We start from the raw sequence: 72,089 nt of genomic DNA, 5'->3' as shown, positions 1-72,089 counted from the left end.
CACCGTTTAGCCAACTGATTGACCCGGCAACTGCTGCGCCCAGGTGGAGCTTATGGATAAATCGCCTAGAAAACTACTTCTGCGCAACTAGAGAAACAGATGGGGCCGTACGAAGGTCCGTAATGCTGCTGATGGTAGGAGATGAACTGCAAGAGTTGTTTGATTCCCTCCCTGATACAGGAGACAAGTCTGATTTCGATGCAGCGGTAACTGCTTTAAATAGACATTTTGATCCTCAACTTAATTCTGATTTTGAGCGTTTCAAGTTGAGACAGGCGCAACAGACAGAAGTCGAATCGATGGATATGTTTTACGCCAGGTTGAGAAAGCTGGTGAGTTCATGCACTGGGCTCAATCAGCAGGAGGAGATCAGAGCACAGATCATCCAAGGTTGCCGATCCAATGCCTTAAGAAAGCTTATTCTTCGACAGCAGGGGATGTCCCTCGATGACATTTTGATTCTTGCACGATCACATGAACTGTCCGCGGTGCGAGCAGACGCTATGGCAGCCGTTAGGGGTCAGTCGCTAGCGGCAGCGTCATCGACTCGTGCTGTTCAGGTTAAGGAGGAACAGGTAGAGGCTATCCAGACACGCCAGGCAGTACTGCGCAAGCCGAACCAGGTCAAACCAAGTGAGAGGGTTTGTGGAAGCTGTGGCTATGAGCACCGAGCGAACATGGGGTGCCCGGCGAAAGGACAATCGTGTAATCGCTGTGGTAAAGCAAACCATTTTGCCAAAGTGTGTAGATCCAGAAGGAATAAGCCAGGGGAACAGAAAGGAAGAGATGCTAATGTGAGAGCTGTATCCAAAAACACGGAAGAGGTAAGGGACCACGCGATGGTGAGTGGCCCGGTTTTCGATGAAGATGAAGAAGAGGACATTTTTGTAATTTCTTTCATGGGAAGGAGACAACTAAAGAAAAGACCGCCTCCAATGAGCGACGTTCACGCCAATGGCACGCTGGTATCTGTACTTATTGACACAGGGGCGTCTGTCAATGTTATGGATGAAACTCTGTTCCAGAAATTAATACCAGCCCCAAGACTCACTCCGACGACTACAAAAATATACAACTATGGAGGGCAAGACCCCCTTCCTCTCAAAGGAACGGTGGAGGTAGCTGTGAACAGTGGAGACAAGTCCACAGAGGCAACATTCTATGTAGTGGCTGGGGATCGTGGCACTCTGCTAGGATGTCACACCGCAGAAGAGTTAGAACTGGTGTTCTTTGCACGTCAAGTCCATGACACTCAGGTGGAACGGCTTCTCAATGAGTTCCCACAGCTCTTCGAGGGGTTGGGACGGCTGAAAGGAAAGCGCATCAAGCTACACATTGACCATAGTGTGGTTCCGGTGGCGCTAAGACATCGTCGAGTGCCGTTCCATTTGCGCCCGGCTGTCGAAAAAGAGTTGCAGCTGTTGGAAGACCAAGGAGTCATCGAAAAAGTAGATGGGCCCACACCTTGGGTGTCACCGTTGGTGATCGCGCCGAAGCCTAAACAACCGGGAGCAATTCGTCTCTGTGTTGACATGCGGCTGCCAAACAAGGCCATTAGGAGAGAGAGACAAATCACGCCCACCATGGATGACATTATTGCAGATTTGAATGGGGCACAGTGGTTCTCGAAACTGGATCTTAACGCGGGATATCATCAGTTGGAACTAGACCCCGAAAGTAGGAATATCACCACCTTCTCGACACATGTAGGACTAAGAAGGTACAAGAGACTAAGGGGGTTATTCTAACTTTGGAGGAGGTGTTAATCCGTCCCAAAAGTGACGGAAAAGTGACGGATTTACCACCAGCCGTATTACGAGTCCATTATATCCTATGGAACTCGTAATACGGCTGGTGGTATATCCGTCACTTTACCGTCACTTTTGGGACGGATTAACACTCCTCCAAAGTTAGAATAACCCCCTAAGTTTTGGAGTGTTCTCAGCTGCCGAAGTATTTCAGAATGCCATCCGAGAGACTTTGTCCGGGTTACCGGGGGTAATTAATCTAAGTGATGACATCTTGATACATTCCCGAACGAGGGAGGAACATCATCGCCATCTCAGAGCGACGCTGAAACGGTTAGCTGATGCAGGGTTGACGCTCCATAAAAAGAAGTGTGCTTTTTATCAAACGTCTGTAGATTTTTTTGGTTATATATTTTCGAAGGATGGCCTGCAGGTAGATCCACGGAAAGCTGAAGCAATCCGTCAAGCCCCCGTTCCGCAAAGTCCCACGGAAGTTCGTAGTTTTCTAGGGATGGCCACGTACTGTGGAAGGTTCATACCACAACTTGCTACTATGTCTGAACCTCTGCGACAGCTCACGAAAGGGCAACATCGTTGGGACTGGATTCAGGAGGCCCACAAAGCATTTGAGGACATTAAGGCCGCATTGCTGGATAGGTCAACTATGGCTTATTTCAATCCCCGCCGGAGAACGGAAGTGGTGGTAGATGCGAGTCCCGTGGGGCTAGGGGCCGTTCTGTTGCAAGAACAGAGACATCAAGAGTGGATCCCTGTTGCATATGCTAGTATGGCTTTGTCGGCAGTCGAAACCAGGTACGCACAGATTGAACGTGAAGCGCTAGCCATTCGTTGGGCGTGCCGCCATTTTCATCTCTATTTGTATGGGCATGAGTTCCAAGTGATCACTGACCACAAACCATTAGTTTCGCTGTTTGCGGGCAGCCCACGTCTTGCGCCCCTGAGAATTGAACGATGGACCGTTCTGCTTCAACCTTATCGCTTTACAGTTGTTTATCGGCCTGGGGCAAGTAATCCTGCAGACTACCTGTCTCGTCACCCTTCTCCGCAGGTAGTTGACGCACAACAAGAACAAGATGAGGAAAGTACGGAGGTTTTCGTCAGCATGGTCGTACAGTCGGCATGTCCCAATGCACTTCTGATAGCTGACATTATCAGTGCTACCCAGGGTGATGTAGTGTTGGGTCATGTCAAGGAAGCGTTGACTCACAAGAAATGGAAATATTTTCTAGAAAAAACTAATGTCTCATGCCCGGATCAGAAGCTGGCGATGCAAGGTCTATGGAAGGTGCGTGAAGAACTATCAACGGATAATGATGGGTTAGTGCTAAGAGGAAGAAGAATTGTGCTTCCGCAGTGTCTCTGGTCTCGAGTAGTTGACTTGGCTCATCAAGGGCATCAAGGTGCTGCGAAAACCAAAGCGAGGCTGCGTGCTAAAGTGTGGTTCCCTGGTATGGATAGGCACGTTGATGATATGGTGGGGAAGTGTCACTCTTGCATTATCACATCAATGGAACCTCCGAGTTGTCCAGTGACAACTGAACCGGCTACGTTGAAACCATGGGCAAAGGTGAGCATGGACTTTGGAAGCTTTCCGGATGGGAGGTTAACGGCCGTCCTGATCGATTCCTATACAAAATTTCCAGTGGTTGAATTGGTGGCGTCGACAGCCTTTGAAAACGTAAGACCCGTTCTGCAAAAGACGTTTGCGATGTTTGGTCTGCCTGATGAGATTCGAACAGACAATGGGCCCCCATTCCAGGGGCAAGAGTTTCGTGCGTATCTTGAGGGGTTGGCGATTCGTCATCGTAAAATAATGCCATACTGGCCCCAAGCCAATGGGGATGTCGAGAGGTTTATGCGGACTCTGAATAGGGCCCTTAGAATTGGCGTTGAACAAAAGGAGAACAGTGAACAGTGCTTGTATCAATTCTTGAGTGCTTATCGTCAAACACCCCATAGCACCACGGGGTGTGCACCCTCTGATCTCATGTTCAAGGTGGCTCCACGTGACTGCATTCCAGCAGGTACTAATTGGAAACCTCCTGTGCTAGATGTTAAGGCCACGCAAAGACGACGAGCGATCACTAATCAAAAGGCCAGTACAAAGCGGCGAGCCAAATATCGAGGGTTTCGAGAAGGAGATCGAGTGGTGGTGAGATGTCGGCGAGGAGGAGGAAAGTTTAGGACACCGTTTGAGCCTGAGGTGTGGGAGGTCATTGGAGTAAAAGGGTCGATGATAACTGCGGCCAGGGGACGACAGAGAGTGACTCGCAATGTGTCACATTTTCGGAGAGCTGGCCAAAGAGAATTGGTTGAAGAAGAAGAGTGTGAAATGTATGATAACGATGGTGGCTCCCTCATAACATCCGGAGAGAAGGAAAATGTGCCTGGGCCAACTATAACTATACACCCTCAGCCTGGTTGTGTTCCGGGACATGAAAATGTGCGCGCTAGAAATGCAAGATATGACTTACGTCCCAATCCTGCACCTAGTAGTCAACTAAAAGACTTTGGGCCTCATTATGACCCTGGCGGGCGGCGGAGGCCGCCCGCCAGGATGCCGCCCTCCAAAATACCGCGCCGCGGTCAAAAGACCGCAGCGGGTATTACAAGTTTTCCCCTGGGCTGGCGGGCGGTTGCTGAAAAACCGCCCGCCAGCCCAGGGGAAAACGACCTTCCCACGAGGATGCCGGCTCGTAATCGAGCCGGCGGAGTGGGAAGGTGCGACGGGTGCAGTGGCAAGGCAAGGCAGACACTGAAATACTTTGCGGGGCCCTCTTACGGGGGCCCCTGCCGTGCCCATGCCCCGCGACCCCCCCTACCGCCATCCTGTTCATGGCGGCTTTCCCGCCATGAACAGGATGGCGGTAGGGGGGGGTCAGAACCTCATGGCTGCGGAGCGCGCTCCGCAGCCATGGAGGATTCAAACGAGCAGCGGAAAGTCAGCGGGAGACCGCTGACTTTCCGCTTCTGACCGCGGCTGAACCGCCGCGGTCAGAATGCTCGTTGGAGCACCGCCATCCTGTTGGCGGTGCTCCCGTGGTCGGTGGCCCTGGCGGCCACCGGCCGCCAGGGTCAGAATGACCCTCTTTGTCTGCCAAGTTGGCTAATCATCAATTGCATGTCATCGCCATTATTTGATGATGGAACACTGTTGGAGACTGATGAAGACAGTGTGAGAAGATGGGACACTGGTTGTCACAGAATTACATCATTTTGTTATTTGTTATTACTTTTGTTTTCCTTTAGTGTTTCTTCCTTAACGAGGGAGGGCCTGAAGGACCATGTTAAGTCATATGCATAAGTTATCTGTTAATCCGTCTCCATGTGGAGTGAAACATGGGGGGAATGTAGAGAGTAAGCGGAGAGCCATGCGGGCTCTCCTTGTTTGAGTAAACGTACTCTGCGTGTCCGGGAGGGGCACGGAGCAAGTATATAAATAAAGGAAGAGCTGCGGTGACGCAGTCTCGGGTGTGGCAGCAAACTTAACTGGTCTCCGTGTGTGCTCATTTATGTGCATCCGTGTAAATCTACACTGCACAGATACCAAAGGGTCGTAGAATGCCGACAGTGCTATTAACCTGCTTAAAATGGAAACACCTCCCTAAAACGACCACTAAATCATCCAGATTTATGCGACCAGATTAAGCCAATCTAGAATTCATAAGTGACTTTCAAAAACATTTAAAGCACATTACTTCGGAGAGCTGAAGGACCGGACCGGGAAATGCTCCAAAAACATTGTGTAACATCCTCTCTTGTGGAGGAATTTTCCATTAATCTCTGTTGCAAAAGACAACACCCACCTTCCGCCCATTGTTCGGCACGTACAAAGATTGATAGTGATTGAAGAGCACTAAGGAAGACAGTTGCACAATGGCATTAAAGCTAATGTTTATGTTTCTTTTGGCATGCCTCCATCTAAATCTCAAGGAAACTAAGGTGAATATTAAAATAACATTGTGAATTGCAAAATATAAGGAAGTCAAAGGACCGCAGAGGAACAAGTGAATCCAGTCGTAATCACAAGCAAGCATTGGCAAAGCCAATAGGTCTCGCCTTTGGTAATTATTATAGCCCTGCTGTGTAGCATCAATAACGTTGTGCAGCATGGCCAAAGGTAAGGAATAAAAAAAAAAACATATGACATTATGACACAGTGGTCACGCCCTTTTCATAGGTGCCGTGATATCACACACCATGATGTTACATGCATACCTCCTCACTTGGTTAGTTCCCCATTTATATATTTTTTAGTTGTGCTCTTGGTTACACAAAGGTTCTTTGACAGAAGTCGCACTGAGCAAATGTTGTTTCACATAAGTAACACTGTTAGGCTACATTAGAGATGTTGTAATATTAAAAGCAAGTGTCTCTGTGCCCCATCGAAAGTGGTAGACCATGCCTACTGTGCTTCTTGTTGCAAAATGTCTGATTGTCCGCAGTGCAAACAAGTATTAATATTAATCTGCAAGAAAGGCTTTTAAGAGAAACGAAGTGAAACACTGGAAGTTTGGGGACTCTTGATAAAATAACTTTCAGGTCCTGTGTCTCACCATGTCCAATTTTTACATAATAAACACGCTTTAATTCTGAAAATTGCAAGAAACAATGGTCAAAAGAAGTAGGAAAAAGGGATATTTCAAAGTAAAAAAAAAAAAGTAAAATAAAATACGTCAATACATAACCGACACCACCAGATCTCACCAAGGACCTGATTTATTCATTTTTAGCGCCGAATTAGCGTCATTTTTTTAAGCAAAAGCAGCGCAAACTTGCAAAATATAATTTAATTTTGAGTTTGTGCCGTTTTTGAGTAAAAAAATGGCGCAAATGTGGGGCTAAAAAAGTAAAAATCAGGCCCTAAATTTTTCTACAGGATATACTACTTGCGCCTGACATGGGGCAACTTCAGCTCTGTGCACTGACACAGGACTGACATGATTTGTTGAGCGCCCAGTCCCTCCACATCACCAGTTTGGTTTAATGTTGTTGGGATGTTTGTATTACCTTGTGGGAAGTGCACGGTGCAAACTGCACGACGTTTCTGTACAGACACAACCTGCTCCATGAGAGGCTCAGACATGGAGAGGAGGTGGCGTTAGTGGCATCAGGCATGGTACTGTTCACAAAAGCAAAGGGCGGTACTTTTTTTACTTCTTAAAACAACAGCGATTCTCAGACAGTGCTGCGCGGGAAGGACAATACTCTAAACAACCAAAAAAAAAAGTTCATAATCAAAGTCCATTTGCATACCAGTGCATATAGAACATAGATGATGTACAGTACACAATACAGCCTCTTTGGCTTGCAGTGAAGGTCTGGACTTCTCTTCATAATCAATTGTGTTATGTATCGTTTTATGTTGCATTTTTTCAGTTTCTGCACGCTGTAAATAACAGGCGGCATTCTGATCACTTTAAATAACAGGCGTTACTTCGCATTTTGTAGCACCCAATTCACTCACCTAGGACGAGTGGTTGCTTCCCTGTTGATATATATTCTAAATGGGGTTCACTAGACCATACAAGCTCACTCGCTCGTGTTTACAGTAGTCGCACTCATGCATCATGTTCGCAGATTTCAAAGCATGAATGGGGAAAGAGTGCTGGTCATTGTTCTGTTGACCTCATGGTGGAGGTCGAGTACACCTCGCCCACACTGACTGAAAGCGTGTACAATGCTGGTGTGCAAGAATGCTTTTGTGGGTCTGTACACAGCGATTCACAAAAAAGCACACAGATGGGATGTGTGTGGGATGCTTGTGTCTCTGAGGGACCTTCCTGCTATAATGCCATTATCTTCTATTCTTGCAACCACCGTGCCTCGATGTTCACACCGGAAGTGGAGTAACAGCCAGAGATGCCAACTTTGGACATGGAGAACTAGGTTTGAGGCTCAGCATTGGCTAAACATCCTGTGACCAGGGCACACCACTTAACATGCCTGTACCTAAGCAAAGTAGAACATTTAAAAAAAAAGACGTGCTATGACATAGGCAACGCTTTTTGAGGGGTGTTGAGTCAAGCAACAGAGACAGGGGCAGAGTTTTACAGAGGAGTAAAAGTATACATAGAAGGAACTCTAACATGAAGGGAAAGGAAGTGAAACACTGACGTGAGATGGGTGGGTTTAAGCAACAACAAGGAGGAAGAGACAATGGGGTAATCTTGAAGAAATCAGCAACCATGAGGAAGGAGAAGTGAGAGGGGGGAGAAATAGTCCCTTAACCACGCCGGGAGCAGTAGTCGGGCAATGATTAACTTTAATCAATCAGTTCGTGATCCCTGCTCCACAAAGAGGAACGGAAATTAAGTTTCTTGTGCACTCACCAATTAGTGAGCTTGGAAAGAAAAGTGAGTTGAACACAACAAACAATAAACAATGGGTGGGCTCAAAGCCTTTTTCTATATACAACAGTGTATCACAGGCGCAACACATAACAAGCATTTGCAATGCAACGGGTCTCACGCTTGCTCGCGTTAGAGCTATTGGCGTTGTAAACTCCTAACCAGACTTTTCTTGCTACATAAACTAATTATGAAAAGTAAAACAGTTTCACATATGTGAGCCGATGGTCGCCATGAGCATGAAGGAGACACAGGAAATGAAACAGAAGTTCGCTTGCAGTGAAACTTATCGGCAAAAGTTCAATTATCCATGTTACCAGCAAAAGTGTAATTATCCAAGTAACCCGCAAAAGTGCAATTATCTATGTAACAGGGTCGATGCCATGCAAAGCGATCGACTTCTGCCCAGCAAGCAACCAGCTGAAAACACAGAGTCACGTATGTTTTCAGTAGTTTACAGGTGCACTCGACGAGGGTTAAACACCGGAAAAGGAATGACGTAAGCAAGCCTTTCACAAATGGAATCAATCGATTTTTTAAAGGCAAGCCCACAAACTAATGAAAGTTACGGACGCTACATGGGCGTGGTTAGAAGCCCACAGAGAGATTACAACATGGTCAAGAGGGCTTGCACGCGCTCAACCCTAAAAAGGAAGGTTTTAGGCACGGAAAAAGTTTTATTTTGACAGCTGAAAAGTTTCAAAACTGCATGCTTAGGTTGCAAAGGCAGGCCCGAGATGTTTTACAGTGCTACTTTTAGTGAGTAGCACAATGGGTGCAGTAGCCGATTAGTAGCATTTAATTTACAGGCTTTGGGTACATGTAGTACCATCTATTATAAATATATAAGTACATTAAATGTACCAATCTGGTGTATAACAATTTTACCATGTTTGGAAGGACAGCACAAGCACTTTACCACTGGTTAGCATGTGAAAAGTGTTTAGTCTTAATGACAACAAAAAACAGATTCAGCTCAAAAGGCAAAAATCTGTGGTGGCCCTGCACATGTGGCAAATTTATAGTATATATATTGTGCGCCAACCACATAGTTACAGTTTATACAGTCCATACAAAAGCAGTTTTTTAAGTCATCACAATCCATGACACCATGTCATCATTGATTGCCATTTGTTTTTTACTGACTACGTTTTTCCAGCAGTTTTAAATCAGGGGAAAAAAACAAAACCGAAGAAGATGTTTTTTTGATGGCCTATGCCATCTGTGAAGCATTTGTGAGGGCAAAGGCTGAAATAAAAGCACCAGGGTGAAGTCTTAAGCCAGTCCACACACCTCCTCACCACTTGCACATTGTAACAATGGATTTTGTAGTTGACCTATCATATAATCACGGCTACACCTCAACCCAGCTGCAGTATACATTTTCACAAAATACTCTGATTTTAAATTTCTCAAACCATACCAACAACAACAGCATCTGAGTTTGTTAAAACGTTTTTACACCATTTCTGTAGACAACATTTTATTCCTGTTGTAGTAATCAATGACAGGCGAACACAATTTATTTTTTGCTTTTGGTGAGCATTTGCATCACAAATAGGGAGTGACAGAATTTTATCTGCTGGGTATTACCCTGAACCATACTAACCAGGACTTAGAAAAGTACCTAAAGATGAACCTTTTAGAACAAGACAGGCAGACCATAATTGGATTGGGGAATGTGCACACAACAGTGCTATGCGTGCGTCCTCAAGCACTAACTCCTTTTTACCTGAGCTATAGCCAACATCCATCATTGCTCTTGGGCTCACCAACAATAAAAGTACCAACACCCAAAACTAGGAACAATAACTTCATACTCTTTGACAGACAGTGACAAAGAAACTTCAAACAACAAAAAATATCAAAGCAAGCCAATACGAAAAGGAATAAGTTAATTGTCATCTTTTGACGACAGCACCCACAAGCAAAAACAAAAGAAAACATGCATGGAAACTGAGAAAAGACAACTTGGCAAAATAAAATGTTAGCTTTAAAAAAAAAGACTTTGCAATTTTGTTTGTCGTGCTGGGAATGTTTTTGCCAGTCACAAGCCTTCTATTTGCAGGCTACTAGAAGTTAATAAAAAGAACAAATAGTACCTCAATCACGTTGGGAGCAGCGGACGGGGACTAATTCAGTTTAATCAATTAGTGCTTGATCCCTGCTCCACACAGAGAAACGGAAATAATGCCAGGGATACCTTGATGAATTATGAGGCTGTAAAGAAGAGTGCCACGGAAACCAACAAATGGTGAGTGACAGGCGGCCTCCAAGCCCTTAACTGACCACAGCAGGTTTTTGCAAGCGAGACGCATCTGCTAGTGCATGCACTCGCAGGCTCTACCCTAAAAAGATCAACAACACAAGCCCATATTTATGAGAGGCTTGCGCCAATGTTGCATCATTTTCAGTGACCCAGCGGCAGAGCAGACCTATCAACCATATCTTTGAGGCCACGCAAAGCCACTTTGCATGGCTTTGAATGACATCATAGATATGCAGTAATGCAAGGCAGCGCAAATCACTGAGTTGCCTTACTCTGCGCGAGGGAGGAATTCCATGGGTGCTGCTGTGTTTTTTCCATCATAACACCAATGGATTTTGACACATCCCCAGATTTACGAGAGCCAGTAAACCTGGGGATGCGCAAATCCATACGCCTCCGCAGGGAAGGCACAACAAAGAGAAATATTGTTATTTATTTCTCCTAATTTTTTCTTCTTTCTATGGGTGTTGCGTTCTGCAGAACACATAGAAACAGGAAAAAGCCTCTTGCAATTGTTTTTGTGTAGGAAGGTGCCCCTTCCTACTCAGAAAGAATACTGCCAACCACACAGACATCCTTGCACCCTGGTGCAAGAGTGCCTGTGTTGGCATTAGGCAGCCAAAATGGCACCCATGCAGTTGGAAGGGACAGGAATGCACAGTATCGCATAGATACAGTGCATTCCTCCCCTTTCCTTTTGGCGCATGGCACCACTGCAAGGCTAGTGTGTGATGGTCTCTCATGCAATCAAGAAAACTGGCCTCCTTGCAGCTGTTTAAACTGTGAAATACAGTAATAATCAGGGTTCAAGTGGGTCGCTCAGGGCCTTGGGCCCCTGAACATGATGCACTAACGGAACATACCATGCTGAAAAAACATAAACATCAGCTGAGCAGCAGGATGAGTTTAACACAGATGGATATCAATGATGGTGTCAGGATTACTGAAAGTAATGAAAGGCTTAAAACATTATTTATCATCCAAAAGTAGTCCAAAGCTCAAGAAAAGAGAGTACATTACAATGTGCCTAACAAAATTGTTGAACTAAAATAAACAAAAACAATATTGCAAAATACTGTGGCCCTCATTACAACCCTGGTGGTCAAATGATAAAGTTGCGGTAATACCAACAGGCCGGCGGTAAAATAAATGGAATTATCACGGTGGAAACCACCCACACAGACAGCCACTTTAACACACCAACCGCCACGGTGGTAGCAACAAGCACTGCGGCGGTAACCGCCAACAGCCAGGCGGAAGACAATTTACCGCCCACCCTATTACAACAAGCCAAATCCGCCAGCTTTTCCAGGGCGGTACCAACGCCATCAAAAGCACGGCGGAAACAGTACACAGAAGGGAAAGAACTCACCTCTGGGCACTCAAGGAAGAACCACAACACCATGGAGCCCGAACTACAGGTGTTACCCATGCTGGTATACCTCCTCCTACACCAGGAACACGAATGGCGGTGAAGACAACCATGGTGAGTACCACACCTAGCACACAAGGGAGGGTGGGAGGAAAAAGAGAGTGACACAGACACGCAACATGCAACAATCCCACCCCACCCCCAACACCATACACACAAACAGATGCAACATTACATATCCACCCCATACCCCTCAGGAATAATGCAAGGACAAAAGGAAGTGAGTAAAGTCAGTGTAATAATATACATTTCTACAATATTTCCAAATGGGGGGACACTGCCCAGTCCAAAATGTGTGTGGCCCACAGGGCCATATCACATAGGCCAAGGCCCCACTTGACTCCTGCCTCAATACGGAGAGAACACTGCGGGGACATCAGGTCGAAAATACACAGGCACCTCAAGGGGAAGGGGGGGCACCTCAGTCAGAAGATGGTACAACGCCACTGCTCCTGGGGGGGGGGGCTACATGCCCTCTGTGATGTCCGGGGAGTACAAAACCACAGTCTCTCAAGGGGGTGGTTTGCCCACTGCTTGGTCCTGGGGAGTGCAAAGCCACAGTCTCCCAGGTGTGTGGTTTGCCCACTGCTTGTTCCTGGGGAGTGCAAGGCTACAGTCTCTCAAGTGGGTGGTTTGCCTACTGCTTGGTCCTGGGGAGTGCAAGGCCACAGTCTCTCAAGTGGGTGGTTTGCCCACTGCTTGGTCCTGGGGAGTGCAAAGCCACAGTCTCTCAAGTGTGTGGTTTGCCCACTGCTTGGTCCTGGGGAGTGCAGTGCCACAGTCTCTCTAGTGGATGCCTTCTTCCACTGGTTCTGGAGGGGGCCTTGTGCCCAGTGTGCTTCATTCTGGCAAGGAGGGTGTGCGTGGATGCCTTCTTCCACTGGTTCTGGAGGGGGCCTTGTGCCCAGTGTGCTTCATCCTGGCAAGGAGGGAGTGAGTGGATGCCTTCTTCAACTGATTCTGGAGGGGGCCTTGTGCCCAGTGTGCTTCATTCTGGCAAGGAGGGTGGTGAGTGGAGGCCTTTTTCCACTGGTTCTGGAGGGGGCCTTGTGCCCTGTGTGCTTCATCCTGAGAAGGAGGGGGTGAGTGGATGCCTTCTTCCACTGGTTCTGGAGGGGGCCTTGTGCCCAGTGTGCTTCATCCTGGCAAGGAGGGGGTGAGTGGATGCCTTCTTCTACTGGTTCTGGAGGGGGTCTTGTGCCCTGTGATGCAGATCTTGGGGGGTGCAAGGTCACAGTCTCTCACCTGGGTGTCACACCTACAGTTTTGGCAGGGGCCAGGACACACTACAGCCCATGGAGGCATAACTACGCACTTCCCGCTGGCGTTGATGGCTGCTTAGTGGTGGCAGTGGCATTATTGCGGCGGTGCTACCTGTGGTGGGGAAGGGTCCAGCCCTTCCCCCGCAGCCTCGGACGGCTGCCCACTGGGGCTGCTGCTGCTGGCAGTGGTGGTGCTAGTGGTGCTGGTGGCAGAGCAGGTGCCAGTGCTGGCGGCTGTGCTGGCAGCAGTCCTGGCGGTGGTGCTGCCTGTGGTGGGGGAGGCTCCAGCCCTTCCCACGCAGCCTTGGACAGATGCCCACTCAGGCTGCTGCTGCTGGCAGTGGTGCTGGTGGCGTGCAGGTGGCGGTGGAGGTGACTGTGCAGGTGGTGGTGCTGGCGGCGGTGCAGGTGGCAGTGCTGGAGGTGGTGCTACCTGTAGTGGGGGGAGGCTCCAGCCCTTCCCCCACAGCCTCAGATGGCTGAAGTGCAATGGCTGGTGTTGTTTGCCCAGATGCTGCTCCAGCACCAGGCTCCATATCCATCCTGCCTGCAGCGTCTGTGCCTTTGTCATTGCCCTTGGCAGCTGGGGTTCCCTTCCTGCCCTTGACAGCTGGCGGTGCCTCCTTTCTTCTGCCAGCTGGTGGTGCCACCTTTGCTTTTGCCAGATGGTGGTGCCTCCTTGCGTTTGCCAGCTGGTGGTGCCTCCTTGGCAGCTGGTGCCGGCACACTGGCTGTGTGGACGGGTGTCTTCACAGTGCCTCTCACAACTACAGTGGCGGCAGAAACGACAGTGTCCATGGACTGGGTTGGCTGAGGTACTAGCCTGGATCCTGACCACCCTGGCCCGAAGTGAAGGACGGGGGGAAGGGGCAGGGAATAGGTCAAGGGTGGAGAAGAAAAGCTTTTTAGGGACACTGGGGCTGGAAGAGGGTGAAGGTTTGGGAGTGGAGGAAGAGGGAGTGGTGGTAGAAGGTGTCTGTCTGCGGTGTTTGGGTGCAGGTGCATGGGCTGGATGCTGTCGTGAGGTGGATAGCTGTTGGGTGTCTGAGTGCTCGCATTTGTGTACTTTGGGAGGAGGGGGCACAGACACAATGGAAGAGGACACAGGAGACGTGTGCATGGATGTGGGGGTGGTGACTGCCAGTGAGGGGCGTGTAGTCATAGGCGTGATGGTGATGGAGGTTGTGGATGAAGATGTAGTGCATGCAGGTGTGAGTGGATACGCTACTGGTAGGGAGGTGGACGACGAGGAGGAGGGGTACACAGTGGAGGTAGTGGATGTTGGTGTGTCTGCATCTGGATGGTGCTTGTGTGAGTGCCTGTGGGAAGAAGTGTGGTGATTGTGTTTGCCTGAGCCACTTCTGTGTGTTGATTTGGGTGCATGCTGGTCTGAAGGTGTGCTTGGGATAGGCTGGGGTTGAGGGGAATGAGTGGCAGAGGGGGAGTGATTGGTGGATCTCTTTCATCAATAGTCACCAAAATCCTCCTTCAAACTCTTCATTTTGGTTTTGCAGGGAATATAGAATTGGGAAATTCCGACCATTAAAAAGACCTTATCCCCGTCAAAAAGAGCCATGCCTCTTAGAGTGCAGTTCATATCTCGTTGAAGATGAAAATTGAAAATACCATACCTTTTAGCCAACAAAAATCAGTTTCTGGGTATACTTAATGAAAAAGTAGAAGGGTTAATACTGTTTAGTAGTACAACAAAGCAATTTTCTGTCACAAAGCATCACTATAGCAAACAATTAAGTAAGTAAAGGACTGACTGTTGCCGTCAGCCCTCCCATGGTTAAAGTTAGCCATCAATCTTGCCATAATCAAAATCATAGGGCCCGATGTACAAGGCCCTAGCGCCTCCTTGTGCCACATTAGTGTCATTTTATTTTTACACTAATGTGGCTCAAGGAGGCAATTTTGGCTGAGCCATATTTACAAAGTGACACAATGCATACATTGCGCCACTTTGCTGCCCCTTGGGCCAAATTATGCCTGCATACCTTACGCTTGAACAGAGTACTATTCAACTTTTTAGTGGACATAGTTAAGGAGCTTTCAAACCTAATAGTAGAGGGAGGTTGTTCCATGGTTTGGCAGTAACCAGTGAGAACTTGTGAAGTCTCCTAAAAACGTAGGAATGCAGATCTGTATCGGACCGACCGATCGAGAAGGGTTATAGAGTGTGCAAAGGAAAGAAAGACAATTTCCTGCAGAGATGTGATGAAAAGTCTTCTTACAGAGGTACAGTGCTTTGAACAGAGTTTGTTAAAGAGCAAGTTGAGAGGAAACACTGGTTCTTCTAATGAGGGCAAGGGTAAAATGGATGGCAGCATTCTAGATGAGTTGCAGTCTTCTAATAAAATGGGATAGAAGCATTAGAAACAGGCACATTACAGTAATGTAATCTCAAAATAATGAGAGCTTGAATAAGGGATGTATTGGTTGGAATGTATGGGAATGATTGTACTCATGATTTTCAATGTTAGGAAACAGGTAGAAGAAGGCTTGGGAATATGTAATGTAAAGGAGAGCCTGGCATTGAAGATAATGCTAAAAAAGCATGGCGAGGAGACAAGGAAATTAACAGGGCCAAGGTCAAGTGGTCATCAACAAGAAGACCAAATTACAGAAGAACAAAAAAGGCTCAGTTCCGTCAGTGTTCAAGCAGCAAGGAATTAACATTCATCCAGTTTGCTACTGTTAGACATTGGATTTTTGGTTGACAGAGGTTTGCACCCTATCCAAGAAGGAACCACAATCCTAGTCAGGGTAAGTCACCAACACCCCCTAAATTAACCTGTGCTCACCCCCTGCCAGCTTGGCACAGAGCAGTCAGGCTTAATTTAAGAGGCAATGTAAGGTATTTGTGCAATACTTCAAACAGTCAAACAGTGAAAACCACACACAAAAAGATACCACACACACTTAGAAAAATAGAGCGTAATCTAATAAACCCCACAAGACCAAAATTAGAAAAATCCAATAAATAGAATTTGAGACATTCATTTTTAAAGAATAAACGGAAATGTAGTGCTTACAAGCATAAAGCGCCAATCAGGGTTATCACGATGCACTAGGCCGGGTCAAATCTGAAAGTTCAGGCTGACTGAAATATAGCTCAGGTCAGATACAGGGATCCATCTAGGCCTGCTGAAAAACATACCTTGTTTACGTCGACGTTGAGGAAGATGCGAGGAGCAGAGGAGGCGAAGCATCGTCGTCAATCCTTGGGATGGAGGTGATGCATTGGCACGGAGCTATGCAAAGTCGGAGATGTGTTGGAAATGGAGGTGATGCACTGCGGTCAATCCTTGTTGCAGCAGTGATGCTTTGATGAAGAAGCACCGGTTTAGCAGCACAACGGCATTGATGTGGGGATTCTGGTTGAAGCAGCACTTTATACCCACTTCCAAGGGGCCAGTCCAGGCACTGTAGCAGGTGAGTTAGAGGTCCTTTGTGTCTCTGAGACTTCAGAAAACAGGAGACGAGTCAGCTGGCCCTTGGAGACGCTCTGGGTTTGGGTTCAAGGGATGTGGGCTCAGACCTTCTCACCCAGACAAGAAGGGCAGCAGTTAGCAGGTCAGTAGAACAAGAAAACAATTCTTCCACATCAGCAGTTCAGTAGAGTGACTGTCCTTCTAGCAACCCAGCAGTCCTTCCTAGCAGAGTATCTACAAGTCCAAAAGTGTACTGAAGTGACACTTATACCAAGTTGGGCCTTTTAAGTGGTGAAGACTTCACAGAAGGGTCTTGGAAGTGAACAGAGGTCCTACCTTCCTGCCTTGGCTCCAGACTCACTACAAGGGGCTATGCAGACCTTTGTGTGGGGACAGGAAACATCCCATTCCGGTGTAAATGTGGCAGTGCTCATTTCCACCCCCATCAAGCCAGTTAATGGCCCATTTACTCACACCTATGCTCCCATTGTGTTTGGCTGTCTAGAGGGAATACACAAAGCCCAGTAGTCACCCACCCCAGACAAATGATCAGAGACAGGCAGCGGGCACTAAATGGCTAAAATAAGAGAATTCCAACTCTCTAAAAGTGGTATTTTCAGTATTGTAATTTAAAATCACCATAAATTAGGATTTTAAATTAGGATTCCAGAGACCACAAACTTGAAAAGTCTATCTCTTCATAACTGGACGTTACACCTATAACATGTAATAAGGTAATCCTATGTTATCCTATGGGAGAGATAAGACTTGCAGTAGTGAAAAATGAATTTAGGAATATTTCACTACCAGGGCATGTAAAACCTAAAAGCAAATGTTCTACCTTTTACATGTATTATCCCTGCCCTCTGGGCTGTCCACAGCCTACCTTAGGGATGCCCTACATAAATGAAAATGGAAGATTTAGGCCTGGCAAAAGGTTTATTTTGCCAGATCAACATGGCTGTGTCAAACTGCAAATACAGGTTCTGCAAGGGCTGGCCTGAGACATTGAGACATGTTTGAAGGGCTACTGAAGTGGGTGGCAAAATCAGTGCAGCAGGCCCACTAGCAGTGTTTATTTTACAGGCCATTGACAGCAAATTGTTGTGACACCCTATGGTTTTTAGATGTAAATGCTGAGCGGAATGGGGCAACATAACAGAGTCGAGCAGTGCATCAGGAAGGAGGAAAACCAGGACCATGCTATGTCAGCGACAGAAAGACTTTTTCCCTTATGCAGGGTCATCCACAATCGTTTTGCCTCCTGCTTCCTATTTCTTCTGGCCTGTTGCTGTTGGCTTTTGAACTCTGAGCACTTTACCACTGATAACCAGTGGTAAATTGCATATGCTCTCAGTGTAAATTGTATTGTTGATTGGTTTATCCATGATTGGCATATTTGATTTACTGGTAAGTCCCTAGTACAGTGCACTAGAGGTGCCCAGGGCCTGTAAATCAAATGCTACTATTGGGCCTGCAGCACTGGTTGTGCCACACACCTTAGTAGCTCTGTAAGCATGCCTCAGACCTGCCTTTGCAGTGTCTGTGTGTGCAGTTTTAAACTGCCAATTCGACTTGGCAAGTGTACCTTCCCTTTTCTTACATGTAAGACACCTCTAAGGTAGGCCCTAGGTAGCCCCATGGGCAGAGTGCAATGTATGTTTAAGGTAGGACATATACTAATGTGTTTTATATATTATAACAGTGAAATACTGCTAAATTCGGTTTTCACTGTTGCAAGGCCTATCCCTCTCACAGATTAGTATGGGGGCTGCCTTTAAAAATAATTAAAGTGTAGATTTCCTATGGGAGCAGATAGACAAGTGAAGTTTGGGGTCTCTGAGCTCACAATTTAAAAATACATCTTTTAGTAAAGTTGATTTTGAGATTGTGTCTGTCTGAAAATGCCAGTTTTAGAAAGTGAGCATTTTCATGCTTAAATTATTCTGTGACTCTGCCTGTTTGTGGATTCCCTGTCTGGGTCAGTGTAGGAGGCTGGCCTAGTTTGTAGTGGGTACCTTGGCTACTTAAACCGCATACCAGGGCCAGTTATCCCTTATTAGTGAAGTAGTAGTGTTCTAGCAGCTTAGGCTGATAGAGGTAGCTATAGCAGAGCAGCATAGGCTGAACTAGGAGACATGCAAAGCTCATGGAATACCACTTACAGTTACACAGTACTTATACACAAGTAAGGACAATACTCAGTGTTACCAAAAATAAAGGTATTTATTTGGGTGACACAGTACCAAAAATATCTTAGAGACAAAACTCCTTCTGGAGGTATTATACACAATATATACACTAGACACCAAAATGAGACAAGTAAGTAGTCATAGAGCAATGCGAACAATGGGAAATGCTATAGAATGCAATGGGAGAAAATAGGTCTAGGGGCAACACAAACCATATAGTAAGAAAGTGGAATGCGAATCACAAATTCCTCCTAGACACGTGTAGTGTGTGCAGAATTGCTGGGAGAGTAAGAATAAAGTAAAGGTAAGTAAATTACCCCCCCCTAGAACCTGGAAAAGCAGGAGTAAAGTACTGCAAGCTTCCTTAGGACACATTACACCTCGTGATTGGGATTTTGCAGTAACCACCCAAGTCTGCAAACAACAACTGCTGGATTCCTGGACCTGAAGATCTGCAAAAGAAGGGGACCATGTACAGAAGTCGAAAGAAGTTCCAGGAAGGGCAGGAACCCCTGCTAACCCAGAAGAGGGTGCAAAAGAAGAGTCCCCGGTTGGATGAAGACTGCAGGAATGCACCCTAGGAAGATGCCAGCGGGCTCCTGCATGATGCACGACGTGAAAATGGATGCAGATGTGATTTTGTGCTGGAAGTCGCCAACAAGCCTTGGTTACGACAAAAGTGCATTTTGCATCAAAACGCCGCTAGACAGACCCGGGAGTGACCTGGGGGCCTCAACTCTGTGTGAGGAGGAAGAGAGCACTCTCAGCATTTTAGAGAGCCCTCAGGTTGCCGGCCAGCACCCCCGGTAGTCCCAGGAACGGGTACAAAGGAGGTGCAAAACGCAGTTGATGCAGCAGAACAAAGGAAGGCCCCACGCCGCCGGAGAACAGCTCAGCGAGTTGAGAGTTACAGGATGGAGTGCTGGGGACCTGGGCCAGGCTGTGCATGAAGGAATTTAGCAAATAGTGCACAGAAGACTCAGGAGGTGAAGAAGACCCAGTACACAGGGGTATCGTCGCTGTCTGGGAAGGCAAGGTCTTATCTCTTCCAAATTGCGTCTGCAGGACCTCCGCACAGTCTATGTCGATGGAGTCTGCCCTCTGTGTCCTTAGGAGCACGCACATCGATGTGAAAGGAGTCCAAGGGTACCAGTCGTCGTCTTGGAAGGTGCCTGCTTGAGCAAGGGAGTGACTCCGTCACCCCACGGGAGATTTCTTCAGTCCTTCTGGTGCAGGATCAAGACAGGGAGTCCCCAGAGCGTGCACACCATGGAAACTGTTGCAGTTGTTGACTTGGAGCTGAGGTTGCAGAAGAAAAGTATCCCTTGTGTATACTTTGTTGCAGTTACAGCAGTTCCTGGAGCAGGCTGCAGTTGATCCGAGGTCAGAGGATGATGAAGTAGTTGCAGAGGATTCCTTAAGGAAACTTGCAAGCAGAATCTGAAAAGAACCCACAGGAGAGACTCTAAATAGCCCTGAGAGGGGGGATTGGCTACCTTATCAGGTACGGACCTATAAGGAGGGGTCTCTGATTTCACCTGCTGGCACAGGCCACTCATAGGCCTCCAGAGTGACCCCACACCTTGCAAAACAAGATGGCTGAAGTCTGGGCACACTGGAGGAGCCCTGGGCACCACCCCTGGGGTGGTGATGAACAGGGGAGTGGTCACTCCCCTTTGCTTTGTCCAGTTTCGCACCAGAGCAGGGGAAAAGAGGTGCCTGAACCGGTGTAGACTGGTTTATGCAAGGAGGGCACCATCTGTGCCTTTCAAACCATTTCCAGAGGCTACCCCTCCCCAGCCTGTAACACCTATTTTCATAGGGAGAGGATGTAACACCCTGCTCTCAGAGGGAATGCTTTGTTGTGCCTTCCTGGGACTGGGCTGCCCAGACCCCAGGTGGGCAGAACCCTGTCTGTGAGGTGGCAGCAGTTGTAGCTGCAGTGCAAGCCTCAGAGAGCTGGTTTGGCAGAACTGGGGGTCCATGGTGGAGTCCCCAGGAGGCATGGAATTGGCTCCCCAATACCAGATTTGGAATGGGGGGACAATTCCATGATCTTAGACATGTTACATGGCCATATCTGGAGTTACCATTGTGAAGCTACATATGGGTATTGACCTATTTGTAGTGCACACGTGCAATGGTGTCCCCACACTCACAAAGTCCCGGGAAATGGCTCTGAACTATGTGGGGGCACCTTTGCTAGTGCAAGGGTGCCCTCGCACTTAGTAACTTTGCACCTAACCTTCAGCAAGTGAAGGTTAGACAAATAGGTGACTTATAAGTTACTGAAGTGCAGTGAAAATGGCTGTGAAATAGTGTGATAGTACACAAAGGGAGAGTATAAGGGAGTAAGAAAAGGCACCCATCGTACTCGACTCCCCAAACACAATACTAAGTCACAAAAGAGAGTACGGGGTTTTTGAAAATAAATGGACTGGAAGTGTGCTAATTGCGTCACCATGCCAGTCCTAAATCTCAACTAGAGATACAACGCGGGGTGGTTCACGATCTGTAGAGGGGGATTTCCTTTACGGACTAGGTGGTCTCACACACTATATAGTGTCATGCTTCATCATATGACCACCTAGCCCCACCCAGGTAGGGCAATACCACCTGGGCGGACTCAACCTCGCTGTTAAAGGAACAGGAGGGAGTGCGTAAATTTAGTTAGATTTCTGGAAAAATAGGGATCCAGCTATGCTATGGGAATAAAAACACCTACTCAGATACCAGGGTGAGTTTTAATAGAAGGTTCTGTGTGGTGTGTTTAAAAGGAATGGGAGACCAGTGTGAGAACAATGACTCACAAGGTCACCTATCTAGCCGACATGTTTCTGCCCTTGTGATTGAGCTATGGAGGGTCTCTGGGCATTAATCAGGGCGTTGGATCCCTGTTGCGGATGCTAATAGCGCGCTGCGGTTTAATTCGTAATCGGAAAAAACGTGGGAAGGGAAGGAAGGACCTACCTTAGCCAAGGGAATACCTGGGGAGAACCTATGGTAAATACAATAACAGATCAAAATTGGCAGTGAGAAAGATAATTCACGGCAAACCACGGCACACGTGACAAAATATCATGCATAACACAACAGTAATGATTGCAGATAGAACGGTCGCAGCAATGCAGGTTATGCGCGGCGATTGGTAGGTCAGGGAAGACAATTCCTTACCCTAACAAAAAAGGCTACTAGCCTCTGGTATCCTGGAGAGGGAGCGTCCCCTTATAGTCAGACTCTAGAGTTATAAAGGGAGAGAGCAGAAGAGGAGTAAAGAAGAGAAATTATATATGAGAGAATAGGGATAAGAAAGGGAAAAAAAGGGAAAAAAGGGGAAACAAAGAGAGAAAAAAGAAAAGAAAAAGAAAAAGAAAGAAGAAGAAGAAGAAGAAGAACAAGATGAAGCAAAAGAAGAAGAAAGGAAAAGGGAAAGAAAGAGAAGGGGGAACAAAAGGGAAAAACGGGGAGGGAAAGAGAGGGAGGGAGCAACAGGGGGTAGGGGGCAAAAGAATAAGAGGGCTGTAAAGCAACCGTGGAAAGGAAAATAAAGAGAAAGAAAGAGAAAAAGAAAAAAGAAAAAGAAAAAGAAAAAGGAAGAAAAAGGAAGAAGAAAGAAGAAGACAAGGGGAGACAGTTTTTGACAAAGAAAGGAGGGCAAAGAGGCAGAAGAACAGAAAAGAAGAAAAGAGAAGGAATTCTTATCTGTGTATCCATCGATGGTAGACTCACTGCATCAAAGGTGGGCGCTCGCTGTGCGCCTATACCGACCTCTCTGTCAGGACCGCTTGGGTAAAGTGACCTGAAAGTGGTTAGTTTATATAGTACTCGTAATCGGGATAAATTGCCTGCAGCTGTAAGTAATCACCGTCGCGGCCCGGGGGCCGGAAGTAATACGAGCTGTGAACGTTTTGTGCACCGGACTGGCTTGTGGTCCCTTCGAAGGTGCCGAGACCCGGAAATGGTCGTGAATGGCCCACGGTGGGTGAGGCGCTCGTTATTGGCGTAATCGCACATGACAAGCCCCCTCCGCGAGGGCCGAGGCTAGCGCGGTCAATGACCGCGGCTCTGTGAAAGCCCTGTGGGGGCGGGGGCGCGATCCCGCTAGGGCTGCCGGGAATTGTAGTTCCCGTGCAGCCATGCGGGTCGCCGTCACTCGTAAGCCGGGAAAAGAAGTGTCCCGGCTGCGAGTGAGGCTAGAAAGGGAAGGGGGGTGAAGAAGAAAGAAGGAGGGGGGTTTGAAAGTGAAGGGGTGAAAAGGAAGGGGGGAGAGGTGGGGGTTGTATTCAAAAATTATATTAAAAATAAGATGAATAAAGAATAAAAAGAAGCAAAGTTGGAAAAGATGGAAATTAAAATAAAAAATAAAATGGAGTAAAGTTGGAGAAAAAGTGGAAAATAAAATAAAATATAGATAAAATGAAAATAAAAATGAAATTAATAAAATAAAATAAGGTAAACTCAAATAAAATTAGGCGGGGAACAAATAGATGGATAAGAAAACGAACAATGAAATTGTCGGAAATTAGGAGGAGTAGGAGTGGGGGAGTATAGGGCAGAAGGGGATGAGGAAAAAGGGGGAAAAAGGGGAGAAGAGGACGCAGTGAGTAAAAAAAGGGGGAGGAAGGAAACGGCAGAGAACAAAGAAGAGCAACGGGGAAGGGGGAAATTGGGGAAAAAAGGGGAAAGGAGGATTTCAAGGAGAGACTGCGGGTCGAGAAGGAGAACGGAAGGGAAGGGTGGAGAAAAAAGAAGAAGGGAAACGTATGGGCGAGAGGTAAAGACAAAGGGAGGAAAAAGGAACAGAGGGGAAGAGAAAGGAGTTGAGAGGCGGGGAGGGGAAGCAGCGCCGCCAGCGAGGCGAGAGGGATGGGGGAAAAAAAATAGGGGGGTTCTAATTATGAAGAGAGAACCACGGTATCTCATCATTCAATCCAGCCATGTCGGTATGCAATCTCCAAATCCAGCGTTGTTCTGCCCTAAAAAGTTTATCGGACAAGTTGGGGGTAGAAGGAGAGAATTGTTCCAGGACAAGGCAGGATTTCACAAACAAGAGAGACTTTCCTTTGAAGTAAGCCTACATCAAAAGCACAGATTTTAGATCATGTCTGGAAATCAAGAGGAACCTCTGCCCAGAGAAGAGCTGAAGAGCTGAGGAAGAAGAGCTGCCCTGCCTGTGACTGTGCTTTGTTGGGCTATCCTGCAGTTGCTCCTTCTGCCTGGTGAAAGGGGACAAAGACTGGACTTTGTTGTGCATTCCTGCTTGTGAAGAAATCTCCAAGGGCTTGTCCTGGGCTTGCCTCCTGTTGTTGAAGTCTCAGGGCCATCAAAGACTTCCCCTTCCAGCACCTGGACTCTCTGCTGAGATTTCTGCCCTGCCAAGTGGTGCCCTATCCAGTTCCTGGGGCCTTGACAGGTGAAGCTGGCAGACCAAGCCTGAAACTCCAAGCACAGCCCGCACAGACCGCTGTGCGGGGAAATTTCCGATGAAACCTCCAAGAGCGGCTGAAGAAACGACTTGCCGCCGGCTACGCGGCTGAAATCGATGCAGCGCTTGCAGCGTGGCTGGGAGATTGATGCATGCGGCTGGAGAAACAACGTGCCGCATCACTGGAGGAGGCTGGTATCATCGTAACCCACACAGCGTGGTTTTGCTATCACCGTGCGGCAGGATTTTCGATGCAAACCTTGTTGGGCGTGGAAAAATGATGCAACGACTGCCCGGACCTGAGTGCTGTCTGGATCGACGCATCGCTCCCCTGCAGGGATGAAAAACGACACATGCCGGTCCAACCGGAGAAGGTGAAATGGCGCACAAGCTTGCTTGAGGGTGAGAAATCGACGCACTGCTTACCTTTTTCAACGCACACTAGCTCATGCGTGTTATTGTAACGCGATCCAGGTACTTTTCAACACTAACAGTGTTCTATCAGTTTACCAAAGGATTTAAGACTCTTTTTGCTTTTTAATTATTAACGTGATTCGTGTATGGTGTATTTTTGTCATTTTGATCGTTTTTTGTTGAGATAAATATTTTCTATTTTTCTAAACCTGTGTTGTGTCATTCTGTAGTGTTTTCATTAAGTTACTGTGGGGGTTATTCCAACTTTGGAGGAGGTGGTAATCCGTCCCAAATGTGACGGATTTACCACCAGCCGTATTACGAGTTCCATAGGATATAATGGACTCGTAATATGGCTGGTGGTATATCCGTCACTTTACAGTCACTTTTGGGACGGATTACCACTTCCTCCAAAGTTGGAATAACCCCCTGTGTGTGTTGGTACAAATACGTTACACCTAGCACTTTGAAGTTAAGCCTGCCTGCTCGTGCCCAGCTACCAAGGGAGTGAGCGGGGGTTAGCTGAAGGTGATTTTCTTTTACCCTGACTAGAGTGAGGGTCCTTGCTTGTACAGGGGGTAACCTCACTGCCAACCAAAGACCCCATTTCTATCAGCGACATCAAATGGAGTGTCAAAAGCTTCATATAAGGCTCATAGCAGTTCTCAATCTGAGCCGATGATTCCGGTGCGGGGCACCAGCACTTATTTTTGAGGACCACCACTTATTTTTCTGCCTCGGGAAGACGAAGGAAGAAAAAAATTAAAAAGCGTCACAAAGAGGAGAAAGCAGAAAGCTGCAAGAGTAAGCTGAAGGGGCAAGGAGTGGCTTTAAAGAGGACCGGGATGGCTTCAGGATTCCTCTGCCTTAGTATTCTGTGCTCACACATTTAATTGCAGCAGCCGCGTTTTTCAGAGGAGAGCTTAGGGCACCGGGACATATATATTCACAATTTAAGCACTGGCTATTAGAATAAGGGCTGCTGAACCTCCTACATCCAGGATCATGTTGATGTTGTCGCCACATCCACCACTGTTTCAGTGCTCAAACAGAGATTAAAACCGACTGATAAGCGTTGAGCAGATGAAGGTCAAAAGCTCTTTGTTAACAAAACTCTCTGATACTTTGACAGCTAAAGAAAGAAGGGAAGTAGAACAATAATTAGCCATCACCTAGCTTAGCCTTCTTTAAAAGAAACATCACTAAGGCAGTTTTTCAAGCAGCAGGAGTGATTCCGGTATCAAGATAGGAACTGAAGACGTAGGTAAGGGCCCATTTGAGCATAGGTGCAATTAATTGAGCAATTTTGCCAGGGCAAGGGTAAAGGGAGAACCGGATGAAATCGTCTTTCCGATTTACATACCATACGAACGAAGAGAGAACAAGTTCCCCCGAGTATTTGACAGGTGTGAAAAGAAGGGTGAGAACTGGGAATTTGAACAATGTTGTCCCTGAAAAATTCGGAAAGTTGAGAGCAAATTGTTGAGGGGGGTAGGTCGAGGGGGAATGCTGGCTCACGATAAATGAAACTAATACAGATGTGAAATATTTTTTCGGTGGGATTCTTCGCCAAGAAAATGCATTGGTGGTTAAATGTAGTTGTTGCATGAGTTTTTCTATGTATTTAGTTCAGTACCCTGTTAATGAATACAAGCCACAACAACTTATCATGCAAAAGTTCATAGTTATACCATTTGAGGTTCGGATGAGCTAGATCCTGGTATGTTTGTGAAGTGAAAAACTGCACAGTAAATCTAAGCATGGCTGACGATCCAGCAAAAGACCTCTTCCTTTCAATTTCTACACTTCCGCAGGGCTGATTTTCCCTGTTTCTTCTTTGTTTTCCTATGTTCCTGAAAACACAATTCCCCAATTTAGACTTCATCTCTGCCCCATTTCACCTCTCAGTGCCCGACCAATATGCAAGGAATACCACGGGACTCATCCCTGTGTCCAGCCTTGCTTAATATCTATGTAAACCTCTGATTAAACTAGTCCAGTTATTCACTCTGGAGCTGATGTCTGCAAATGACATATTTATTTTAAGATTGAATGGGGACAAAAGACTAAATAAAAGGATTTCTAAAGTAGCTATGACTTTATGGATGCTTGACAATTTGGTTGCATGTAATAAAGTCGACTCTTAAAATGCTGACTGCATTATAGTTGAGTTGAAACTGTCAATAGAATAATGTTGCGCCCTTCATTATGACCAATGTCAATAATTAAAATGTTGAGATGTAAAAGTCATTTTGATTGTATGCGTTCTTCAATTTATCTATCTGTACCCTAGTAAACTCTTAGTATCCTTTAAACCTTCCAATCTTTGATCCCTTAAAACCCCATACTACCTTTTAATGCTACCAGTCCCTGGTACCTAAAAGCTACTAGCGGCCCCTCTGCACTACCAATTCCTGAACTTTCCCAAACCCTTAGTATCACCTTCCCTCAACCCTTAAAGCCCCTCACTATCCCTTTATGGACTGCTCCCAAAACCCTAAAGACCCCTTACAAGCCAGTAACACTAACATTCCCTGAACCCTAGCCCTCATCACTACCCTTCCATGAGGCTTAAAAGCCTTCTTGTCCCTTAATGCTACCCTTTTCTGAACCTAGACACCCTTGCCTACCCCTTATTGCTAATATTCCCTGCATCCCTAAAAACCTTTCTACCCCTTAATGCTACTCTCCCCTGAAGGCTAACAACTCATCATTTGCCATTTTAGGTACCCATCGATGTCCCCTTAAAACTCAAATCTGCCTGTTAATTCTACTCTCCCTGGACCCTAAAAACCCATTACTATCGCTAAACACTATGCTTCCCTGAACCTAAAAACTCTTGCTTTCCCTTCCCTGAAACCTAAAAAGCCCTTACTACACATTAGCACTACCCTTTACTGAACCTGAAAAAAACCCTTACTGGCCTTAAAAGCAACCCTTACCTGAACTAAAAAAAAAAACTTAAGTGCCCCTTAAAGCTACCAATTGCAGAAACCTACCAACCCCTTTTTATCACTGAATTCTTAAAATCCTTACTATTCCCGCACTTCCTTCCCCACTTCGCCGGCAATGCTGCTCTTTACTATCACAGGACTATTGCCCCTTGTTTCCGCTTCCAGTACATTTACCTTTGCTCTAAAAGGAACAAGATTTTTTTTTTAATTTGTAGCCACAACCCTTTTTTCATTTTGTTTTTAGAGCAAACAACATTTTAAATATTTTCAACCTGACTTTTTTCCTATGATATTTTTACTGCAAACCAACAATCTCTTGAAATTAAACACAGGTAAGACCAAGGTACTGCTTATTAATGGCTACTGCTTATTGATGGCTTGCGGTCCCAAAAGATGCAGTGGTCTGCGGAGTGGTGGCTAGCAAACTAGGTAACCAATCAGTCACCAGTTGCCACAACGTGCACAATCTAGGCGTGGTCTTTGATAATAAGCTGTACACTTCTGACCAAAGAGCGATTTTATCAAAGGCTACCGTTTTTCAGTATGAATGCCACAAATGGCTCACAGCTAAAATAACGTTATTATACCTGGCTATACCCAAATACTGACGTTAACAGCTACAAATGATTCTTCAAAACCTAGCAAGAGTGTTGCTAGAACTCTCTCGATGGTCCCCTGTGTCAGACCATTTAAAACAGCTGCCGTGGCTAACAATAGAAAAAATGATAATATTTAAAACACTGTGTATTTCCTACAGAAGGCTGTATGGGGCAATAAAAATATTCAGAAGTCCATTTAAATCTAGTCAAAATTTACGATCATTCACACAAGGACTCTTGAAGGTTCCTGGAATTTTTAAAGCCAGAAGAGGGGGTTCTGTTTTTTTATGGCAGCCCCAAAACTATAGAACTCTCTGCCTGTCTCTATGTTTACCAAAGATTTACTTTATTTAGAAAATAATTAAATGCATCTTTATCTCACAAAAGAGTGGGACTTGTCGGTGTTTTTGTTAATAAAGGGCTGATTAGATGCATCAGCTGTATGTGTGAGTCCCAAAGGACAAGCGCCCTAGCCATAAAATTACAAGTAAACCAGAAGAACCAATATAGGAATAAGACAGGAGAATCCAGACAGGACAGGATTCAAGTAGAAACAATGAAGGTTTATTTAAAATTGAGAAACCATCACAGAAGGCAAAAATAGTCAATTCAATTCAAAATACTCAGGATGCAAACAATGGAAGCTGAGCCCTGTTCTAGTTAATGTCTAGAACCAAAGGGCATATTTATACTCTGTTTGCGCCAGATTACCGTAATTTGTTTTGACGCAAAGTCAGCGCAAACTTAACTCCATATTTATACTTTGGCGTTGGACCCGTCCAGTGCCAAAGTTATGGAGTTTGCGTCATTTTCTGGACGTGAAAACCTACCTTGCGCTAATGATATGCAAGGTAGGCGTTACCGTGCAAAAAAATGACTTTAAGGCATCTGCACCTTATTCATCCTTCCTCGTCATTTTGACGCACAGGAGGGGGCAGGCCTTAAAAAATGTCGCCCAGCCTGATGTGTGCTGTTTTTTAACGCCTGGGTCAGGGCAGGCGTTAAGGGACTTGTGGGCTCATTACCATGGTCTCCGACCTTGGAAGCAGTCCACAGGTGCCTGCCCTTCCCTGCACCCGGGGACACCCCCTGCCACCCTCGCCCACCCCTGGAAGACACCCATGGATGGGGGGCCCATCCCAGGTAAGTAGAGGTAAGTAGAATTTTTTTTTTTAAGTGGCATAGCGGGGCCTAACTTGGGACCCCCTACATGCCACTGTGCCCAATGGCCATGCCCGGGGGACAGAAGTCCCCTGGGCATGGCCTTTGGGCAGGGGGGCATGACTCCTGTCTTTACTAAGACAGGAGTCATAGCAATGGGGGTTGTGGGTCAAAAAATGGCGCAAGTCAGGTTAGAGTTAAGATTTTTGACTCTAGCCTGACTTGCACCATTCTTTGACGCACAATCCCCATTCTTCCCTACTCCTGCGCTGCCCCGTTTGAGTAATTTATTTTGACGCAAACCAGACAACAGTCTAACGTCATTCCATAAATAAGGCGCCCGGCTGGCGCATTGGAATGGCGCTAGCCGGCAGTAAACTTTTTGATGTAAACTTGCGCTGGTTTGCATCAAAAAGTGTAAATATGAGCCGAAATACAAACAAGCACAAGGCAAACAATGAGTCAAAAAACAAAGGTGCTCATTACAACCCTGGCGGTCAGTGTTAAAGCGGCGGTAAAATCGCAAACAGGCCAGCGGAAAAACATTTGGAATCACGACCGTGGCGGAAACCGCCAACATAGACAGCCACTTTAACACTCCGACCGCCAAGGCGGTACAAACAAACACCGCGGCGGTAACCGCCAACAGACAGGCGGACGACAATGTACCGCCCACAGAATTACAACAGTCCAATCCGCCACTTTTTCCGGGGTGGATTCACCGCAAACAAAAACACGGCGGAAACAGGACGTGGAAGGGAAAACGCTCACCTCTACATACCCCACGAGGAACCAGGACGCCATGGAACTGGAACTTCAAATTCTACCTGCCTTTGTCTTCCTGCTCCTCTAGCAGGAGCACGAAAGCCGGCAGCGAAGACCACGGTGAGTACTGCACCTACGAAACAGGGGAGGGGGGAGAGACAAGAGAGTGACACGCACACGCAACACGCACAACGTAACACCCCCACCCTCACCCACTACAACACACACACTAATACATCATGATACATTACAGTTACACCCCCCAACCCCTCTGGAAGAATGCAAGTACAAAAGGAAATGAGTCAAATGATTGTAATATATTCAAAGACATGAATCAAAAACATATACATATATAAAGATATTCACACTATAAACAAATATATACATCAAGAATACAAGTCCAAGGGATTCCACCATCATAGTCCGTGGACCACTGGGCCCAAAATGCATAGTCGAGGCCCACACAAGATACCCGAACATGACGGAGAGAACACTGCTGGGGCATCAGATAGAAATAAAACAGGCACCTCAGGGGGAAGGGAAGGGGGGGCACCTCAGCCGGATGAGTGCACGACGCCAGATCCATGAGGGGGCTCCATGCCCATTGATGTATCCTGGAGAGTGCAAAGCCACAGTCTCTCAAGTCTCTACAGTGGGTGGGTTGCCCACTGATTTATCCTGGGGAGTGCAAAGCCACAGTCTCTCAAGTCTCTACAGTGGGTGGTTTGCCCACTGTTGCATCCTGGGGAGTGCAAAGCCACAGTCTCTCAAGTCTCTACAGTCTGTGGTTTGCCCACTGCTGCATCCTGGGGAGTGCAAAGCCACAGTCTCTCAAGTCTCAACAGTGGGTGGTTTGCCCACTGCTGCATCCTGGGGAGTGCCAAGCCACAGTCTCTCAAGTCTCTACAGTGGGTGGTTTGCCCACTGCTGCATCCTGGGGAGTGCAAAGCCACAGTCTCTTAAGTCTCTACAGTGGGTGGGTTGCCCACTGCTTTATCCTGGGGAGTGCAAAGCCACTGTCTCTTAAGTGGATGTCATTCTCCACTGGTTCTGGAGGGGGCGTTGTGCCAAGAGTGCTTCATCCTGCCAAGAACAGAGGTAGTGGATGTATCTCTCCACTGGTTCTGGAGGGGGCTTTGTGCCCAGAGTGCTTCATCCTGCCAAGGACAGAGGTAGTGCATGTGATACTCCACTGGTTCTGGAGGGGGCTTTGTGCCCAGAGTGCTTCATCCTGCCAAGGACAGAGGTAGTGGATGTGATACTCCTCTGGTTCTGGAGGGGGCTTTGTGCCCAGAGTGCTTCATCCTGCCAAGGACAGAGGTAGAGGATGTCATTCTCCACTGGTTCTGGAGGAGGCTTTGTGCCCAGAGTGCCTCATCCTGCCAAGGACAGAGGTAGTGGATGTATCTCCCCACTGGTTCTGGAGGGGGCTTTGTGCCCAGAGTGCTTCATCCTGCCAAGGACAGAGGTAGTGGATGTATCTCTCCACTGGTTCTGGAGGGGGCTTTGTGCCCAAAGTGCTTCATCCTGCCAAGGACAGAGGTAGTGGATGTTATTCTCCACTGGTTCTGGAGGGGGCTTTGTGCCCAGAATGCTTCATCCTGCTCGTGGCGGCCTCAGTAGCTTCGGAATCTTTGGCGCTCAGTGGCCTGCAGTGCTGGTGATGGCGGTGTCCTGTTCAGCGGTTCTGGTGGCGGCGGTCTCCTGTTCAGCTGTGCTGGCGGCGGCGGTGTCCTGTTCAGCGGTGCTGGTGGCGGCGGTGCCCTGTCCAGCGGTGCTGGTGGCGGCGGTGCCTGTTCAGTGGTGCTGGTGGCGGCGGTGTCTTTGGCAGCAGTGCGGGTGGCGGCAGTGTCCTTGGCAGCGGTGCTGGTGGCGGCGGTGTCCTGTTCAGCAGTGCTAGTGGCGGCGGTGTCCTTGGCAGCAGTGCTGGTGGCTGCGGTGTCCTTGGCAGCGGTGCTGGTGGCGACAGTGTCCTTGGCATCGGTGCTGATGGCGGCGGTGTCCTGTTCAGCAGTGCTGGTGGCGGCGGTGTCCTTGGCAGCGGTGCTGGTGGCGGCGGTGTCCTTGGCAGGAGTGCTGGTGGCGGTCTTGTCCGCCGTGCAGGTTTTCCCAGACTTGCCAGTTTTAGTGTGCCCCTTCCCCACCTTGGATGGTGGTGCAGCTGGATCCACACTCCCACCTGTACCCCTGGGAGCGGCTTTGTTTGAAGATTTTTTTCCTCTCTCTCGCCAGGCACTGGCCAACTTTTGGTGTTTTTGAGGTGGGGGACTGTCCGTGGTCTGGCTCCTTGGCACACTGGCTGCCCTGCTGCCTGGCGCCCTCCAGAAGCCGGTCACTATGGGCACCACTGCTCCCGCTGATGTTGTGGCTGAAGCGCTGGGTTGGGACCTGGAGAGGCGGGCCCTAGAAGACTGAAGGGGTGGGGGAGGAGAGGGGAAGAGGTCAACGTTGGACAGGAAAAGTTTTTGGGACACACTGGGACAGGTAGATGGAGGGTGTTTGGGAGTGGAGGAAGAGGTAGTGGTTGTAGGAGGTGTACGTTTGGTGACTTTGGGTGAAGGTGCATGGGCTGGAGGCTATCGTGAGGTGGATGGCTGTTGTGTGGGTGTGTGGCTGCATTTGTGTACCTTGGGAGATGGGCTCACAGACACACTGGGAGAGGACACAGGGGATGTGTGAATGGTAGTGGGGGTGGTGAATGCGCGTGAGCAGGGTGTGGTGGTGGGTGTGCTGGTGATGGAGGTAGTGGCTGACGATGTAGTGCATGCAGGTGTGAGTGGAGACGAGACTGGGAGGGAGAAGGGAGACGAGGAGGAGGGGGACATAGTGGTGACAAGTGGTGACAGTGGCTGTTGGTATGTCTGCATGTGTATGATGCTTGCGTGAGTGCCTATGGGATGTGTGGTGCTTATGTTTGCCGGAGCTTCCCTTGTGTGTTGAGGTGTGTGCATGCTGGTCTGAGGGTGTGCTTGGGATAGGCTGAGGTACAGGGGTTTGGGTCTTGGTGGAGGAAGTTGTAGGGGGGAGGCTAGAGACAGGGACAATGGCTGCCATCAGTGCAGAGGCCAGAGTCTGAAAAGTTCACTGATGGGCTGCCTGACCAGAATGAATGCCCTCCAGGTATGCAGTGGTTTGTTGCAACTGTCTCTCTACACCCTGGATGGCATTCAAAATGGTAGACTGCCCAACAGTGAGGGACCTGAGGAGGTCAACGGCCTCCTCACTGAGGGCAGCAGGGGTGACAGGGGCAGGGGCTGAGGTGCCTGGGGCGAAGGAGATGCCCACCCTCCTGGGTGAGCGGACACTGGGCAAATGCTGAGGGGCTGCTGGGAGGGCAGTGCTGTTGGAGGGGTGGCGGCAGTACCTGTAAATGCGGGGGGCAAAGAGGGACTCACCACCGCAAGGCAGCTCACATCAGAGGAGGAGTCTGTATCGCTGGTCTCAGCTTCTGTCCCCGCCGTGGAGCTCCCCTCGCCCTCCGTCCCATTGGTGGCTTCTGACTCCTTTGTCTCCCCCTCCAGGGCCATGTGGGATGCAGCTTCCTCTTGCTCTGGTGCCACTGCTCCTCCACCTGATGATGCTAATGCACACAAGCACAGGGAGACCACAAAAAGAGGGGGAAACAGAAGAAAGACATGTTGAGTGCATGCAATACCGCTACCGTTGGTGGACACTACAGACACAGAAGCCCCCTGCACTATGCCGTGCACTTGGAGTTCCCTAATCAATCCCAGGGACATGGTTTACAAGGCTATGCCCAATTGCTGCACACATGGATGTCATAGGAGCCTGACTAGGTGTAATTGGCTCTGTACACAGGTGGGGTGAGGTGCCACAGGACCTACCTTAAGAAGGGACCCTGCTTACTAACCTCTCCCTGGCCTAGGGGAACCCACAGCCCACCTCCCCCACCCAGACACCTCCACTGCGCGCTGAATCAGCTGAATGAGAGTGTACTCACCCCCTTGTGGCTGCTGTGATGCTCTCAGGCGCCCATCCAACTCCGGGTACGCCATCGCCAGGATCCTGAACATCAGAGGGGTCATGGTGCGACAGGCACCCCTCCCACGTTGGGAGGTCATCCCCAGCTGGGTCTTCGCCATCTTCTTGCTCCAGCGGCAAATGTCCTCCCATCTTTTCCGGCAGTGGGTGCTCCATCTTTGGTAGTCCCCCAGGGTCCGGACTTCCTTGGCGATGGCACGCCAAATATCCTTCTTCTGGTGGGCGCTGACCTATACAAATAGTACAGGGGAAAAGGAGAAGATATAAGAGCCCGTACCGTCACTGTCATTGGCCCGCATCCCTACCCTTGCCATGTCGCACATGCACTCACAGTCATTTCAAGCACGCATCATTCTCCCCCCCATTTTTCAACCACACCACTCCAAACAGCCATTGCCCATACAGCATGCTCAGAGTGTACTAACATGTTTGTCTGGAGGACCGTAGAGTACCGTGTACTGGGGGAGGACCCCATTCACTAGTTTCTCCAACTCCTCCATGCTGAAGGCAAAGGGCCCTTTCCCCAGACACACAAGCCATTGTCTCTTCCAGAATGAGGCCACAGCAGCACTTGCAGTGTAGGTCCTCTCCTTTCGAAGATCAGGTATCAAGTGATTAAACAGAGCGAAAATGACGGTCACGTCCGCGGCGGTGCGTACCGTCACCACCGGCATACATCGTCATTGGCTCCTGGGACCCATAGGGTCCAATATTAACCAATGCAGGTTTGCGCTGCGGTCTTCGACCGCCTACCGCAACGGTGTACAACGCCAGCGCAATTATCTCATATCCCCTTGTCCCACCTTACAGGTCAGGCAGCCGCCATTTCAGGGGGCCACATGGCATTATTTTTAAATGCGTCACACATATATAGGCCTTGATTATACACTAAGACAGCCATATGTCGATTTTGAAAATGTTTCATATAAAGTTGTGTTTACGTACCTTAGTGTTGGTTGACTCTCTGCTCGCTGTTCTCCTCCATAGAGCACGTCCACTGGGGCAGGTGAGGAGATGGAGGCATCCTCCGGTGTACAGACCGCTGGTGGACCTGTCGACAATGGAGGAGTGACATTTGATCATCACCTACAGACTTGATCGTGCCACAATCCAGCAACTGTGTGCCCAGTTGGAGTCCGACCTGATGTCAGCTATCCGTCATCCCACAGGAATCCCCCCTCTAGTGCAGGTGCTGTCAGTACTCCAATTCCTGGCAAGTGGGTCTTTTCAACAACAGCGGCCATAGCATCAGGGATGTCCCAGCCTATGTTTTCCAACGTGTTGTCCAGAGTGTTGTCTGCCCTGCTGAAACACATGCAGAGCTAAATCGTTTTCCCTCAGGTGGAGGATTTGCCTACAGTGAAAGGTAACATCTATGCCCTGGGACATATCCCCAATTCATAGGTGCCATTGATGGGACATATGTGGCCTTGGTCCCCCCCGCAGGAGTGAACAGGTGTACAGAAACTGGAAGAGTTGCCATTCGATGAATGTGCAGATGGTGTGTCTGGCAGACCAGTACATCTCCCATGTGAATGCCAAGTTTCCTGGCTCAGTGCATGACGCTTACATTCTGAGGAATAGCAGCATCCCTTATGTGATGGGGCAACTCCAGAGGCACTGTGTGTGGCTATTAGGTGAGGACATGGACCCAATACAGTGTGACTAGGTGTCTGGGGATGTCCCTAAGAGTTAGTGTGTGTCTAACAGTTGTCCCTCGATATTTGCAGGTGACTCTGGTTACCCCAACCTGTCATGGCTACTGACCCCAGTGAGGAATTCCAGGACAAGGGCAGAGGAATGCTACAATGAGGCACATGGTCAAACTAGGAGGATTATAGAGAGGACCTTCGGCCTCCTGAAGGCCAAGTTCAGGTACCTTCATATGACAAGTGGTTCCCTATTCTACTCACCAAAGAAGGTGTGCCAGATCATTGTGGCCTGCTGTATGCTTCACAACTTGGCTTTGCGACCACAGGTGCCTTTTCTGCAGGAGGATGGTCCAGATGGCGGTGTTGTGGCAGCTGTGGATCCTGTGGACAGTGAAGACGAGGAAGCAGAAGAAGAGGACATAGACAACAGGAACACAGTGATCCAATAATACTTCCAGTGAGACACAGGTAAGAAGACAACACTGCCTGCTACATCTGTTTGATCCTTCTACCTCTCATCTGTCTGTCATTTTCGCAGTGTGTGGACCCTGAGTTGTCACTTTCCCTTTCGATTTCACAGATGTGGGTCCCTCTGTGTGACATCTGCTTTGTTTCCTCATGGACTAGAGCTGTGTGACATAGGTATGTTGACAATACAATGGATATAGCATTTTTCCACAGTTATTGCAAATACACATTTGGCAAAGCACAGACTGACTCCATATAGTTTTGTGATTTAAGGGTGTTTATTTAAGTGCTAAATATTGGAGGGGTTTGTAAAATGGTGAGGGGTGATGGTGGAAGAATGTCCATGGCAGAGTCCAGTCTATTAGTCTCACAGGTGCACTGTCCAAAGGGGCATAGGAAGTGGAGCTGGGGCAGTTTAAGAATGGACAGGGTGACAAAGTGGGACAGAGGGATGACAGTCAGGATGGTCTCATTTCTTGGCGAGGGTCTTGGCATTGTTCTCTGTCTTTGTCCTGGATCTCAGGGACCGCTTGAGGGTGGTTCTCCATCTGCATGGGGGTGGGTGCTGGTGTGGTGGTCCTGTGGCGGTGCCTCCTGTCCACTAGCGCCGGCGGACGTGGTGGGCAGTTCATCGTCCAGGCTAGTGTCAGGGGCCCCTCGTCGTGCCACAGTGTCCCTCCTGGTGTTGACGAGTTCCTTCAACACCCCTACAATGGTGCCCAGGGTGGAATTGATGGATTTGAGTTCCTCTCTGAACCCCAAATACTGTTCCTCCTGCAGCCGCTGGGTCTCCTGAAACTTGGCCAGTACCGTTGCCATCGTCTCCTGGGAATGGTGGTAGGCTCCCATGATGTTGGAGAGGGCCTCGTGGAGAGTGGGTTCCCTGGGCCTGTCCTCCTCCTGTCGCACAGCAGCCCTCCCAGTTCACCTGTTTCCCTTGGCCTCTGTCCCCTGAACGGTGTGCCCACTGCCACTGCCCCCAGGTCCCTGGTGTTGTTGGGGTGGTGGGTTAGCCTGGGTTCCCTGTAGTGGTGGACACACTGCTGATTGACATGGACAGAGGTATGGGCCCTCTGGGTGGGTGCTGTGCTGGTGTTTCCAGAGGGGGGAGGCTCTGTGGTGGCCTGTGCCAGTGTGAGGGGAACCGACTATCCCGAGGTCCCAGATGGGCCGGGCTGGTCATCTAGATCCAGTTGGACAGAGCTGCTGTCATCACTGTGGGCCTCTCCTGTGGGTGGATTGGACATGTCTGGACCCTCCTGTACAGTGATGTTGGGTAGGGGTCCTGCAGGGGTGTAAAGGCATAATTATTGCATCAGTGTGTGCCATGGTGTGCAATGGGTGGGTGACCCTGTACCCCAGTGCTTGCATTCCTGTGTAGGACCTTGTGTGATAATGGTTTAGGGGGGTCTATGGGTATGTGCAGTGGACATGCTTTGGTGATGGGTGTCCATGCTTTGGTGTTACATGCAGGGCTTGGGTTTGGGATGTGTGGTTTGTGATATAGGGACATACGTGAGGAGTTGGAGTGATGGGGTGAGGGCGAGGTGGGGGTATGTGATAGCATGCAGGTGGGTGGAGGATGAAGTAATGAAAGATTTGACTTACCAGAGTCCACTCCTCCAGCTGCTCCTGCGAGGCCCTCAGGATGCAGTATAGCCAAGTCCTGCTCCTCCCATGTTGTTAGTTGTGGGGGAGGAAGTGGGGGTCCGCTGCCAGTCCTCTGCACTGCGATGTGGTGTCTTGAGACCACGGAATGCACCTTCCCCCGTAGGTCATTCCACCTCTTCCTGATGTCATCCCTAGTTCTTGGATGCTGTCCCACTGCGTTGACCCTATCCACGATTCTGCACCATAGATCCATCTTCCTAGCTATGGTGGTGTGCTGCACCTGTGATCCGAATAGCTGTGGCTCTACCCCGATGATTTCCTCCACCATGACCCTGAGCTCCTCCTCAGAGAACCTTGGGTGTCTTTGCGGGGCCATGGGGTGGTGTGGGTGATGTGTGGGGTGGTGTGTGTTGTGATGTGTGGGGTGAAATTTAGAGGTGTGTTGTGTGAGGTGCGTGGATATTGTGTGAGTGATGGTGTAAGGTGCCTGTGGATGCTATTGTTCTTTTAGGTGGTGTCTCTCTCTGGCCTTCTGTCGCAATTGTGGTCGTAAGGGTTTGTGGGTGATGTGGGTGTGTGTTTTATATTGTATTGGGTGTGTGGGAGTGTATGTGTATCAGGTGTGTGTATTTGGAATTGTCCAATGCGGTTGTGTTTTATAAATGTGTGTGTATTTTGAGCGCAGCGGGTTGTACGGCCAATGGAATAACACGGTTGAAAGACCTCCGCGTGGATTCGTGGGTCGTGATAGTGTGGGCGTATTCCTGTTGGCGTGACGGTGGAGGTTTTGCTATCGCCAGTTTATCACTGACCTTTGGTTTGCGGACTTGTGTGGGTGTCTGGATTTTGGCGGATTCCGAGCTGTGGGTCATAATGACCGTGGTGGAATTCCACGGCCGCGGCGGTGTGTTTGTGGTCTTCTGCACGGCGGTAAGCGGCTTTTACCGCCAATGTTGTAATGACCCCAAATTGTTATAGGGACAGCTCAGTTTAAAAGGCAATAGAAAATCATAAAGATTCTGTAAGTTCAAAGTTAAACAAGAGTCTGACATGGAGACTGTTCTTTCTAGTAAAGGAAAAATCTTGTAGCAAAAATCCCAAAACAAGCCTTTTCAGCAGCAAATGATCAGGCTCATAGCATGGTGTGCAGTGGCACCAGGGGTTTAATCCTAACGTTACATTATTTAAACTCAATTGTCATTTAAAGGTTACCTTATATACAACAAGCTTGTTCTAGAAACCCTCCGAAAATTAATAAAGAATTAGACTACATCCAAGTGGAAATTACATTGCATTACTAAACAACAGCTGCTTGAAAATGTGAATGAAATCCAGTTCTTCTAGCAAAGACATCAACCTTGAACACTGACACATTATATATCTGTTCCTCTGGCAGCAAGCAGGAGCTAATCAATTGTTACAGCAAAAATAAACATCTCCTCAAAATAGAGCACATTTCACATATTTCATAAAGAAAGGAAAACACTGAATATACGAAAACATGAACACAAAACATGGCACAACTTTTTAAAGCTACGTTTTTAGTGCAGTCAGCATAAGGCCCAAATAAATTAGTTTTGCAGCCTACTTATGGTAACTCAAGCACACAATTGTGTTAATTTTCATTTGGTGCTCTCAGACTGCAATTGACTATACAGCAAAAGCTCTTAAGGTGTTGTGTTTTTTTCACTGCTAGAGTGTTCGCTCAGGTGACAGAATGTCAGAACATTTGGAGTGCAATATGCTTTGGGTCTGTCCATTCCTTCTGGGGCAATTAATAAATACCAAAGAGTAGAGGAAAACAAGGGATGAGGACAATTAACAGTGGCTAAAGTCATCTTTGACCACAGATTCTCCTTACGTAGCAGGGGTGGGTAGATCCTTGTTCTTCAAAAGCAGATTGATATGAAGGTTAACCACCTAGTCCTCCATCACTCCCTTCCAGAGGATTTCACATCCAAGATCCTTTCCTGGTCATCTAAAGTCACATTTGGAGTGTACAGAGAATCCAGTGAATGCTTCTTAGATGTCAGAATCTCAAGATTCATTGTATTAATCACAAGGTGCCTCAACTATGACCTGAATCTTGTCATCCTTTATTTCAGCAATTGGAAAAAACATGAATCACACATTGCAGAAACAGCAGAAGGTCTGGTTCGGGATCAGGAATTGCTGGTCAAGGCCCAGAATACCCACACCTTTTAATAAAAGTTAGACTATTTGTTTACCTATACTAACATTGCTAATGTCACGTGAATTAGTCTCAAAATCAAATAAAACACATACAGAAACAATTCTGGCTGTCCAAAGCAGTGGAAAAACCTAATCTAAACAAACTTTGAACTACAACACATTCTAAGGTTACAGTGAAACTTTATAACAAAGTAAACTGCATCAGAGTGATTACATCCATTTGAGTTCCGCAGAGAAATTTACCAAGCATTGGGCCAGATGTAGCAAACTTTTGCGAGTTGCAAAAGGCCCGAATCGCAATTTGCGACCCCGCAAAATCAGAAACGGGATGCAAAAATCCCATTTCCGACTCGCAAAATGTGACGCAAGCCATTACCGACTCGCAAAAATAGCAAACCCATTTTGCAACCTGCAAATAGGATGTCGCTATTTGCGAGTCGCAAACCAAATGCCATAGCCACTCGCAAATTGCGACTAGTCGCAAAAAGACCATTTTGCACTTCCAATTTACCACTAACTCAGAGCAGGTGGTAACCAGAACCAAAGTATAAAAGGAGACCCAGAAGGCACCTGGGTTACTCAAGATGGCAGAGATATATGTGATAGCAATGAGGAGGAGAGCCCAAGCCGCAGAGCAGATGAGGAGGAGGAGCCAGAGACAGGAGAAGATATACAGAACCAGGCAGACACTTTTCCAACAAACTGAGGAGGAGATTTATGATAAATACAGACTTAGCAGTGCAGATTTAATAGAATTACTCACTCCACAGCTTCAAAGCCAGACTGTGCGCGGCTGCGCCATCCCTACACATGTGCAAGTGCTATGCTCACTGCACCTCTTGGCCTCGGGTAGCTATCAGGGGGTCATTGCTGTGGCAGGTGGGGTATCCCAAAGTGCCCTCTCACGGTTCTTCAGAGCATTCCTAGATGCCTTACTCGCACACATGTCCAGATACATATACCTACCCAGGAATGAGGCAGAAATCAACAGCACCAAGTTGGAATTCTACAGGATTGCCAACTTCCCCCATGTAATAGGGTGTGTGGATGGGACACATATACTAATATGCCCTCCTGCGAACCTGGAATATCTGTTCCGCAACAGGAAGTGTACCCACTCACTGAACATCCAGGTGGTATTTGACGCCCATTATGTTATCACTGACATGGTTGCCAAATTTCCAGGGAGCACACATGACTCCTACATTTTCAGGCACAGTGGGAAACGCCAACGCCTAGAACGTGGGGAGTTTGGAGACGGATACCTCCTAGGTATAGCTGAATACACCTTGAAGACATACACACAGGTCAATGTGGAAACCATTCATGCCCAGCTAACATTGTACATTTTGTGCCAAACAGGTGACAGTGCATTTGCACTATGACCATGGATACTTACCCCGTACTTAACACCCAGCAATGAGACAGAGAGGCGATACAACAGTGCACATAGGAGGACCCGTAATATCATAGAGAGGACCTTTGGACTGCTGAAGGCACGATTCAGATACCTCCACAGAAGTGGAGGTGCCCTCCATTATACCCCAATAACAGCTTTCAAGATCGTTGGCGCATGCGCTATCCTGCACAACATTACCACCAGACGTGGGCTACCTCTCACCCCAGAAGACCCAGATTCGTAGGATGAAGAGCAAGAGCTACCACATCACCATCATGGGGTTAGAAGCATTGCAAATCAAGGCAGACTGAGACGGGACCACATTACAAACCAATACTTTCGAAGGTACCTGCTAACTGTCACCACACTCACTAATATTGCACACAAAGAGTCCAGGTTTGAAGTGGAACAAACAAGGAATTTAATAATGTGCACCAAAAAATCTATCTACATAAACTACAGTTCAGGGGCTGTAAAAGTCCACCTGGCATGAGGACACATTAACTTCATGTGCCTCTACTCCAGGACAGTGCGGAGCTCACACTCTACACCGGCCTCGCCCAGCATGGCTGGTTCCTGGTGTGTCAGCAGTGCCCTGCCTTGCGCTACCACTGGCAAACACCCTGGTGTCACTGGCTGAGACACTGCTAACGGTGGAGCCCTCCTTCCTGTCCTGCGGTGTGTCTGCCGCGCCCCTAGCCACCTGTCGTGCCTCCATGAGATCTACGGCGTGGCTGAGACGTCCCAGTCCACATGCCACATCACTAGCAAAGTGTCCCATGTCTACCTGGAGGCTGACTGTGAGCTGTGACAGGCCAGTGGTGTTCACTGCCAGCCTGACGATGGAGGCAGAGATGCGGTCCAGCCGGTGTATTAGCTGCCTGTCACGGCGCCTTGCACCCTCTCTCTCAGTGATGAGTTCTGCCACCAGTTGTCTCATTGAGAGTGCAAGGTCGCCGACATGGGTATTGAGTTGTTGCAGCTCTGTGTGTACCAGTTGCAGCCCACTGTTCTGGTTCTGTTCCATGCGCCGCATGGCCCCTGATATTTTCCTTATCTCCTGTGTCTGCAGGCGCTGACCATGTAGGAGTGCAGCCTCGGCGGCCGACATGGAGGCGTCCCCTGACTCAGCCTGCAGCACTGGAGGGACATTTAGACGTCCCCTGCGACGCAGTGGAGGCTCCGTGTCATCTACACCGGCACTGTGGCTGGGACCAGGTGCTGGCTCACTCACCAGTATGGCAACTGGTGCATCATGAGGGGTCTGTGTGTGGGTGGTGCAGGTCCCTGTGGTGGCTGGTCCTGAGTCCTCTGCAGGCTGGTGGCTGACCTGTGGCCCCTGGACGCTTTGGCTGGAGGTGGTGTCGTGTGGGAGACCTGTGGGACATAGGGAACACACTGTCAGTATCTACCATCTGTTATCAACTTCCTAATAAACTGTTGCCTATCAACTGCCTACTTGACTACATTGCCCATAATGCACCATGCAGGTGGTTGCTACTCTGAAATGGAGCTATTTTGGTGGTGCATGCTGATGTGTACAAGGTGGGTGGGGGTATGGCATATATGGGTGTACATGCATGTCTCATGGTACTCACCGGTTGAAGGTCCTGGCTCTGAAGTGTCCAGCTCTCCCATCCCGCACACTGCCTCTGGCTCCAAGGTCTCCTCCACTCTTTTCTCCAGGGGTGTGGGTGGTGGTATAGTGGATGGTCCCGCTCCAGTGCCCCTCATCTCCCGGAGCCGCTCTTCCACCCTCTCCTTGGTCCGGGAGCACAGGTCATACCACCGTTTCTTCAACTCTTCTATACTCCGGTGGCTCACACCCATGGAGTTCACCTTGTCCTGTATTTCGGTCCAGATTCTTTTCTTTTCCACCTCTGGCACACTGAGGGCTGCCCTCCCAAAAAGTTGTTCATGGTGCTGGCAGCATTCCTCAGTCAGCACCTCCAGCTCTTTTTCTGCAAATTTCAATTTGCGCTTTCTAGATGTCTCTCCCATGGTAGCTGCTGTTCCTCCTGTTTGCAGTTCAGCAGCTTAAAATAGGTGTGGTCCTCCCTCCTCCCAGGTGTATTTGTAAACTTCCTGGCTGTGATGTCATCATCAGGAGCCAGGAAGTGTTTTCCAGAGTGTTCTGCTGCACCTGCATTCAATTTGCAGCACAATCGCAATTTGCGACACTCACTCGCAATTTGCGTGTTCGTTTTTAGCACGATCGCAAAAAGCGACCTCGCAAACAGCGGACTCGCAATCTGCGGTGCGACTTCATTTGCGAGTCGCAAATTGAAGTTGCTTTTTCTTCTTGGATACCATTTAGCGAGTCTGAAATTGCGAGTCGCAACGACTCTCTAATTTTTTTCTACCTACATCTGGCCCTTTATTCCTTATTAGCAGAATTTCATTAGTGAGGATCCTTAACTATCATCAGATTAGCATCAGCATGTTGGGCTTTATGCAAAACAATTTAGTAACATGAATTTAGAAAAACATCTAACTAAGGCTCTATCAAAACAGTGCAGTTGAAACCTAAAAAGAAAGAGCAAATATGCATGATAATCAATATTCTAATTCATAACACCTATCTTCAATGTGGATCAGTGTAGGAAGTTGTCTCTGTATATACTATCTCAAAGAAAGAGATAGTGTGCACAGAGTCCAAGGGTTCCCCTTAGACGTAAGATAGTGGCCAAATTAGATAATTCTAATGCTCTGTTTTGTGGCAGTGTGGTTGAGCAGTCGGCTTATCAGAGGACAGTGTTAAGCATTTGTTGTACACACACAGGCAATAAATGAGGAACACACACTCAAAGACTTAACTCCAGGCCCATAGTTTTTATTTAGAAAAATATATTTTCTTAATTTATTTTTAGAACCACAAGTTCAAGATTTGAAGTAAATACATAAAATGCAAGTACTCCACACAAGTAAGTTAGGAACTTTGAATTAGAGCACTATCATATACAGCTTTTGTTAAAAGCTATTTTAAAAGTAGACACTGCAAAAATCAACAGTTCCTGGGTGAGGTAAGTATTGTTTAGATTGTGAGGTAAGTAAGACACTTACAAGTCTCAGTTCCTGGGCATAGGCAGTCCACCGTTGGGGGTTCAATGCAACCCCAAAATGACCAAACCAGCAGCTCAGGGCCGGTCAGGTGCAGAGGTCAAAGTGGTGCCCAAAACACTTAGGCGCCTATGGAGAACAGGGGTGCTCCGGTTCCGGTCTGCCAGCAGGTAAGTACCTGCGTCTTTGGAGGGCAGACCAGGGGGGTTTTGTAGTGCACTGGGGGGGACACAAGTAGGCACACAAAACACACCTTCAGCGGCACAAGGGCGGGCGGGTGCAGTGTGCAAAGCAGGCGTCGGGTTTTGTATTGGATTCAATGGTGTGGTGTTGGTTCTCTGGAGCTCGAGCCGGGGGCTTCGGGTGCAGAGGGTGAAGCCTCACGCTTCCGGTGGGAAGAGTGAAGTCCTTTAAAAGTTGCCAGAAGTTGCAATATTATTGCTGTTTGTTGAGCAGAGCCGCTGCTCACAGGAGTTTCTTGGTCCTGAGGTTCAGGGCGGTCCTCTGAGGCTTCAGAGGTCGCTGGTCCCTGTTGGATGTGTTGCTGTTGCAGTTTTTCAAGTCAGGAGACAGGCCGGTAGGGCTGGGGCCAAAGCAGTTGTCGTCTTCCGTCGTCTCTGCAGGGCTTTCAGGTCAGCAGTCCTTCTTAGTTCAGGTTGCAGGAATCTGATTTCCTGGGTTCTTGGGTGCCCCTAAATACTAAATTTAGGGGGGTGTTTAGGTCTAGGAAAGCAGTAGCCAATGGCTACTGTCCTGGAGGGTGGCTGAGGGGAGGGGGGCACATCCCTAATCCTATTGAGGGAATCCTCCAAACATAAGATGGAGGATTTCTAAAGGCCGGGGTCACCTGAGCTCAGGACACCTTAGGGGCTGTCCTGACTGGTGGGTGACTCCTCCTTGTTTTTCTCATTATCTCCTCCAGCCTTGCTGCCAAAAGTGGGGGCAGTGGCCTGAGGGACGAGCATCTCCACTAGCTGGGATGCCCTGTGGCGCTGTAACAAAAGAGGTGTGCCTTTGAGGCTCACCACCAGGTGTTACAGTTCCTGCAGGGGAGGTGAGAAGCACCTCCACCCGGTACAGGCTTTGTTCCTGGCCACAGAGTGACAAAGGCACTCTCCCCATGTGGCCAGCAATTCGTCTGGTTGTGGCAGGCTGGCAGAAACTGGTCAGCCCAACACGAGAAGCTGGATTGGTAATCAGGGGGCATCTATAAGATGCCCTCTGGGTGTATTTTACAATAAATTCCACACTGGCATCTGTGTGCATTTATTGTGCTGAGAAGTTTGATACAAAACTTCCCAGATTTCAGTGTAGCCATTATGGAACTGTGGAGTTCGTGTTTGACAAACTCCCAGACCATATACTCTTATGGCTACCCTGCACTTACAATGTCTAAGGTTTTGCTTAGACACTGTAGGGACATAAGGCTCATGCTCATATGTCCTCACCTGTGGTATAGTGCACCCTGCCTTAGGGCTGTAAGGCCTACTAGAGGGGAGACTTACCTATGCCCCAGGCAGTGTGAGGTTGGCATGGCACTCTGAAGGGAGTGCCATGTCGACTTAGTCTTTTTCTCCCCACCAGCACACACAAGCTGTGAGGCAGTGTGCATGTGCTGAGTGAGGGATCCCCAGGGTGGCATAAGACATGCTGAGGCCCTTAGAGACCTTCCCTGGCATCAGGGCCCTTGGTACCAGGGGTACCACTTACAAGGGACTGATCTGAATGCCAGGGCTGTGCCACTTGTGGAAGCAAAGGTACAGTTTAGGGAAAGAACAATGGTGCTGGGGCCTGGTTAGCAGGGTCCCTGCACACTTTCAATCATAACTTGGCATCAGCAAAAGGCAAAAAGTCAGGGGGTAACCATGCCAAGGAGGCATTTCCTTACAATCAGCAAGCAGAATCAGTCTTCGTCCTCAGGACATCAGTCGATCAGCAAGGCATCAGAATTCAGCATCAAAGTTCCGAAAACGCAAAGTCTTTAAGCAAATAAAGTTAAGCACATCTCTTGTCAAGACGAACAAGAAATATCGACCTTTCGGCGAGCAAGAAAATGGGAAATGAACCTACGGCAAATGCTTAAGGCAAAAATGCAAAATGCAGAATGGTGAGTTCTTCTCATTGCAGTCTCGTTAAATCAAAACTACTAAAACTATGTCTCAAATCCCTATTGGTCAAGGAATAGTATGTTTACACTTTGTCCAATGAACTAAAACTCTAAATCTATGACTTCTACTATTACTCCGTTCACATGTCGTTGATTGGTTGTCCTGCAATGTCTTTATCATCCGGCTCATCAGGTAACAATATTATTGCAGCTTCTACTCAATTCCGTGTCTCCATTGTTCTCTTCCTGAGAAAGTCAGCAGTCGGTTCTCATGAGAAAACGTTTCAGCTATGAGCACATTTTAACAATGCAAATGGAAAATCACAGTTTAACTCTCTAAGACAGCCATTTATTTAAATATTATGAAATACAGCTTTGACATGAGACCTGGCAAGTAGGCCAAGACCTTCTCTAAATTAAGGCCTACAATGAATAAAGCTAATACATAATACATAACCTTTAATGTGACATATTACTACATTAGTCAAAACATATATTCAACATTTCACAGTATTAGAATATTCATAAGTACACTTTGTGAACATTGGCGGCCACTCATCATAATCACATTTTCAAATGGGTGCATTATTTTTCTACGTTATTATATTTTCTACACAAATCCATTATTCAGAATACATGAACACTCCTTAATAATTTTTATTGAAGCACCTGAGCTAACAGGGATGAGCCCTATTCCTGCCCTCGCCAGTATTCATTGGTCCATTCCCCTTTAAAGCCGACATTCAGTACACAAAGGGACACTTCATTCTGTCATATTTGATGGAGCTGATTGATCAGAAATTGGTAGAAATCTAGTACAAGACAGCACCCGTGATGTGAAACCCAAGCGGTCACCAGTCCCCCACTCAGAATTCAAGAAGGTCATCCTCCCTGAGGTAAAGGAAGGGAATCCAGAGAAGCATACACACCACTAAGCATCGGAGGCGTCATAATGCAAAAACAAGTCTCAAGAGCCAAAAACTAGGATGTGTATACAGGCATAACTTCCAAGAAGGGCACAGCAGCGAATAGAGCAATGTTAGACGATTAACAGAGATGGGTTAGTAAAGCCAACTGTATTTGGCTTCACTAGGCAGCCCTATGTACCTGTGAGAGGCATGGATACAGAAGGATGACAAAACGGTGACCGCTTCCATATGAATCCATGGGGAAAAGTATTTAAATGTTCTTCCATTGCTATTAATGTTTTAATTTAACAAGGGCAGGCCAACATCCACTAATAAGGACGGTAAAAAGGGAGAGAAAGGTGTGGTTGTAATGTACTTCCCAAAGTAAATGAAACGACGAGGGCTGTTGAAAGATAAATCTGGAAACAAACTTGGCATGCATTACAACGAGATTCCAGAACATTGACTAACATTGGATCTGAAAGGCATACCTTCTATTTTACTGGAATATGATCTGAATACGCCTCTTGCTCAATTTTAATGGGCGAGATAAATACATATAATTTCCATATTAGCAACGTCATAATTAGTTTTATCATCCTGATTGCAACATTAGAAAATTTCTTATCATGCATATGGTATTTCAATATTGTTTGCCGGAAATTACGTCACCAACAATAAAAATATAAATTATTGGACCAATAACCTTTGTTACTGACTCAAGATGTTCGTGTTCTGGGATTCAGATGCTCATTTTGAAAGTGTTTACCTACATACCTCTCCTAGCATTTTCAGAGACTGTTATCTATGTCTTGGGTGTCATTATTTGTTGTCATAGTGTGGCTACCTTACTGCGTGAGGTAATATGTTGCATTAGTACACCTCAGGGGGTGAGGGAATGAACTCAGGTCAGTGAACGGAGCTCAATGCCTTTAGGGGAGATGGGACTGCGATTTACTTAACCCCTTAGCTGCTGGGCTGTTCCCCCCCCTCCCCCCCAGTGCTGAGCCCTTTTTTGGCTATTTGGGGTAGTTCGCGCTTAGGCCTTCATAACTTTTTGTGCACATAAGCTAACCACGCCAAATTTGCGTCCTTTTTTTCCAACATCCTAGGGATTCTAATGGTACCCAGAGTTTGTGGTTTCCCCTGGAGGAGACCAAGAAAATAGCCAAAATACAGTGAAAAATTCGTTTTTTCCAAACAAATGGGAAAAAGGGCTGCCGAAGAAGGATTGTGGTTTTTTCCCTGAAAATGCCATCAACAAAGGGTTTCAGGTGCTGAAATCACTATCTTCCCACCATTCAGGAACGGGCAGACTTGAATCAGAAAAACACATTTTTCAACACAAATTTGGCATTTTACTGGGACATACCCCATTTTTACTATTTTTGGTGCTTTCAGCCTCCTTCAGTTAGTGACAGGAATGGGTGTGAAACCAATGCTGGATCCCGGAATGCTAATCATTTCTGAAAACTAGACAAAATTCTGAATTCAGCAAGGGGTCATTTGTGTAGATCCTACAAGGTTTTCCTACAGAAAATAACAGCTGAAATAAAAAAATATTGAAATTGAGCTGAGAACAACAGCCATTTTTCTTTATGTTTTACTGTGTAACTTTTTCCTGCGATGTCAGATTTCCAAAAGCAATATACCGTTTTGTCTACTGGACTCTTCTGGTTGCGGGGATATAAAGGGCTTGTAGGTTCATCAAGAACCCTAGGTACCCAGAGCCAATAAATGAGCTGCACCCTGCAGTTGGTTTTCATTCTATACTGGGTATACAGCAATTCATTTGCTGAAATATGAAGAGTGAAAAATAGGTATCAAGAAAACCTTTGCATTTCCAAAATGGGCTCAAGATAAGGTTTTGAGGAGCAGTAGTTATTTGCACATCTCTGAATTCCGGGGTGACCATACTAGCATGTGAATTGCAAGGCATTTCTCAAATAAACGTCTTTTTTACACACTCTCTTATATTTGGAAGGAAAAAATGTAGAGAAAGATAAGGGGCAATAACACTTGTTTTGCTATTCTGTGTTCCCCCAAGTCTCCCGATAAAAAAGATACCTCACTTGTGTGGGTAGGCCTAGCGCCCGCGACAGGAAATGCCCCAAAACACAACGTGGACACATCCCATTTTTTGACAGAAAACAGAGCTGTTTTTCCCAAAGTGCCTACCTGTAGATTTTGGCCTCTAGCTCAGCCGGCACATAGGGAAACCTACCAAACCTGTGCATTTTTGAAAACTAGAGACCTAGGGGAATCCAAGATGGGGTGACTTGTGGGGCTCTGACCAAGTTCTGTTGCCCAGAATCCTTTGCAAACCTCAAAAAGTGGCAAAAAAAACAAGTTTTCCTCACATTTCGGTGACAGAAAGTTCTGGAATCTGAGAGGAGCCACAAATTTCCTTCCACCCAGCATTCCCCCAAGTCTCCCGATAAAAATTATACCTCACTTGTGTGGGTAGGCCTAGCGCCCGTGACAGGAAATGCCCCAAAACACAACGTGGACACATCCCATTTTTTGACAGAAAACACAGCTGTTTTTTCAAAGTGCCTACCTGTAGATTTTGGCCTCTAGCTCAGCCGGCACCTAGGGAAACCTACCAAACCTGTGCATTTCTGAAAACTAGAGACCTAGGGGAATCCAAGATGGGGTGACTTGTGGGGCTCTGACCAGGTTCTGTTACCCAGAATCCTTTGCAAACGTCAAAAAGTGGCTAAAAAAACAAGTTTTCCTCACATTATGGTGACAGAAAGTTCTGGAATCTGAGAGGAGCCACAAATTTCCTTCCACCCAGCGTTCCCCCAAGTCTCCCGATAAAAATGATACCTCACTTGTGTGGGTAGGCCTAGCGCCCGCGACAGGAAATGCCCCAAAACACAACGTGGACACATCACATTTTTTGACAGAATACAGAGCTGATTTTTGCAAAGTGCCTACCTGTAGATTTTGGCCTCTAGCTCAGCCGGCACATAGGGAAACCTACCAAACCTGTGCATTTTTGAAAACTAGAGACCTAGGGGAATCCAAGATGGGGTGACTTGTGGGGCTCTGACCAGGTTCTGTTACCCAGAATCCTTTGCAAACGTCAAAAAGTGGCTAAAAAAACAAGTTTTCGTCACATTATGGTGACAGAAAGTTCTGGAATCTGAGAGGAGCCACAAATTTCCTTCCACCCAGCGTTCCCCCAAGTCTCCCGATAAAAATGATACCTCACTTGTGTGGGTAAGTATAGCGCCCGCGACAGGAAATGCCCCAAAACACAACGTGGACACATCACATTTTTTGACAGAATACAGAGCTGTTTTTTGCAAAGTGCCTACCTGTAGATTTTGGCCTCTAGCTCAGCCGGCACATAGGGAAACCTACCAAACCTGTGCATTTTTGAAAACTAGAGACCTAGGGGAATCCAAGATGGGGTGACTTGTGGGGCTCTGACCAGGTTCTGTTACCCAGAATCCTTTGCAAACCTCAAAAAGTGGCTAAAAAAACAAGTTTTCCTCACATTTCGGTGACAGAAAGTTCTGGAATCTGAGAGGAGCCACAAATTTCCTTCCACCCAGAGTTCCCCCAAGTCTCCTGATAAAAATGATAACTCACTTGTGTGGGTAGGCCTAGCGCCCGCGACAGGAAATGCCCCAAAACACAACGTGGACACATCAAATTTTTTCATAGAGAACAGTGCCTACCTGTGGATTTTGGCCTCTAGCTCAGCCGGCACCTGGGGAATCCTAGCAAACCAGCGCATTTGTGAAAATTAGAAACCCAGGGGAATCCAAGATGAGGTGACTTGTGGGGCTCTGACCAGGTTCTGTTACCCAGAATCCTTTGCAAACCTCAAAATGTGGCTAAAATAACACGTTTTCCTCACATTTCGGTGACAGAAAGTTCTGGAATCTGAGAGGAGCCACACATTTCCTTCCACCCAGCGTTCCCCCAAGTCTCCCGATATATATGATACCTCACTTGTGTGGGTAGGCCTGGTGCCCGCGACAGGAATAGATCACACAACGGTCAATGTTGGTCCTTACGTGAGGCAGCTGTTGACCCTGGGGTGATCCATTCCTGACGCTGGCAATAGGTGTAGGCACTCAAGTGGGGTAGTGTTTTTATCAGGACAGGTGAGGAGTAGGAATTTTGTGGATCCCAGCATATTCCTGTAGTTTGTGTGACAGAAATGCGAGAAAAAGAGTTTTTATTCAACTTTTCAGCTTTGCAGGGTATTCTGGGTAAGAAAACTTTGGGGAATCCACACAAGTCACACCTCTGTGGACTCCCCCGAATGTCTAGTTTCCAGAAATGTTTGGGTTTAGTGTGTTTCTCTATATGGCCGCCGAATCCAGGACCAAAAACACAGGTGCCTGCCTCACAAAACCAGTTTGTTTTGCCATAGATAATTTTGATGTCTCCACAATACGATTTGGGTGGTGGAATTTGGGGCTGAACTAAATTGGGGAGCTCCCAAGAGAGCACTCTCTCTCTGCTTGCCGCCGCATTCACCTGCTCTCTGGGTTGGGCTAACCCACTATTACCCAGTTGTACAAACAGCTTGCGAAGGGACAGCAGGACTGTCCTCATCACCTCCCTCATAATGTACTGGAAGAGGAGTTATCGAATGGGACTCCTCGACTGAAAAATCACTCCCAGAGTCTGCGCCATTGTCCTATCCCTCAGATGCTGTCTCAGTATCTGATGTCTCAGTCTCTGATCCTATGTCAGAGCGGTCCTCTATAACCCGAGTGCAGGCAGCAGTCATCCATCAAGATGCCATCTCTGCTATTGGCTAAACTGTTGCTCTAAAACACTAGCCTACGTAGACAGTCACAAGATCGATGGTATGTGTGAGATACGTGCAACAGTAGAGGCCACCTTACCTGCGCTTCTTCCCTCAATCAGCACGTTCTTTCAAGACACTCAAAAAACACCTTGTCACATACCATTCGTCACAGTCTTTAGCACCTCCTGCGCCCAGTCCAACAATCATTATTGGTGCTCCCCCTCCCTCCTCCTAGGATTCCCTTATTACCACCCAGCAAAAGTGCCCTTCATCTCTCCATAGCCGCCCTCCACCCTGCACATACATTTCATTGGTATTATAGCGCAGGTAATGGCTGACTTTACTAATGCACTCAGCTATTTACATAAAATACAGATTTGCTCTTTGCAGTAGGCATATAAACCTTCTGCGCTTCTTTATGGCACTAAAACTGCCACTAGACAAGTCTGACCCTTTTCCCCCCAGGGAAACCACACACATATTGACAAAAGTGATATATTTATGACAGCCAACCACCTGAAACTCAACTCAAGCAAAACCTAAATAATCCTCTTTGGCCCACACAAAAACACCTGGGACCCCTCATGGTAGCCCACCACGCTAGGCCCTGCACCCACCCCCGCCAACCACGCATGCAACCTCGGCATCATCCTAGACTCCTCCCTCTCGATGACCCAACAAATCAACGCTCTTACCTCCTCATGCTTCAACACACTCCGTATACTGAAAAAAACATTCAAATGGATCCCCACAGAGAGCAGAAAAACTGTCACTCACGCACTCATCAGCAGCAGACTTGATTACGGAAACGCCCTCTATGCCGGCACCACTCTAAAACTCAAGCGCAAACTACATGCATCCAGAACTCAGCAGCACGACTCATCCTCGACCTCCCCGGACACGAACACATCTCTCCACACCTCAAATCCCTCCACTGGCTCCCCATTGACAAAAGGATCACCTTCAAGAACCTCATCCTCGCACACAAATCACTCCACAACACAGGCCCTGCCTACCTTAACGAGAGTCACCTTCCACACCCCTACACAAAACGTCCGCTCAGCTGACCTCTCTCTCGCCTCTGTCCCCCGCATCAAACACACCACCACCACCGGGGGCAGATCCTTCTCCTACCTTGCACCCAAAACCTGGAACGCCCTCCCAACCCACCTTCGCAAGACCCAAAACCTACTTCTTTTCAGGAAGGGCCTCAAAACCTGGCTTTTCTAACAGTGAACCTCCCAGCTGTGCTGCGATCGGGGGGCCAGGAAACCTGAAAGTGTTTCCTGGCCCCCGATCGCAGCACAGCTGCGACCGGGGGCCAGGAAACACTTTCAGGAAGGCCTCGTAAGAAAGGGGAGACTCTCCCCTTTCTTACGAGGCCTTCCCGAACGTGGGGAAGGCCGTTTTCCCCATTGAAGCAGGAAGCGGCCGCAAGGCTGCTTCCTGCTTTGATGGAGAAAACACCTTTGTAACGTCAGCGCGTCACAAAGGGGCGGGTGGGGGGGTGACACGGAAGCTTCCGTGTCTCCCGGGGAATAGAAAAAAAAATAAAAAATCCTCGGGTGCAACGCACCCGAGGATTTATTAATACCCTTCCTGGTGTCGGCCACTGGTCGTGACCCGCACCAGGGAGGGAGTGTGGCCGTCGGCCAGTGGCCGACGCCCGCACGTAAAAGGTTAAGGAGATTGAGAAGGAAAAAGAAGAAATGAAAAGGAGTGAATAATTAGATTTCGGGGAAACTGGGATGCCCAGTATCAGTTTCCAAAGTCCCATGCAGGCCCTAAAGCACCAGGTGCCTGTTTCTATCTTGGTAGGAAGCACGTGGTATAAATATTAGAGGTACAATATTGCCACCTTTGAAATTACCCAAAACATTAGGATATGTTGTTTTGACTTCAATAGGTGCTTACGGTCCTAATGCAGGAACAGTCAAATCCAAAAAACTTAAGTAAAAGATACCAAATGTCGTCATGTTGTACAATAATTGGTAGTAATATGACAGATGCTAATAGAATATAGTTGAATTTAGTCTTCCTTCTTGTGACATAAATGTGCTCCAATATGGCCATATCTATGCATGCAGAGAAAAAATCCTCCCCCAAAAAATATTCAAATTGTATAAAAATTGTGATGATGACATTTGTAGGGGCAGATTTATCAAGGGTTTCTACCGGTGTTGCACCATGTAGAGTGACACAAGGGTGACACAAACAGTAAGTAATAGTTAAAAAACAATGCATCAACACAAATGTGTTGTTTTTTGTAACAATTGTGTAATGCAAAAGCTGTGTTGAATCCTGCTGCGTCACACAGGAATTAATATATGCCGGTAGGCATTCCTGTGCAACATCCAGCACAGCTGTGATACAGTGCTATTTAACACCATATCACTGTGTGACGTAGCATGGCTTTTTGCAGCGCAACAATAGAAATGCATCAGAATTACTGTGCATCTACAACCCAAGCATAGAAAATGACGCATTGGCTGTAGTATAAAATCCTCACCATCACAGCACACTCGGGCAAGCTCAACTATGCCATGGAGGTTGTCAATCTGCAACTGGGAGTAGCTCGGAGACAACCATGTAGCCAGCGAAGGCGGAAGGAGTGTGTTTTCCGCAAACACAGATCCCTCATTGACCTCTAGGTGGAGCAGGTCTTTCACTAACACAGATTGAAGGGGGAGTCTGTCATGGAAACGCTGGAGAAGATAGCGCCAAGTCTCCAGCCAGCATCTGCAAGGACCCAGGCCATTCAAGCGCATGTCAAATTGATGTCTGTGCTACACATGTTGGCCTCTGGATCCTTCCAAACAACATCTGCAAGATTGGCTGGCATTTCACAGAGAGCATTATCTGCATTTCTGCCATCTGTGTTGGATGCCATCATAAAACTGACCCCACAGTACCGACCCAGACACCGCCGCTCTCAACCTCAGACAATGGATCACCAACTGTGCCAACGCCCTAGCACTGCTCAAGAACCCACTCAACAACCAAGCCTGCAAAAAAGCCACCTGGTTCACCGACGAACTCCAAGCCTCCAAACGCGACTGCCAGAAACTTAAAAAGAAATGGTTCCACGAACGCACCCCCGACAACCACACAGCCCTCAAGGACGCCTTCCGCAGGCACCACCAACTTATCAGAATAACCAAGAGGTCCTCCTTCAAAGACCGCCTGGATAACAACACACACGACAGCAAAGAGCTCTTCAACATCGTGAAAGAACTCTCCAACTCCAGCACCAACGTCAACGACATCCCACCATCACAAGAACTCTGCGACTCTCTGTCCACCTACTTCCTCCATAAAATCACCGACATCCACAACAGCATCTCCACCACATCCACGCCAGATCCCATCCCCGCCAACACCACCCACGCCAACCACCTGACCTCCTGAGCCAACGTCAATGACACAGAGACACTCAAGATCATGAACTCCATCCACTCAGGATCTCCGTCGGACCCATGCCCTCACCACGCATACAACAAAGCTGACGCAATCATCTCCACCCAACTACGGAAGGTCATCAATATCTCCTTCGAAACAGCGACTTTCCCAGAAAGCTGGAAGCATGCCGAAATCCACACCCTCCTGAAGAAGCCAAAAGCTGACACCAAGATCTCAAAAACTTCCGCCCCATCTTCCTGCTCCCGGCGAAGGTCATCGAAAAAATCACCAACACGCAACTGACACGCCACCTTGAAGACAACAACATCCTGGACCCCTACCAGTCAGGGTTCAGACGGAACCACAGCACCGACACCGCCCTCCTAGCCGCCACAGACGACATCAGACGCCAACTGGACAATGGAGAAACATCAGCCCTCATCCTCCTGGACCTATCTGCCGCCTTCGACACAGTCTGCCACTGCACCCTGATAGCCCGCCTCTTCAAAGCCAGAATACACGCTTCCTTCCTCCACGGACGAACCAAAGTGTACGACTCCCCCCCTTCCGATCCAAAGCCACCGACATCATCTGCGGCGTTCCCCAGGGCTCCTCCCTCAGCCCTACACTGTTCAATATCTACATGGCCCCCTCACACAAATGGCCCGCCAATACGACCTCAACATCATCTCCTACAACGATGACACTCAGCTCATCCTCTCCCTCAACAAAGACCCGCACACCGCCAAAACCAACCTCCACGAGGGCATGAAGGCCATCGCTGAATGGAAGAGAAACAGCCGGCTGAAGTTGAATTCGGACGATACGGAGGTCCTCATCCTCTGACCCACCCCCTCAGCCTGGGACAACTCGTGGTGGCCGACCACACTGGGAACCCCTCCAACTCCCACCAGCCATGCACGTAATCTAAGATTCATCCTCGTCTCCTCCCTCTCCATGTCCAAACAGGTCAACGCAGTCTCCTTATCCTGCTACAACACCCTCTGCATGCTCCGCAGGATCTACAAGTGGATCCCGACCGAAACAAGAAGAACCGTGACATAGACCCTCAGCAGCAAGCTAGACTACGGCAACGCACTCTACACAGGCATTCTTGCCAAACACCTACGACGCCTCCAGCGCATCCAAAATGCCTCCGCCCGACTGATCCTCAACGTACCCCACCGCAACCACATCTCCCACCACCTGAGAGACCTTCACTGGCTCCTCGTAGACAAGAGGATCACTTTCAAGCTACTCACCCACGCACACAAGGCCCTCCACAACACCGGACCTGCCTAACTAAACAGCAGACTCAGCTTCTACACTCCCACCCACCAGCTCTGCTCCTCAAACCCCGCCCTGGCCACCGTCCCCCGCATCCATTGAAAGACCTCCAGCGGCAGATCCTTCTCCTACCTCGCCGCCAAGACCTGGAACTCCCTCCCTACCAACCTACGCCAGACCCAAGACCTACTCGCTTTCAGAAGACTCCTCAAAACCTGGCTATTCGATCAGTAGCAGCACCCTCTCACCCAGCGCCTTGAAACCCTCACGGGTACATAGTGCGCTTTATAAATTCTATGATTGATTGATTGATTGATTGATTGATATCCCAAAACTAACCAACAGCAATAGGATAACAAGCAAAGGTTCTACAATATTGCAGGATTCCCCCATGTGCTTGGTGACATAGATTGCACACATGTGCAATTTGTGCCCCCTGCAGCCGCTCTACAGGAACCGGAAACATAATTATTCTATAAATGTACAGGCAATAGTGAACCACCAGGGACTCTTCATAAATCTCCTCGTAAAATATCCTGGAAATGCCCATGATGCTGACATTTTCTGCCAAAGTTTCATAAATGAGCAGTTTGAGAATGACAGATGTGGGTATGGACTACTAATTGGTAATGAAAGCAGAATTGTCCATAATTTGCTTACTTTGTAAGGAATGTCCGAATTTGCATCTTTGTGCTTGTGTTTGGATCGTGTGTGATGTGCAATAGTGGTAGTATTTCACTCAAACAAGTAGTCAAATATGTCCCATTGTGTGGTTTCCTCACATATCCTGAAATAGAAGTAAGAAAAAACACACAGTGCTAGGTATTTCGTCCTGTCATACTATGTGAATAGTCAGAATCACAAGTTGTTTAATTTTGTCAACAGTAAATGAAAATTCAAGTGCTCCACAATCATTTGTAAGCTCCGATCAAAGGATCTACCTCTACAATGTTTGAGATATGTATGTGTCCAATGGTGTATCAAGGTGGGAATATCTGTTATTTAGCTTGATTTAAAAAGGTTGTTGCCCAATTCTTGCTAGTCTAAGTATATGTTTCACACATACCAGTATATCTGTTGGATAATCTATTTTTATGACCCCCACTGGTAAAAACACATCAAATACCAATGAATATCATGAAATGGTGCAAATAATGTTACAAATCCGTACTCTAGGTACACATGTGAGACTGAAAGATCAATTTACCACAACAACATTAGAACTCAAAATATACTTCTACATAATAAGGCACATTAACATTTTTCATTAACCCCTTAGCTGCTTGGCCTTTCCCCTCCAGTCCTGAGCCCTTTTTTGGCTATATGGGGTAGTTCACGCTTAGGCATCCATCACTTTTTTTTCCACATAAAGTATCCATGGCAAATTTGTGTCTATTTTCCCAACATCCTATCCTGTGGATTCTAAAGGTACCCAGGGTTTGTGCAATCCCCAGCAGGGAACCGAGAAAATAGGAAAAATACAGCAACATTTAGAGTTTTTTGAGACAAAAGAACAAAATGCTCCAGATAAAAGTATCTCTTTTTTTCTCCTAAAAACGGCATCAACAAATGGTTTGCTGTACTAAAGTCATCATCTTCCCAGCTTTCAGGAACAAACAGAGCTGAATCAAAAAACCTACTTTTGCCCACAGTTTTGGCATTTTTCAAAGAGGTAGCCCATTTTTCCAATTTTTGTGCTCTCAATCTAGTTCCGGTTTGTAGTGCAAACCAATGTAAAACCCATGGGTGATCCAGGAACACTATAATTTTTTTTAATGTAGATGAAATTCCAAATGTATCAATTGGTCATATGTGTCGATCCCTCAAGGTTTTCTCAAGGAAAATAACTGTTGAAATAAATATTAAAAATGAGTAAGAAAAAACAGCCATTTGAGACAACACTTTCATATATAACTTTTGGTCACCATGGCCAAATTACAAAAGCAACATAACATTATGTTGACTAGACTCTTCTTGGTGTGGGGAAATATAGGGTTTGCAGGTTCCCCAAGAACCCAAGGTACTCAAAGCCAACAACAGTGCTGCACCATACAATGGTTTTTCATTGAGTACCAAGTGTAGACCAATTCACAGAGCATAACAGGCGGGGTGAAAAATGGGCATCAAAGACACCTATGTATTTCTGAAATAGGCACAAGATATGGAGTGTAGGAACAGTGTTTATTTGTACATCTCTTAATTTGTGTGTTCTCGTACTAGTGTATGACTTAGAGGGTATTTTTTAAAATGTCTTCTTTATTATGCACTGGCTTACATTTGAAAGGCACAAATGTAGCAAAATCCAGTTGGTAATAACAAATGTTCTAGTAGCCGTCCGATAAAAATGGTACCTCACTTGATTGGGTAGGAATGGTGTTTGTGACAGAAAATAGGCCAAAACACAGCATGAACGCATCACATTTTCCACTGAAAACTGACCCTTTTTTCCAATATGGGTAGCTCTGAATTGGGAACTGTAGCTCAGCTGGCACTTAGAGAAAGCTAGCCAGGCTGTACATTTTTGACAACTAGACACCTAGGGGTATCAAGGGAGGGGTACTTGTGTGGCTCTCACCAGGTTTTGCCTTTTAGCCAGATTCCCTTGTAAACATCAAACCTTATCTAAAATAACACATTTTCGTCACATTTCTGCGATGGAAAGATCTGGAATCTGTGGGGAGCCACAAACTTCCATCTACCTGGCATTTCCCCAAGTCTCCTGATAAAAATGGAACCTTACTTGTGTGGGTAGACCTAGTGCCTGTGACAGAAACAGACTAAACCAAGGTCAATGGGAGTCCCCTGGTGAGGCCTCCCATTGACCTTGGTTTTAGCTGTTCCTGTAGTGGGCACTAGGCCCAGCTACACAAGTGGGGCAGCATTTTTAGTAGCACAAGTGGGATAGTGCAGAGTGGTAGGACTTTTGTGGATTCCTGAAGATTCAGGAACCTTCCATCACAGACATAGAAGGCAAATATGTGATTCCTGTCAGAGTTCTTTTTAAAAAAAAATCTTTCTTAACTGGCATTTGTTGGTATAGTAACAATAAGATACAGTTATAAACAGATATTCAGCACATCACACTTAACAACTATGTAGTTGGTGAATCAGAAATGAACAAAATCGGATATTCATAAGATAATGACAATAGAAATACATGTTCTAGAACAATTTCTAGTCATTCAGATAGCTGGCTCATAGAGGGATAAGGGGAGTTATGAGCCAGTCTAAGGAGAATACCATTTATACTTTTCATTTATTCTGTAAGGAAAGGTGTTAGCCATTAAAACCGTAAACATTAAAGCTAGTGAGAGGTTTATAAGAAGAGGTAGTTCATCAAACACCCTGGCATAGTTTGGCGGGTGTGTGTGTGTGAATAGGTGCGCAGGAAGAGAAAACTAGGGAGGGGTTTGGGGCTTGCTAATGTCTGTGTTGGCTACCACCAAATGGGAGCCTTGGCATCAGTATGGTCCGGTCAATGTGGAGGTTCATGATGTTCGAGGAGGGAGGGTTTGGGAGTCTGGGCTAAGCATGTCTAGGTACTTATAAGTTATGTGGGAGTCTCTAGCTTGCCATGCACCTTAAGAACATATGTGTTCCACAGTGTAGCCATCCCTGCTGTCCTTCCGTATTGAGAGTCGCTGATCATGGCATTGGCTTCTGCAGTGGCCCACCTATGACTCACTTGCACCCAGCAGTTAATTGAGGGAGGTTTCATGGCTTTCCATGCCAGAGCAATGAAGCATCTATAAATAGCTACTGCAAGGAAAACAATTTTCATATAACTTTTTGTACAATGTGTCTGCTTAGTGACCCCCAGCAGGCAAAGCAAGGGCTCCAGTGATAGGCGTGCTTCCATTACGTCCGAGATATGTTCCATCACTTTCTCCTATTCTTGCATCAGTAATGGGCATTCCCAGACCATATGTAAAAAAGTTGTGTCAGTCTGACCGCAGCATGGGCACAATGGAGCCACTGTCAGGAACATCTTGTGTAACCTATGGTGCAGGTAGTTCGACTGGGTGAACTTGATGTGCGTATTGCATGAAAAGCATTTCACTTGCTCTGAGGCCATCCTCATACAGGTCACTTATGCTGGCAATGTTTGCTTCCTGCCACAGGGTTGTATCATGTCTTCTCATCAGGGTCTGTGCCCTGGCACACTCCACAGTGGCGTCTGCACTGTGTATGACACCATCGCTCACCTGGGTAGTTTAAATCTGTTTCAGCAGGTCCCAGCGATCTGGGTTAAGGTGCCCAGGCCTCAGACGGGTTGCCCCGTGATAGTAGTCAGTCTAAGATCCCCATCTTGCCCAGCTGTTCCCGAATAGCATTACTCTCATAAATCTGATCACCCACTAGCCACCACATGGGCCATTGGAGCTGTACTGCAGTGAAATAGAGGTCAGGAACACCCAGGCCACACTCCAGCAACACGCGTTGCAGTGTTGCTTGGGCTCTCATTATCCTAAATGAGACTACTGGATTTCTAGGCAGCAGGATCGATAATGGTGTTGGGAAACTGAGTCTGACCCACGTGTAAAGAACTCTGTCACCCTAAATCCGGTTTTTGCTCCGGCTAACTAGCAGTGCCTCATTTCTCCCACGGGGAAGAGATGATTGGGCCGCCGAGCGCATGAGATCTTTGGAACTTCTCAGAGAAGTCGTGGTCACTCAGATGCAAAACAACTCTCTCATTTACAGTATGATCTCATATACAAATGACAAAGGCAGTATAAGTTTTATATAATGTTTTAATAAAACGACTGCATTTTAGATAATAAGGCGTGAGCCGCAATAACCAGAACCATACAACACAGTAGGATTGAAATAGTCACCAGGAGAGTAAAACATAAGAACAAAGCATCTGCAACGAGGCAGTCAGTGTCTATTTTTGGTTCCCTGGTCGGAATCTCCCTCTTGCGTGTATTGGGACAAGGAAGTGATTTTATAACTAACATGTCAGCGTGATCACAAAATGTCCCTACGCAGGAATGCCAAAGACTAAACTCCTACCACGTCTATCGGCAATGTACCAGACTGTATCCTTGACTGAAGCACAGAGTGAACAGGAATGTGTTATGGAGAACTCCAGTGCTGAAGTAGGCTAAACAGTGTGATATGAATAAAAAACAAGACCGTAGAACTGGCAATTTGAAAAATAACAGTGCGAAGCCTAATAAAAAGCATTTAGAGCAAAGTGCACAGAGGCTCTAAGCTGCAAGCAAATGAATAAAATACATCCAGGGCAAAGTGCACAAAGGCCTAAAGCCTGAAGCTAATGCGCAAAGGATACGTAAAACTAACCACACTACACCCTCCCATTGTCGGTAGCAAGTGGTTCCAATAATATAAAAGTATGCCCCAAATATAAACAATACATAAAACTATATATATATTTCGACAAGGTCAGAAGACAACAAAGTCATAAATTTAGGAAACACGTGACGATAAAGCCAAATTCAATATAATGTCAATTTTGCAGGAGAAAAAAAAATCCAATTGTTAGACAGAAGCAATAGAAAGTAGGAGCTCCTCCTCTTCGATATGTGTCAATATCGGAAGATCCACGCCACAAAGTACCATGGAGCAGGTGTGTTCCAAAGCCCCAGAACCATTCAGGGCGGCACACCGTGCAGGGCCTATGAATGAGACAATACCATCTTCCTCCAGGGAGGGAATCTCATAAGCTGCCTCACGAAGCAAACGCAACCGTAGCGTACAAGCCTGGGAATGAGCCCCAATCGGGAACATCAACAGATCAGTATCGACCACTGGAGGGCGCTGCAGTGAGAGACAGAAAGCCAGTGCATGTTCAAACGAGCACCAAAGGCACCGAAACACGGGTTGCACACATTCCAAAACTGGCCGGAATGACAGAGACAAATCACACTCCAAATGTCCCAGGAGTGTTGCTCCAAAATGCTGCATCATGCGTTCATGACACAGCTGCGCTGACGGGAGCAGCAATATAGGATTTTGTCATGGCGGAACAGCCATTGCGAAAAAATAGCAACAATAGCAAGACTCCAGCCAATAAAGCCAAAGTAATCGGGAAACCCCCAAAAATGCTTCCGAAAATAGAGTGTATAGCCGAAGGTATCAACCCGAATATGGAAGAGAAGGTGTGAGCAAAACCAACACCAACGGCTTTGAAAAAATGTGCAATTCCAGCAGTGCTGGAAGCATTAAATATACGTCCCACAAGTTCACCAAAGTGACTCGGAAAGTTAGTATTCAAAAGGAACTGTATTTCCGCTGATGACCTTGCCACCTGAAGTGCGTAGGTCTCGCTAGCAGATGTAAGGGCCACATGCTTTTGAAACAATAAAGCCTTTAGTCGACTCAACTTGTCGAAATTAACCTTGGAAGTAGCAATATGAGGCCAGATGTCCGCTACCTCCCTAATTTGAGTGGGGGGAAACAACACATTCCCGCAGCATGTAACGGCCTTGGTGACAACGACAACGTAAACTATTCCGGCACGCATGCCACAGCAGCGTTCGCTGTTAAGAACAATGTAACTGCCGTTGGAAAGCACCTGGAAAGTGTTTTTAATAACCGGGACTGGAACTCCCTTCAGATAACAAGCTAAGTTAGCAATCGAAGCGTTACACGCTCCGTGCAAGGACAGCTGTTTACAAACCATAGAATGGCTGACAGAAGTTTCGCATTCACTACCGCTAAGAAAAACCTTCCTCAAACCATTAATACATCTGTATAGAAAGGGAAGCTCCCACACCTCGTGTATGTAACTGTCTCCCAACCGTTCATATCTACCCACCGGAATGTGCTTCAAACAAGAAGTAAATTGCAGAGTGGAGATAGGCAGATTAATAACCCCATGAATCAACCACTCAGCTGACGGAATCTCAGCAACCGTGAAAGGCAGTTTCTCCAATTTTTCAATATTCAACATGACATACGTCGCTTCCTTTTTAGCCATCAGCTGTTGTTGACGAGTTAAATTAAAGGAGACAAAGATCTCTCTGGCACGAATGTGCTGCCACGGAACGCGACCTGCCTTCAAGGTCTGAAGAGTCCAACCCAGCTGCATGATGGACCGCGTCTGACTCTGCCCATGATATAAAGAAGACATATCTGATTTAATACTGTCTATAGCAGAGGAAACGATGCTGTCAATTGTGTAAACACGATCAGAAAGGGTATGCATGCCATTATCTACAACAGACAAAGCCTGCATCAGGTTTTCGTGATCAATTTGCCTCAACCGGGCCGCTGCCTCCTGCTGTGAAAGCTTCCAAATCTCATTATATACTTCGTATAAAAATCGTTTCTTCCGGGGTACCTTAGGTCCTGACAAAAAATCTTGTAAGTCAGTATCATTAGACAGTAACGTGAGATGTGATTTAACTGCATCCAGCGTGGATGATTTTAACCATTGCTGACAAAGATTTCCCACGCTGTATGTAGTTATGATATCAGCATGTTCTGGTGAAATGTAGCAAGGGTCTGCCCTACTAGTCCTGAACCCCCCTGAAGAGGTGACAAAACGTTGATGACACTTATTAGTGTCTACAGGCCATAATAACCACCCGCCCGGATGTACCAATGAAGTGTTAAGCGTACCATTCTGGACCCAGTATGTAAACTCACTAAACGTAGCGTTAACATATCGCTGCCAATTGTTCAATTTGGAAGGGACAGGTATACTAGGCAAATTCAACTCTCTAATCGTTGCCAAGCCCATACAGCTAGTCTGTTGTACTGTGTCATTGAGGAAAATCATCTGCACAGGGATAATACATGCTCTAAATAATGTGTCCCTGCCTTGCATTTGCCAATATTTCGTTCCCCAAACACTTTTCAAATCAACAGTCTTAAACCAATATTCATACCCCTCAACCGAAAGTTTAGACACAAACAAATTTGAATACAGTAATTTAGTATTGGTCAATAACATTAGCTTATTAGCATACGGAGTAACTTTAAAATAATAAGACTTAGCATTTTGTTGATTATGCCCAGAAAAATATGCAAATTTACCATAATACGTTTTTGAACTCCCTTGTGGAGGAGTAGGGCAATGTTCCCATTGCACATAATCAAATATGGACTTAGGGCTACTTGCTTTATGAATAAAGTGGTGTCCATAATAGTTGTAGCAAAACATGTCACCATGATTATCTCTAAATAGGTAAGCATCTTCATCGTCATAGACAGTGTAATATTGCAAGTCTGTCAGCATAGAATCTACTGTCTTCACATACCAATCATCAGAAACAATGCCTGGTATAACAATATCATTCATTGATAACTTGAGGACATACGGTATTTGAATCAATTCAGTGGGACCTTATATATCAAACATTACTTTATCCCACACAATCCCATCCGGAATCGGTATTGCAGAAATGTTTACATTGGACAAGTCTCTTAGAAACATATGGGACGAAAAATGTGGTTTTAACACAGTCTCCACGTGCTCAATGTCAGATCGTTCAGGAAGAAAATTACCATGTATTACTAGAAAAAAAGTAACCCAAATCCCAACCACAAAAAAATAGTCAGAACAGCCATAAAAAGCCACAAATAGTTCCAAGGAAAAACAAAATATGTGCGTTTAAGCCAACACAGCAGCTTACATGGACCTTGGACTGAAGACAATGAAGACGAGGAGCCTGACACGGCATCATCAGTGTCATTGAAGCAGCCAGAGGCAGTTCTTGCAAAAGGTGCAACTGTGAACAAAGAAGCAGATGGAGGCTCTCGCCTTGGCACACTATAAACCACATGTTCAGAAACATCAGTAGAACGTACAGCAACTTGATCAAAAGATTCCAAATTAATCGTCGTCTGTGGAACAATCGTAAGATCATCTTCCACCCTCCCCAAGCTCGGAGAGGAAACAGCGTTGGTGTAAATCACCTGCAACGGGACTTCTTCCCCAGTAGTGAGAGGGATTCCGGAACTACTGGGTGTCCCTCTTGGTCTACTGTGCAGAATCGGCCACATGTTGTAACTTGACATTATCAATGGAAACAAAGTGATTTCCTTTGGCCCCTTGCAGCGGCGGTAAAATCACAATTCTCGTGCCGCGTACACCTAACACAGGGACAGGTGCTCGATAAGAAGGACCAAATTCTTTCTTTACTGCGACCTTTTCACTCACTAGATCCCCAATCCTGGGTATCCAACCACTAGAAGATACTGGCTCATCCTTAATTCCAGAGGAGGCAGCACTTGCAGAAGAGTTATCTTCGCGGAATTGTTTTAAATCCTGCAAAACAGTGACACGATCATTTATGTCAAAAGGCGTATCTGCCGCCTCCACATCAGGACCATCTAGATCAGGAACATACATCCGTGTTCCGAACAGGCACTCATATGAAGTACGACCCCCCAGTGACCTTCTAGGCAAGTTATTAAGTGCTCTCTGTACTCCATACAGGTGGACTAGCCAACTACGACCCGTACCTATAACTCTGGCCGTTAAGGATTGCTTTAAATCACGATTTAAATGCTCCATGACAGAATTTCCCTCGGGATGAAATGGAAACGAGAATTGGAGTTGGACCCCCAGCGAAGCCATGGTGTCCCTGAATGCCTTAGAGGCAAAAGCAGGACCCTGGTCCGAATGAAAAGCTGCAACTGCAAATCTATCGACAAAGATGTGCAAATCTTTAATAACAGTCCGAGCGTCAGCCGAGCGCTGTGGCCAGACCCACACAAATCTGGAGCACGAATCTACAGCAACCAAAATATATTTGTATGCACTGTCTGGGGTCAGCGGACCACAATGGTCCAAGTACACACACTGTAAAGGTTTATTTGAAATCAGAAGGGGCGTCTGCTGCAGGCGTCTAGCCGACGACGCTTTAATTTGTTGACAAACGTCACAACAAAGGACATGTTGCTTTGTCTCGTTATAGAGACCAGGCCACCAGTAACGAGCCTGTAAAAGCAAAATCGTGGCAGCCACACCAGCATGTGCAGATGCCGCCCTCTCATGTGCTGCAGAAATTAATCGAGGTCTCTCAATTTTATTGAGTAGTTCACGTACACCAATGCCTGGAATATTAACAACAGCATTTAGCGCACTACTCAAGCAGTAACTATATTTAGAAGGAAATCCTTTAGGAAATGGCGTGCCATCAGCCGTAGCTTTTATGGCAGCCGAAATCTCTGTGTCTGGTTTGGAACTCGAACGAGTCACTGCGGCCACAGTGGCGACAGCCACTGCCGACTTCGCAGCTTCATCAGCCAAAGTATTCCCAGCAACTTGTATTCCAACGCGCTGGTGTCCAAGTGTATGCACAACATGGACCTTAGGAAGCGTTTCTTTCAGATCCGCAACCTTACCCCACAACAATTTGTGTTTAATGCTGTTGCCCTTAGAATCTCTGAACCCATTCAACTTCCAATAGTGTAAATATTCATTGAAAGACTGAACACAGTAGTAGGAGTCACAGACCAGCAAGGTTAAAATTGCCGGATCCGCGTGCTCCAACGCTAACAACAGAGCTTTGAGCTCAGCCAGCTGTGCCGTGCAATCTCCCAAGGTTTTGGTATAAGTATGTTGGGGGCAGAACACTTCCCCCTCCATAGTGCCGCTCACCACCGCACATGCAGCAGAATACTGTTGTTTAGTTCCAACCACTGGCTGTGCAGAGCCATCAGTATACATGACCACCTGATATTGGTCAATAGACAATGTGCCAGCAGGAACTGGGTACTCCATTTCATATTGAAGAAATTCTTGAGTCTGCAGTTTAGGGTCAAATATGTAATCTACATCAGTGGCTGTCAAAGACGTAGCCCATTGAATCCATTGCGGGTGTAAAGCTTTCAAATTAGGAACACTCGCTTTTGTAACAGCATCTAAGGCCGGTATCGGGGAAACGACAATGATGCGTTGGCCCTGGGCAAGAGGTCTTTCTTTAATCACAGCCATCTGTACTGCAGTGAGTATTTTCTCAATCTGTGCAAATCGTTGTTCTGCAGCAGAATACAAGTGGTACTTGTATGCAATCAGGACTGTTTCACCCTCATTAAAGGTGACATACATAAACCCAACAGCCCCAGTTATCACCCTGATGACCAAATGTGTCTTGTTGTCTCGTGTGTGTAAGTGTTCAACTGCTAAGAGATCAGTCTGCAAATCTCGCAGTATGTGTGTATGCTCAATCGTCCAAAATCTACTCGAAAAATTCGGACGAATCAACTCGTATAATGGTTTTATACGCATAGCATATTCAGGAATGTAAGTTCTGCCAAAATTCAGAAACCCCAACAACGACTGGAGCTTCCGAACCGTATTAGGAGGCTGCAATTGAGCACATTTCTCCAAAAAATGTGGCGCTAAGCTCCTGCCTTCTCTCGACAACTCATATCCCAGGAAAATGACGCTGAGGAAGGCAATCTTCGATTTCTTAAAATTAAACCTATAGCCAATTTCAGCAAACCCCACAACAATGCGTGATACACGCCTTAGATGTTGCAGAATCTCATCGTCTGTCAAATATATGTCATCAACATATGATAACGCTTCAGGGTCCAACTCGTGCAGAATTTCAGTTACACAAGCCGAAAATAGTCCTGGGGTATTCTTATACCCCTGAGGCAAACGACAAAACTTTATCTGAGAGCCAAGCGCACTGAAACTGGTATAGTCCCGACTTTCGGGCGCTATATTTTGGCAGAAAAATCCATTCGAGATATCTAATGTCTTTTTGTATTTTTTACGCACAATATTATTCATAAGCGCTGCGCTGTGTGAATTCTGTATTGCATATGTGCGTGTATGTCCATTTAAATGTCTGTAATCCACCACTATCCTATATGAATGGTCTGGTTTAGCAACTGGAAATAAGGGGTTATTCATCGGCGAGACTCAGGGCTCAATTACACCCTGGTACTCCAATTGTGTAAGAATATTCCTAACCAATGCCCTTGCCTCAAATTTGATAGGATACTGCGGCTGCGGCTGAGGTTCGCCCTTTATTGGTATTACATGATAAGGTGATTGTCTATCCCACCCCACATTATTTCTATATAGAGCGGGGGCCTGTGCAAGAGCCCATAATTTACTATAGGACTCCGATAGTTCTCTCGGAACAAGTGGTGAGAAGGAAGGTGTAATAACCTCTTCCCCAACCGGACAGTCGCGAACAAAGTCAGGCGGCCAATCTTGTTCGGCCAGCAGAACGTCATATGATTTTACCACATGATCCCAAAAGATGGCGTGCACAATGCGGTCAATGTCCCCTTCTAATCGCAGAGTCACAATATATACTCTATCAGGATCAGAGACTCGCATATTCGCCGTTTCGACTTGTATGAAGTCATCAGTTGCTTTCACCTCCAGATGCTCTAGAAGACTCCGGCGAACTATTGTGACCTCTGCCGCGCTGTCTAACAGTGCTAACGCCCATGTCTTGTTCGTCAAGAGAACTCTCTTCTTGAGCGGCATGTCTAACTGAGACTGCTGCCACTTTCTTCTTTTTAAATTGTTGTTTTTTTTGCAATGGTTTCTCTTCTTGTTTAATAGAAACCTCCGTTGAGCGCTGTGAATCCTGTTTCGGTTTCACGTACTCAGTTCTCGGCTCTGACCGCCCACCTCTCTCACTTCTCTCGTCCGAGGAGTCCTGAAAGGAACGAGATTGGCGTGTATCAGTATATTGATATCTATCAGGCGTCTTCAAATTATCCCTATTCCTGAGATTATACCTATTCTGCGGGGTCTCCGGTTGCAGAGACTGTCCCCCATCTTTCTTAGGTGTTTGCTGTTTCTTTTCGCAGCGCTTTTTAGTACCCTCAGGTTGCTGTTGTTTAGCATTATCTTTATTATTTTTACCCTGTAATTGGGTTTTTTGCGGTCTAGCCCCTAGGCTATCGCGACCAATACTGAAATATGTGGAATAAGGTCCACCGGAGGAACCATCCCATACGGCAAACACATCGTCAATATTCTATGTTTATCCTGATGTCCCGTATGGGGAAATATTGCTTCCAGCGTATTAATTTTTTGTGCCAGCCAAAATTGAGTCTCCTCACGTTTAGCCGGAGCCCTACCCATAACTGAGTGTACAGTGGCCGGATTGAGACCCAGAACCACTGCCTGTGGGTGCGCCGGAGCAGCATGCGCTGCATTAGTATTTAAAGTCTGCATCACAAACTGAACCAGTCTTCTATATGTGGTAGCTAGTTCAACATATAAACAACGAACATCAGCCACTGCCAAATTAGCAACCGCAGGATATGGTGTATATGTAGCCAATAAAGGCCAGGTCGGACCATCGTTACTCAGTGGACCTAACCTAACTTGTGTGTGGGAGGGCGCCATCAAGCCAATTATGGTGTTCTTGATAAGATAAAGGTATCTCTAAGTATGCATAAGCCCTGTATTGTCCAGGGACATTCGCAATAGTGTATTCGTGAAAAGTATTTGTGCCCCCATCAGCTGCTGGAAATACGACCCAAGAATAAAAAAGTTCTGTTCTATAGGCTGCATGGGCGTCCACCACAAAAGTGACCGGACCCCCCTGGACCGTCAGTCCATGTGCTATCAGATGTCCCGTGAGCGGTTGGCGCATATTAAGCGCTATATTTATTACATTAGGATTAGCCATTTGTAAAAACGGCACTAGGTCAGAGAAGGCACACCAATATCGGGGTTTTCCTTTTAAAGTTCAAGCTTGAACGACCAACCACTAAGTAATAGGATGCCTATCCCGTGGCGGCGGAAATCCTCAGCTCCACGGACGTCTCCGCTTACGGAACCGAGCAGTCAAAATATATATGAGACCGAGAGAGTCAGCCGGACCTAAATATTAGAGCCAGACCAATCGTTGGCGGCGCCATGTCGCGTGGGCTCTCATTATCCTAAATGAGACTACTGGATTTCTAGGCAGCAGGATGGATAACGGTGTGGGGGATTGAGTCTGACCCACGTGTAAAGAACTCTGTCACCCTAAATCCGTTTTTTGCTCCGGCTAACTAGCAGTGCCTCATTTCTCCCACGGGGAAGAGATGATTGGGCAGCCGAGCGCATGACATCTTTGGAACTTCTCAGGGAAGTCGTGGTCACTCAGATCCAAAACAACTCTCTCATTTACAGTATGATCTCATATACAAATGACAAAGGCAGTATAAGTTTTATATAATGTTTTAATAAAACGACTGCATTTTAGATAATAAGGCGTGAGCCGCAATAACCAGAACCATACAACACAGTAGGATTGAAATAGTCACCAGGAGAGTAAAACATAAGAACAAAGCTATCATCATGTCTAATAGTTTCTACTCTCCCTCTGCTTGTTCTATTTAGAGCATAGCATGTTAAGCTTGTAGCTTGCCTTTCTGAATCACTGCGGAGACATCAGCCCTCATACCTGAGCAAAGGCCTGTGATCTTGGTTCAGCATCTGCAACGAGGCAGTCAGCGTCTAGTTGTGGTTCCCTGGTCGGAATCTCCCTCTTGCGTGTATTGGGACAAGGAAGTGATTTTATAACTAACATGTCAGAGTGATCACAAAATGTCCCTACGCAGGAATGCCAAAGACTAAACTCCTACCACGTCTATCGGCAATGTACCAGACTGTATCCTTGACTGAAGCACAGAGTGAACAGGAATGTGTAATGGAGAACTCCAGTGCTGAAGTAGGCTAAACATTGTGATATGAATAAAAAACAAGACCGTAGAACTGGCTATTTGAAAAATAACAGTGCAAAGCCTTATAAAAAAGCATTTAGAGCAAAGTGCACAGAGGCTCTAAGCTGCAAGCAAATGAATAAAATACATCCAGGGCAAAGTGCACAAAGGCCTAAAGCCTGAAGCTAATGCGCAAAGGATACGTTAAACTAACCACACTACAACAGCAAATTGATGTTTACCCTTTTGCGAACCCCACCCCAGATTAGGTCAGAGATCACCCTACAGAGGTCTTCAAAGAACATTCTGATTGGAACCACCAAGATCACTGTGAAAATGTTCAAGAACCGCAGGAGCACAAGCATCTTGGCAATGGAGGCTCAGCATAGGGGCAAGTGCATCCAGAAACCTGAGGACTGTCGCATCAACGCTGGGATTCTCTTGTGATTACAGTGAAGCAGGTCTCTTTCCGTATGATACATATCAACACCCAAGTAATGGAAAGTCTCACATCTCCATGGGACGTGGCTATCCTCCCGCCTCACATCTTCCTCACATCGTATTTTTTGCAGAGGGAGGAT

The sequence above is a fragment of the Pleurodeles waltl genome, chromosome 8, assembly GCF_031143425.1.
Source record: "Pleurodeles waltl isolate 20211129_DDA chromosome 8, aPleWal1.hap1.20221129, whole genome shotgun sequence".
Taxonomy (NCBI): domain Eukaryota; kingdom Metazoa; phylum Chordata; class Amphibia; order Caudata; family Salamandridae; genus Pleurodeles; species Pleurodeles waltl.
This window is presented reverse-complemented; position numbering follows the sequence as displayed.